Here is a 72,089-nt window from a genome sequence, read left to right as displayed (position 1 = left end):
AACAGTGCCCATCATGGTTATTCATACACAGTTAAACTTATAGCTGCACTAAGTTAGATGTTCACCATCTGTCAGAAATTGTCAGAAATCTAACTCTGCAAATGAAAAGGGTGCAATTTTTCATCGGATTAAAGAACCTAATCATAATCAAAGCATATCCTACTGTGAGGCATGCTAGAGCAAGAGAGTTTTGCAGCAGCAAGCATGGGAAGAAAGGGCAGGAACAGCCTCTGGGAGGCAATGAGCCGTGGCCAGACTACGCCTGACCTGCACACTGACTCACTACAGGTGGGACATTTATTTAGAAGAGAGAGGTGATGTAAAAGTATCATCCCCAGTCATGGACATGAGAGCTGCCAGCACCAGCACTGGGCACTGCCTCTCTCCTCCCACTGCTGATATTCACAGCTGCAGTCAGACCCATCTGCTGGGGCACCCACCCTGCAGCAATGATGGACAGGTTTCCCTGGGGAGAACCAGGAATGGGCTGGCAAGTTTATAGGGGTCTGCATCTAGTAGATGGACATGGGAGCCCTGGGATGCAGTACATCTTTGCTCCTGCACATTGATACAAGGGTCCCCCTGCGAGTGTTTAGAGGAGAGTGTATCAGACATAGCCCACATGGCCCTGATAACAGAGCAGGAATGTTTGAGAAAGAGGTGGGATTTCTTGACCTTACAGATTTCTTTTTTCAAGTTATAACTTCATAATTACATAGTTTGAGAAACTTTGGACTCAGTCCTAGTCACACTTGGCATTTTTCCAGCAGGAGGATTTGTTGTAGTTGTACTTTCCTTGTAATTGTGGGTATGGCAGGAGCTTGTTAGTTATAAGACTGTGCTGTTTCCCTCTTTTCTAATTTTCTGAGTCCAGCTGTAACAAGAACAATAACAAGCTCCTTGAAAAGCTGCAGTTAGGTAGGGACATTCTTTTCACAATTTTGCGGAGTCTGTTCTTTGGTTCAGCTACTACAGGACATAGGCTTAAAAATACAATAACTGCAAAGCATCACTCCAAACAAACAAATGAAAGAATGATTTATCTCTGTGAAACTACTCTGTTTAGGACAAAAGAACAAACAACAATAATACATACTTGCAGGTGCTGAATATGCATTGTTCAGGTGAAATGCCAAAAAACCTTACAGCCATCCAGAGATGTTGTCACACTTGCTGAAGATGGTGAAAAGATTTTCATGCATTTTAGTATGAGGGGAATTAGACTTGGCCATCTCAAATATAGCAGGTAATTATCACACCATGTAAAAGAATGAATTTACAGCCTACTATCCTGTACCATTAAAAGTAAAATTCACAGTGCTTTGAAAATTGTAATTACTTTTCTTTTTACTCATTTGAACAGCTGAGTATGCAGCAGTTGCCATAAGATTATTTAAATTGATGGTTGCTTTCTTACTAATACTGAAGATAAGTGCAACTCCAGTATTCTGATTATCATGCTCTCTCTGGAAATCTGTTTCAAATTAGCTTTCTTCTTTCTTATACAACCATTGAAAAAAAAAATTAGATAGCAAAGCCAAGCATTCATATGCCTGTAAAATGTCCCAGTGAGGGCTCCTCATTCAATCTCAGTTTGTTCTCCCTTGTGTGTGTTATGACATCATGTTTAATTTTAAGTTAATGGTAAAATATTCCAGATTCACAAAGAGAATGGGTGATCCTCCTGGAAAAATCTGGAGCCTGTAAGGGTAGAGACTATAGGTTATTTCCTTTAAAGACGTAAGTAGACATGCATTGGTGAGCCAGGGAAAAGCAGGATAGCAAGTGATGACCTTAAGACTATATAGTTGAGTGCTTTTCTGAGGAACTGAACCTTCCTCAACCACAGACTGCTTTTATGGTTCCAGACATTTTATTACATTTAACCTACTGTCTTGGTCAATAGGTGAGCCTCACGCTTTGGAAATGTAGGGCCCTGGTGGAATTTTCTTCTTTAATAGAAATTAGCATATATTGTGCATTGATAATTTTTGTTTTCATTTCTTTGCCTCTGCTTATAGAATGAGAAAAATGATACCGCATAATGTAATAGTCACATTGTGGAGGTAACAATAACAATGATTTTGAATTAAATAGCTTATTCTCTTAACAGCTATCATGAAAACTCTGAAAAGAAAATGCAATTTCTTTTTAATCCAAACCATGGTCTGAGGGGGGGAAGCACTGAAAAATGGAAGTACAGTTTCATATTATTAAAGACAATCACAATGTCTGTACACTGAAAGAGCAAATTAAAATTGCACAGAGGTCCTCAATTCTGTCATGCTATAAGTTCCAAATGTGAATTCAATTTTTTTTTCCTTTTTTTTTATTTCTCCAATTCTAGACCTAATATTTAATTTTCATTCCTAGTACTAATTTAATCACTTGAAGCTCTGGAAAAGCAGATAGCAATAATAATTATGCTATGCTAGGAAGAGACACAAGTTTGGAAGCTGTTTTCTGATACCAAGATATGTTAACTCATGAAACCATAATGTTATTCTAAGATAATCAGACTCAAACTATTATTGAAAAATAAGCATTTTTATGTAGTACTGCTAGTCCCCTCATCCTGAGCATCTAGGCAGAATCAGTGGAGTTATGAACTAATCTGTATAGATGCGAAAGTGATTGGCAATGTGGTTCTTTGTTATTGTTCTCATTATCTGCAAACAGGCATCAAGTCCATATATTTGCATTGAGGAAGAGGAAAAAAATAAAATTGGGCTATTCGTGAATTTTGAGTTTTCTTTTGGTCTGCACTCCCCATTGCCCCCCAAACCCCATTCTTTTGTTGCTAGCTGAAGATCATGCCCTAGAGCTGGAGTCATCCTTTGGCCTCTGTCAACTGCACTGTTCCACCATATTCCTCCTTCTCTTGAAAAACCACAGCTCCACCAGTCTTCTCTTGATAGCACCCACATGAAGTCCTTCTGCTCTCTGCAGTCATATTTTTGCATTCCAATAAATAAAAGTGATGACAGCCTGGTTTTGACTGAGAGTTGACAGAGATTAATCCCCACATCGCATAAATTAGCATAAGCTATCTAAAAAGTTTCAAAATGTGATATGCCAAGCTTGAATTTATCTTACAGTAAATGTAGAAATCATAATACCAAAAAATAAACTTTATTAGCATGAAGTTTTCACTTTCATCATAGTCATTAGGTCATAAAGACACCTCAGTTCCCAAATGACATTACTTTTCATTGCAGTATCACAGAAGTAACCATTTTTAAAAGTAAGTCAGGTAATAAAAATAATTCTCCGGAGTAATTAGCCAAGCAGCTATGTCTGAGATGAGACATTCAATTAGAAATTTAATTATGCAGAGCTTGTTTATACTGATATTAATAAAAAGGATTCAGTCCAACCTTGGAAGCCTGTGTCTTTTGTTAACATTCCGATCAAGACAAATTCAAGAATAAAGGCTTTGTCTCAAGCAAACAAACAAATCTTTTTCTGAGCAATTATTATCATGCTTCGGGTAGTAGAACTTGAAAGCCATGATTCTGCATGCCAAGTGAGAGACTGCTAGAGACATAGAAGTAGCCTTTAGAAACGTTCTGCCAGGAGTGCTGCCTGGTTTTGAAATCAATTAAGGGACAGTAATTAAGAGCAAGATCAGGAATCTTTTTTCTTTAGGTATCTAAGAGGGTGAAATGGTATCAGAAGACATCCCTTTTTACTCTGCCTGTGAAATGATCACAGTCTCAGTACTTGTTATCTCTTGAGAAAGTGATCAGCTCTGTTCTAGCAGGGCAGAATTGGGCACCCCTGCTAGTATACCTTCTGCAACCACAGAAGGATACAGAACAAAAAGGAGAAAATGCCCTTTTCAAGTATAACAGTGCTAATATTTTCTTGAATGTTACAAAATTTGGATGGTCACTTACAAATTCATCTCAGTCATTTTAATCTCCTAACTGAAGTTCCCGTTGCTTAGGGTTTTATTTTACAGCAAGAGGGAGAAATGTCTTTAAAGAGTGATTCACCCAAGCCAACTGCAAGCACCTATTTCTATTCATTGATTCGAGAATGTTTGTTGGAGAATTCAGTTAATGGGTCCAAAGCTTTTTTTGAATACATTTATTATTTCCAGAAGTGTCACGGGACTGATGGAACTTCCTATTATTCACACAGACACATGAGTGCTTTTTAAGCACACAGAGCCCTCAAATAATCAGACCACACCTCTTCTTATTATTTTGCATAGTAGCACTTTTCCAGGGCTATAGGACAGCCTATTCTTGGTCCTGAAGCAATACTACAAACAAAACTTATTATATTATGTTAAAACTATGTAAGACAGATTGACTGTAGCTTTGCTATTCTATGCTATTACATCCAGTCCCCTACATCCACTCTTTTAGATGATGCAAATTGTGTTAGTTATTTTGCCTAGGAAGTCATATACCCAAAAACTCATGTGCATGTAGAATACTGAAATTTGGCTTTAAACTAAAAACAGAAACTGCTGTATAAGATTAGTTATCTAAAAAATACTCCAGTGTCATGCATTGTACTGAACATTTAGGAAGTGGTTTGATATTTTCTGGCTATTTGTACAGGACCAAATGCACCACTGGTACAAGAAGATTCAACTCTGATTACTTCATAAGCACTCCATTCATTTGCTTGCAGAATAGGAAATGAAGTCAAGGAATTTCAAAGGGTTAAGAGATCATCAGCAAAGGGGGACACAAACACATATTATCACATAGCCCTATTTTACATGAAAAATCGACTTCTTTCCGTAATATAGTTATGATACTCCATGATATATTAATAACTTCCTGTGCATAAAAATTGCCACTAAGAAGTCTTTCTTATTTGTAGTTGCTGTTCAATATAATCTCAGATACCATATCTCCCTCTATTTTAAGGGACAAATTCAAGTGCAGAGATACTTACCATGGAAATGAAGTCTTCTTTATTCTAAACCTTTTGTTATTTTCCTCCTATGGACTGTGTGACACAGAAACCTTTTGCACACCTGGAGCTTTTCTTGTTGATAACCATGGCTCTCTTGGCAGGCTAACAGCCTTAACATTAAACTCTAGTAAGATAATAAGAAGAAATAGGAGGCAACACCAGAGTTACAGTAAATCAATGCATCTACACAGAACTGCACATCAGCTTTGGTGTGAAACAAGAAGAGCAGGCCACAATCTAAAACTTTCTGTGGTGTCTGTATGTGGCAAAAAACAAAGAGAACACACTCATCCAAAAGCAATCCAAACTCATCTGAAGAGCAATAGAGAGGTGGACAAATTAACTATTGACTCACATAGGCAGCTTTGTGACTGTGAACATTATCAGTCACATGCTGGAAAGTCAAGGGCAAGGCAGAATTGATTGCTTGGTCTTTCCCAGTACACTGATGGACACGGGTCTAATAAAAATGTCAAATAAAAGCATCTCATACGCCATCAAATTTTGTGTCTCTTCTTGGGGAATTAAATTAGGCAACAAGCTGTTAAAAATCCCTATAGCTCAGAAACAGTGCCAATAAAATATAGAAATATACCTATAGAGACAGGAATAGATATGGCAATGCATCTTCAAGAGTGCATTTATATCTCTCTTTGTTATCTGAATCTCTTCCTCATCTGAGTCAAGTAAGGCTCATAGTTACTGAAAGAGGTTGATAATACAGTCTGCTGAAATTAGTTCTGCAAAATAAGATAGGTGGATTTCATCCAGCTTCCAAGAGAGACATGTCTTCATCCCAAAATAAATCATCACTGCTTCTGCCACTAACAGGCATCTGTGCTGGTATTTTCAACAGAAGAGCTGAAGGCACTGCCGGCAGATAGGGAATGGAATCTTTACTGCTCCTTAGGGCTGTCATCTGGGACAGGCATGAGACACGTGCAGTAGTAGGGAGCAAAGAGTGCCTGCATGTACTGCCTGAGAGCCTGCATCTCCCCACTAACTCCTAACTAACGCCCTTATGGCCATCATCTGTTCTTCACAGCTTTCACATCTCAATTACTTTGAGTAATCTGTGTGTGTGTGTGTGTGAGAGAGTGTGTTTATCTCACATTTTTTGAAGCATCAAAAGCATTCCTTCCCTTTTTCTTCCAAATGGATTAAAAAGTGAGGTGAACCTGCTAAATGACTTACCAGCACTTATAAAAACAATGTTCTTGCTTCCATCATAGTCGCTGGGCACAAAGCCAGGTTCCTGAGAATTGTTTCACAAATGGTTGACTTCCAGCTGGGGTGAACAGAGGTCTTCAAATTGCAGACATGTTGGTGTGGTATGTTTTATAGATTTGATACTCTGTATGTATTACATTGAAGAATAAGAAAGAGTAGAAATTGCTTATATATTCTAGGTATGTATGCAGGAACCTTATTCTACTATTTAAATACAACAATACCAAGCATGTAATGCTGCCACTATTTGTGGTCAGTGTATTGTTTATCCACTTTTTGGTTTTGATATTTCATTCAAGATGACTACAGTCCTTTCAATTGGCTTTTAAATTGGTATTTCTACTCTTACTAGGAAAATTCACGTGATCTGTAATTCAAGGGATTGAATACACAACAGAAAATAGTTAATTGCTGTCCTCAGAAACAACTAGAGACAGACTGGTGTTAGCTGCCTCTGAGAAGCAATCTCTGCCAAGGCTCCTCCTCAGCAGCTTAGAGCATTCCTGTCCCAAAACCTAAGTGTTACTAGGCCTTGCTACAATCAAAATTTAAATGTTTCCTTATGCTGCAGTAAAATATGGATAGAGAAGTGCAGTGTATAACAAATACATAACAAAAAAGAGCTGAAGGTGCTTAGGCAATTTACTTGATTTATCATAAAGGTTATTATTTCCATGGAAAAAATAGCACTTTAATACAAGAACTAGAGGAATAATTCTTTATTTACCATGTTTCATCTGGCTGTCAGTATAAAGTTTCTACAGACTTTAATCAACACCAGCTTTTAACTCCCAAAAGCAAAATAACTGAGATGTTTCCTAGTGTTATAGTGATATCATGTACAAAGGACAAAAGTTTTGGTACCTTTGTGAGGGTCTCCATCTTTTCATCTCTTTGCCTTTTTTTAGACAACCATGTTTCAAAGGTAATCTGCTTTACAAACACAAGGAGTGTTTTACATACAGTCAGAAAGAATAAAACCCAAACAAACCAGTCTGTAAATTAAATGCACTTATTTTAGTGAGTCTACAAAATTTTGTCTCACATGAAAAATACGCATTCAAATTAATATCAAAAAAATAAAAATCTTGTCTCTCTCAGAGATAAAAAATTATGTAACAACTTCATAGTATTTCCTTTGTCCATCCTTACTTTTACAGTATCAACCTTGTGTTCTCAAAACAGGTTTCATTTTCACAGATGCTTGTCAAGTATACAATTTCCAGCAGTTAAATATTTAATGAGACATCGTCTACAGTGTTGAATGCTGTAACCTGCTACCACATTAAAATTCCTTTCATCAAGCAACAGTTGCAAAAAATTAATTACATTTTTTTTCCAAGGTCTTAGATTGAAGGTCTAAAAGGCACAGTATGATTTGAACTAATTTATTTTTTAATCTGTAGTTTAAGTGAAAACTGAGATGGTTATCTCACACAGGCCTGTGTTTATGTCACAATGATCATCAGGGCTGACAGTTTCAGTTTGGCCCATGCTGTGCATCAGAACAGCTTACAAGCTCTACATCCTGACTGGAGTACTTTTGCAAAACCAAGTGGAAAAGCCTGTATCTGTATAAGCTTTCATACCTCAAGCCACTGCAGTTCAGGTTGAATTGATACTGCTTCAGTTTTCTTTACCAGCCTAGCGGGAAAAATCATTAGTTTTTTCCTGGTAACAGCTATGTCTTGAAACAGAAGTTATCTCCAAGTACAAGTGTGCATCAGTAAAAAGGAAGTTAGAAGCAGTAATTATATTAGTTTCTCAATAAGACACTCTGATGGACTTCTTACGAGGACAGGTAGTGATAGGACTTGGTATAGTGGCTTTACACAGAAAGAAGGTAGGTTTAGATTAGATATAAGGAAGCATTCCTTTGCTCTTAGAGTGGTGAGATACTGGAACAGGTTGTCCAGATAAGTCTTGGCTGTCAATCCCTGCAAGAGGTCAAGGCCAGGTTGAACAGGGCTTTGAGTCACATAGTGTAGTGGAGGGTGTCCCTGCTGGTGGCAGGGGGGTTAGAACTGGATGAACTTTAAAGGTCCCTTTCAATCCAGACCATTCCATGATTCTACTATTGCTCAGCTTAGTCAAAACTAGCCCTTCTACACATTGAAAATTATTAGAGTAGAAATATACTGTACCTTGCTCATATGTGTGCAGCCTGTTCAAACCCAGGAAGCTCTGTGGGAAGGTGTGGTGGTTTGCTTGCATATGAAGAAAAAAAAATTAGTTTTTAGCAGCTATTGCATCAATATCTATTTCTTCATTTCTTTCAGCATTGAAGCCTAAAGTTTTGGTTTTGTCTGATACACAGGTTTAAATTTTGTTCCTTGCTTTGTGTTTTGTGAGAGAGCTCTCAAAGCACTGAGATAAAATGACAGGATCATGTCCTTACAGGAAGTCAGGAAAGTCTCCCACACACTGGCTATCATGCATGTAAGGTAGATAGCCACAGTGGTGTCTCTTCATACGACATCTTTTATTCAGATCATCTGGAAAATAGCCATCTTGGTCTCACAGGTTTGAGGGGAGGTCATGCTGTACTACCTCTGTTCTTAAAGAAGTAACAATTCATGCATAGCCATCTATTCTGAATTGTGATTGTGAAGTTTTGCATAGGTTTTACCAGGGTATGAAACTGAGATGAGAATACTTGTTTTCTTCCTTAGTGATAAGCATCCTGGCCATCTGATTTCAAACTATCTTGCAGCCTTTGGGAAAGGATATACATTGCCTGAAACCAGTGATATTGCAGACACATGTTGAGCAACATATCATTCTGCTGGTGAACTCAACAAAGTCAGAGGAAGTGTTGTAAATACATATTATAATATTGGCTTTTTGCAAAATATAGAGATAGATATTATTATGTATAATTGAAAGTAACTTTTCTATAGTTTTTATTTCTGCTATTAACTAAACTTAGGCATAGTAGTGAAATAGCTGCTATAGTTATGCTTGTGGTAATTGAACTGCCTGCTTGGTTGGGATTACATCCAATGAATGTATGATGAAGACCCCTGCTGCTGATATGCCAATTACCAGCACCCACCATATGAAGAAAGTATGGACCAAAACCCAAGCTGGAGGTGATAATAAGAATTGACTGAAACCACAGCTGAGAAATGTGCATGCTCTAAAAAGGCGGGCTCAAGGAAGAGCCAGTTCTTGGACCATTTAACTAGTTTGGAGAAAAGTTTAAATATATATAATTGTTTATGAATTTGTAATAGGCTGATGCAATAGAAAAGGTCAGTAAAGGGTGTCTCCAAAACAGCAGGTGTGCTCCTGGCTGACTGCCAAGCACCCTGCTGCTAAACTTTGCTTTATTATCTTTGTCTTCTATTGTCCTTTATTAAACTTTTAGATTTTAACAGGAGAGTGAACTTTGTTTTTCACTGGGAGACTGTCATCTTTTCAACCCTGCCTACTACCCCTACAATCTTCTTTCAGACTGACAGGGATCATGTGTCTGCACATGTACGGAGCCTGATGTACCCCAGACACATCACAGCTTGTGCATGTGCAGACTGAACTTCAATGCATGTATAGCAAAACCAGTGTTCAAAATGAGTCTTACTTCCAGTGCATGCACAAATCAGTAGCACAGTGGATCCCATATGCTATAAACCTCTCAGGCTGTGTCCACACACCATAGCACAAGTAAGCACTAGAGCAGTGGCTGTATGTCCTGGATTTGTGGACATGCAGAGATGGAGATCCTTAGAAATCCTTCACAAATGGCAAAAACCCCAGCAGTTCAGGAGGTGATTCATAAAAGTAGTAACCAGCTGCTAAACTCAGTAAAGCCAGAGTGTGCAATGCCTGGCAGAGCTGTACTGCAGACTAGTTTTCAATTGTGTTCCCAATGCAAGCTCAGTCATAATGCCAGACTACAGTGTAATCTGAGAATGATGACCATTTACATTACAATTAAACCAATTTAGATTCTTAGATATTTTCAGAGAGCTTGGAAACTGTTTAAACATTGTATACACTAAACTGAGAATAGGAAGTCTGAGGGGATATATTGGACTGCAAAACCATGTAAAAAATTATGAGGATAGATATAATAAACTTCCACTGATATCTCTGATTCTTCTGGGTGGGGCTCTCCACTCTGTGCAAAATTGACTTGAACTTAACTTTATACCTATTAAATGCTTTTTCAGCTGTGTTTTTCTGACTGACCAGGTAGTCAATTGAGTGAAGCAGTTGACTCAGGAAAAACTCCCTGTCTTGCTCTTGAACCCAATATTTCCTTTTTCTATCCTGGAGAAGTTTTAATTTCTAAGACTGAAAAACCCTATCCAAGACCAAGAAAAGTCACCAGTGGTGTTCCCAAGCACTGCAAAATACAGATAAATGAGACCTGTGGAAGCAAGCCAAGACAAATAGTAGTAGGCGCCTGAAGATACATAAATTTCAGATTGAGTCAAGACCACACAGAGGTTCTGCTTGACAAAAAAAGTTTTAAATAAAAAAATAAATAAATAAAAGTTAAATTAAAGTTTTAAATAAAAGCAGCCCATTAAATACAAAATGTTGCGGCAGAGTACACGAAAATGTATCCACTGAGGGACTGATTCAGCTTAGTTTGAATGCAAAGAAAGGAAAACTGGGGACACAGTCCAGTACTTTGGAAATAAAATCAAGAAATAATATCACCCTTGAGGTAGGAAACTTGAGTGTAGGTTAGCCTAAGAATGCTGTAACAGAGAGAAAAGCCTCAGTTTTGAGGTAGGCTCAGACACTAGCCTTTCATGTGCTTCCCAGGCACTCTGTGTTTTCCATCTATGGCACAGTAGCTGTTATCCCATAACATGACTGAATGTTTGGTTAAGCAAGAAATAAAGTTTAATCACCACATAACAGATAATTTGATATTAGATACAACTCTGCCAGCATCTCTTGCTCACATTCGTCAAGGTTTTGCTTCCTGTGGTTCATAGAGTACAAGGTGTTGGCCAATGAAGACAATGGGAAGTTTGCCATGAATTTAAAGGAATCAGGATCACCCCCATATTCATCACGTGGCAGTGTATTCAGCATGACAGCAAAAGTGGGGATACTTTAATACTCATTTAATATGTGCAAGGAGTAAAATGGATATTAGGTAACCAGTCAATGGTGAATCCACTCAATACCTTGTCTTTGCCAACACACATCTATCCTTCAAAAGGCACACTCTTTTGCATAGTTTGGTTTCTAAAATGCTCATACTTCTTTATTTTAGTCAAGTGAGTGGTAAATTAGCACTGCTTTACAATCTCTTAAATGGGCAAATAAAAACTATATGCTTGAATGCTGTTCCACTGAAATTGATACAAAAACTTTCCTGGATGTTGCATAATACCAGGATTTCATGCTGCCTCAGAGGCAGTATCTAAACATACCGTGTCTATCAGTTGTGACTGTTGACAGGAAAACAGTCAGATTTTTATCACCTTCAGCAAATATTTACATTCTACAAATGCGTAAGAGCCAATGTAATTTCCCTTAGGAATCTAGAACCAGTATTTTTCTTAATAGGTAGGTCAATGGTCCCTTTAGCTCTGTATTTGACAATGGCTAATACTATGTATTTGTGGAAAAAAGGTCACGAACAGCCATGAATAGAGCACTTTTTTTTCATATCCTACCATAATATCCTGGTTATTTGCAATAAAGAAACTTCCAGGTTCTTGGTTTCAGTTAGACAATTGTGTTGAATGTTAATTAAATAAAATTTTAGAAAATACAGTTTGAATGGAATCATAGAAATGTGGAGGTTGACTGGTCCATTCTCACTCAAAGCAGGACTATAGTCGTACCTTTAGACCCTCCCTCATTATACAGGTTAAAACAGCAATTGTATCATTCTCTTGGCTGTTCTTTAGGCTGGACAAATGCTGTGACATGCTCCTACCCCATCACCATGATAGTGGCTCATACTCAAGCTCACATCCACTGTGACCTCCACCATGAGCCCTTCTCATCAGTGCTGCTACTCAGCCAGTTAATTCTCTGTGTATGGGGTAATCCTGCTCCAGGTGCAGAACTTTGCACCTCTGCTCTTACGCCTCTGTGAAGTTTCTGTTGGCCCAATCATCAAGTTTCCAAAAGTCATCCTGGACTGAAGCTCTACTCTTCGGTGGGCCACCCATTACCCCGATTTTGTGGATTGTAAGTAGTTTTCATCACATTTAGTAATTCTAATTGTATATTTGACACTGTGCATCACAAAAGAGATATTGGAGCTTTTCCCAAAACATTTTAGTGTGAGAATACCAAACAACTGTGAAACACATGAAGAGCAAATAGCTTTTTTTTGAAAAAAAAACTAGTGTGGCTTCGAGGTCACTGCCATCTCCATAGCTGTTTTCTACTCTCCTGTTTGTACTCTCCTCCCTGTAGATCACCAAGCCCAAGTAGCACCAGTACACAGATCTTGTTGCCATGTTAGGCTAACTTTGAGACAAGAGCAACTGCATCACATAGGATTGGAAAAGAAACAGACACATACTCGCTCTGTGAGCTGAGCTGTAAGGCCTGTAAGTCCCTTGACCACAAGACTAGCACGTGAGAAGTGAAAAGTAAAGAGAACAGGCAATAAAGTTATTTCCTTTGGCTGAAGACAGCTTTGGATGGTCATCTAAGGTACAAAAGAAGGCATTTAATTTTAACTAAGACTCTTAATAGAATATGCTGGACTTTGAAATAGTCAACCTGATTATATTAATATGTTTTGTGGTTCTAAAATGCCAGTAACATTTCCATATGAGTTTTTTTTTTTCTTGTAAAATGGAATATCATGTATTAGCATTTCAAAGATATATTGAAAGAAGCAGTTATTAAGTACTGTGAAGAAAGCAATAGCAACAGCAGTGCTATATGCCCACATCAACATGGGCACTACTATCTTGTCTTATGTTAAGGTGTGGCCTTTGTCATTTGCATGCCTATGTATAGTCAGCCTGCCAGAACTCTATTAATCTGTGTAATTTTATACAACAGCTTGTAATAAATGGATATGCACATGCTTACAGGATTAGGCTCTGATCTGGAATAAAGACTCACTAGAGCATCTGGAAGAAATGCAATTTTTTTTTTTAAATACAATAGAAGATTTTAATATTTCAAAATTTGGAATGAAACCAAGGAGTGTTGAGTCTTTTCACGGCATTATGCCTCAGTTCTGGGGAAGCCAGTTAGTCTCGCCCCCACAAGTCTGGATTGCCAAGAAGCCACAAAGAGGAGGGTCCTTCCTTCCCAGCTCTCAGCACTCCGTCAAACCCAAGGCAAAGCAGCCTTTAAGCTCAAGATCTCTTGGAACCAGCCAAATGGCTGTTTAGAAGAGAACTGGCAGGCTCATTTGTCTTGGAAACCTGCCCAGATTCCATTGGAAATTGGTCAAAAATGGAAATTCTTTTGTGGAACATTTTGATTTCAATGAATGGCATACCCTGATGAAGAAATATTTCACCAGAAATTTTCTAGCCAGATTTCTCTCTGTTGGAAGTAGATAAAGCTATTTTTATGGGTCTTTTTGTTTTTGTTGTGTATTTTTTCCACACCCACGTGGTTTGGTAGGATCAGGTTAATGAGCAAAGCACTCTGAACATTCAGTGGCATTTGATTCTGAGACTTTCATCCAGGAACCCCTCCCTCTAGCTGAAATCTAAGTTCCCTTCAGTTAGCGAAATTGTTATCAAGTGACGCTGATACCAGAAGATAATTAATTGCTCTCCACTTCCACATTTCTTTAATGTCCATAAATGCTCTTAAGCTCAGAACAGTTAATTGAACTAGAAGCCTGCCTCTGATTAAAGACAGGCATTAATACCAGATTAGTCCTAAATACAGGAAGGGGATATTACCTATGGAAATCTTGGTATATCTTTCTCTAAGCAGTTTTTATTCACTTAGACAGCTTCTAATAGTGCTACAAGAAATAAAACCTTGTAGTCCCAAAAGCCGGTTCAAAAAGTGTAGGATTTTCTGGTTATTTCAATTATAAAATGGTAGTAAGTAAAAAAACACTCTGTGACTGTAAATATATTTTATTGTTATGTGGGCAAATGTCAGATTAATGTCATTTGTTGCTGTGAAGTCAATGAGAATTCTGTTAATGAGGGAGAAATATTCCACCAAACACCACAAAGACTAGATGTCTTTTCTCAGCTAATCATCAGAGGCCTTATCATGCTAAAGAAAAATAAAATCATTTAGGTGAGTGATCTAACCAAGTCAACAGGCCATGCAGATGGGAGAAATGCAGTGGCTGCAATATGGTAGGAGGGTTGTGGACTCTGTCTTTTTTGAGATTTTCAGGTGCAATCTTGGCACACAAGACCTGAAGAAAACTTCCATGACATGGATGCTATACTGCTGAAAGGAAAATGCACTCATCTGTGTAATGCCAAAATCCCTGTGCTGCTCTGGTGGTCTATCCTGTCCTGGTTCTAGTAAAGAATGCTGCTTCCATTGGCACTCCAGATGATGGAATATTGCTAAATAAGCAGCTACAATCAATATGTAGGAGCCTGTGAGGGTTTTAGAGAATAGGAATACCATCAAAAAGCTCTTGACAAAGAGCAGAAATTATATAAAAAAGGCTACAACTTAGAGTTCAAAAAATCAGCTTCATAAACATAGGACTGGAAACTCTCATCAGGGTGGCAAATCCACAGATGAGGATGTAGGGGTCACACACAGGCAAGCATCAGTAAATGAAATGTAAGAAAACATCATGGAAGAGTACTGTGTGCCATAGATTATTTTATATTGGTGATGCCTACATAGGGAAGGTGTATTGAAGTTTGGCTACCATGTTTCAAAGAAATTACAATCTGGAGAAAGAGACTGAAAATCTGTAAAACATGATCTGTGAGTAAGGATTAGAGGGAGTGTTACTGTTTTGTTTAGGGAAGGCTGAGAGAAAACAGAAGAAGTCTTCAAACAAGAATATCACAAACAAGAATAGCACAGGCAAAGCAAGTAATGTGGTTCTCTGTACATCAACTCTGTAGATGAGAGGAAGAAATGAGTATGCACTACAACAGGGAAGGTTTAGATATTAGGATTATAGGTTAGGCATATTAGATTAGACATTAGGATTATAAACATAGATGGGTAATGGCATGGATGATTTACAGAGACCAGACTCTGTCGTGATTCTGATGGGAAGTGAAAAAGTGAAATAGGAGACCACCAGAGGCCCCTTTCAGCTTCCTCCTGACATCTGTGAAAACTATGTGTATCTTTATCTGATCAACCAATAAATTCTAGCAAACCCTAAAAGGAATAGATTGAGGGATAATTTCAATCATTTTTCTCAGAGAAATATCTTCAGTGAATTTGTAACAGAAATAGAGCATTACAAGAAGGGAAGTACACTAAAAGATACTTTGCAACTCAAATCTGTTACAGTAACAATTCTGTCTAGGCTAAGTGGAGTCACTTTAATTTCAGTGTGTTTGGCCTAGAAACTAACTGCAACAGCAGAACAGACTTTCACTTTCACTCTTCTTCCTTTATGCTGTTTGCAAGATAAAAGACTGAGAAGACTGAGAAGAAATAAAAATGTAGAATTCAAGTCTTGCCTAGATCATTTTTAGTAGTTAATAGATTTTCCTTTTGACAAGATTTATTGCTGAAAATTAAAAAAAAAAAAAAAAGAAAAACAAAAACAGAACACCCCCCTCCCCAAAAAATCCCCAACCAACCAACCAATGAACAAAGCAGAAAAAGAAAGACCACATTCAGGCAAATACAAATGCCAAAACCCGAAACTGCTGTCTCTTTTGTTTTAGATGGGACTGTAAGCACTTTCCTTCAGAAGTGCAAGACATTTTATGCACATACACTGCAAGACACATGCAATGTCACATTAGTTGAACTAGTGAGGTTTCCAGAGACAGGGTCACAAGGCAGGCCATGGCCTGATAGAAGAAATTCATGCTTTGGAGAAGTTTGCCTTCCTCTGGATGTTGTGCACCTCTGCATTTTCAGTGGGGTGGATCTAGGAGATTTTCTGTCTGGACAATCTACAAGCTAGTACTCAAGTAGAAACTTGAACACAAGTTTAGCAAACTGGGTGAATAGACCCAGCAAAAGCAGAGCACAAAACACCACAGCACCAAAGGGTGCCTGCCTTGGAATAACTTACAAGCTGCATCTTCTTATACCTCATGAGCTCTTTCTTTCCTTTGATGTACAGCACATTGCTGCAAAACAAAGCAAACATTCTTCCACTGGCATTATTTTAACTAAAATGTAAGTTATCTGTCATTGTATCATATGGAATATATGGTTTTTTAAAGTCAATAACAGTAATACTATTCTTTTGTCAGAAAATCTATGGTAGTAAACTCGTACAGTATTGAAGCCAGCAGCATGAGAAACACTTAAAAGTGTTGATGTATAGGGAGGGGCTGTCCTGCTGCAAAAAGGAGGTGTCTGTTCTGACAGGATACTGTGCTTAATGAGACTATTATTAAAATTGGCTGGTTCTCACACCATACCACTTTAGCTATTGAGATAAGCCTCCTTCAAAGACATCTGAGTTTAAGTGACCATATCAACTCTGTAGGAGAAGGAAGTAACCAATGAGAAATATTTTTTTCCTCCTAAACTGTTGAGCTCATAAAACCACCATGCCTGTGGTGAACAGAAAATCTCCACTGCATTTGTTTTATTGCTCAGAAAGGCTGAGCCCGTGTCTCAGCCAGAAGAGTCTTTGAGACAAGAGTTGGTTAGCTGCAGGAGAAGCCAGAGTCTGCTTGCATTTCCCTGTAAATGTTATTGTGGTACTTTGAGATGCGCAACATTGCCATTGCTACATAGATACTAGAGGCATAACAACAGTGTGAAAATAGCAAGTGAACAGTGTCAGAGAGGCATATGGATTAAACAAGGAGCCAACAACTTCCAAGCCATCCCTGAAGTTCTCATGTTTCTGGATCTTTTGCCCACAGCTGCAAAGCAATGCTTTCTAACCTCGGCATCCAAACTGCCATAGCTTCAGTATTTTACCCTCAGAGTACTGTCTTCTGGTCCTTGAAGAGATAATTTTTGCTGTGTGATCTCATGGCTGGTGAGCTGTAACTTCTGCTTCATCACCATCTATCTCTTCCTGGAATTTCCACAGTTACCAGGGATCCTTTCATTAGATTTGAGCCGCCTGTACTGGCTCAAGCCTAGTCTGGTTTCTAGATAAATCCCTTTGACCTGAAACCTTCTGCATTTTGGTCTGCTGCACCCCAAGTGTGTTTGCTGTCCAAGCTCCCTTTTTCACTTTCAAGGACATTCAGATGTCAGTTCTGTAATTCAGTGGTTAGGGCTCAAATTCCCCTTTTCTGGGCTGTGCCTATCAATCTAGGTAAGGATGCAATTTCTTTTCTGTGGTCTAGCCAAGCATGACAGTAGGGATGGAGTGACCAACACTGCCCATGCAGTTTTTATCTTACTCATCACTTGAAGCTTAGATAGAGGAGGGTACAGTCATTCCATCCTGGTGAAAGACGTGTGAGCTGGCAGAATCCTTAATTATACTGATTTCTATTTCTGAATACACGGGATTTAATGTTTTTTATGATAGGAGCACCTAAGTACCTAACCGAGTAAAGTCTCTACTCTGCAGATGTTTGCTGAGCTGCCCTGTCTTTCTGCCCCATCACCCTCAATGTTTTCTCAGAAGATTAAATTCTTTTCTTTCCACTAGAAAAACACAGATATGATAACTACTGACAATGGTTTGTATGTTGGTATAAGGGGGAGTGGTTATCTTGATTGAGCACTAAGGTGTGGGTGGACACAGAGAGACTATCAATCCATTCCTCTCTCACCCTTTGTGATGTGTTGGAAAAAATCCGAGCACATTCCTCACACATTCACACAGGTGGGGGAAAGAAGACTGGAAACCTCTGTCTTTAGCAACAGGAGGAAGGCTCCTATTCCTATCTGCAGTCCTGCACCTACAAAGTACTGAGTGCCCTGGCAGCAGGGTCCAGCAGCTTGGTCCAGGAAAACAATTGCACCAACTAATCCTGAACCTGCAACACCAACAGGTGAGAGCGGGGGCAGACTCCCTGGTATGGGGAAGAAGGTCCCCATAGGCTGACCTCACCTGCTGGCAAAGGGAATTTTCTTCTTGCTGGGGCTTGTATTTCAAATACTGAAGAAAGACTGGTGGGGCCTTAGACTGTTACCCTTGCTACTCTTCCACATGGGCAGCAATGACTTTGGCCATGGGAAGCTGGGAACATGTTAGGCATAACTCTATGGCTCTGGTAGTGAGAGTCAAGGACACGGTGGGCCAGGTGGTTTTCTGGTTAATCCTGCCAAAGAAAGGAAAACAGGTCTTGAGAAGAAGTGGACAGACACTGCAGATCATCAGCTGGCATCATGCAGCTGGCATCAATAACAGGGACCTGTTTTTTATGGTTATAAGATCCTATCTGAGTGTCAACTGCTAGGAACAAACTGGGTGTTCCTGAAAAAGGGGAGCTAAAGCAGCTCTGCCACATGATTGGCAAGCATGGTAAGGAGAGCTGGAAATTAGGAATGACAAAACAACAGGGATAGAGATGACGGCCTACCATCAAGTAAGCAAGTGGTGTGGGATGAGGTGTAATACATAGAACAGGGTGAAAGAGGTCAGCTTAAGCCAATACGCAGTGATAAGAGAGTGCCAAAAATATGGCATTATAGAAAAAGCTCTCATATCTTTTTCTGGGACATCAGCTCAACCTGGTGCCTTGTCTGGCATGCTTGTACATGAATGCATACAGCATGGAGAATCAATAGGGGGGATTAGAGGTTGGAATGCAGTTGCAGAGCCACAGTATCTCATTGGGATCACCGTGATGTCATGGCATAGTTCACACATGGGGGTGGTGCTACTGATGGATACAGGCAGTTTAGCCAGGACTGGGAGGGAGAGGAGGAACTGACCTCTTGTGAGAGAGCAGCAGCGATGCATGGAGCTCTGCCTTGGGAAAGGTAGGGTCTGGTTGAGAGCCTGTGGATCAGGAAAAATATCTTGCTGAAATGAAATATTAATAAACTTGGACGCAAACTCCATGTGTTTTCTATGACAAACAGTTACATTTGGAGGAGGTTTATTGTGTGGAAGAATTCTCATGCTGCCACAAGATGTTCAGAGTGGCACTCGTGACCTTTTACAATGCAGCTCATGAACAATACAGTCTGTAGTCTGTCTTTCTCAGGACATCTACAATTTCCAGCTGGTGATGCTTGTTCTTGATCTCCATGAGTACAACCTCAGTTGGAAATGTTCCTCAGATGCGTCTCGTCTAAAACTGGAGCACTGATTTTAGTTCCATACCCACTGTTACCCAGACATCTCGTATCAGACCTGCTATTTTGGCTGCTTGAAAATCAACTTTTGATAGCAACAGGGTGAGGACACAAAAATATATACTGAATGTATAAATATTTTAAATTCTACCACATCATTGGACAAACTTTAAATAATACATTTTCTTTCAGACACACACCCATACTGCTTATATAAAATTTTATAACACCAGTCAAAAAGCCAACATGACATAATTTTCATTTTTTCATAATTTTGAAATTTTTTTCATACATGTTCTCACGTGTTTGGAAGAGGCAGGAGAGAAGAGTGAGATTCATGTTGTATTTATATATTTTAGTTTCTATTTATAGTTACAAGACTCACACCTTGGTGAAAATCACATTCTCCAGCTTCTTCAAGGCAAATTGCTGGTAGCATTCTCTAAGGAACTTTCTTCTCTTTTATTTCTTTTTTATTTTTTTCTTTCTATAATGTTTAAAAGAGGGCTTAGGGATGCAGCTTATATATCACAGCTATCAAATGGTGCTATCAAATGCAAAGTGTTTCCTATGACTGCACTACTCTGTTGAGAAAAGTAACTTCTATGCCACAGATATTTCTAATTTTGGAGAGCTGTGTCTCCACCAGTAATCTGAGTCTGGCTCATTCAAAGTGCCATGGAAAGATTTGCTAGGGCAGAAGTATCAGTTTATAGCATATGAACATGAAGTTCAGGCTTGTAGGGAAATCATGCTTTTAAAAGTCACCAGAAATTGCTTTGATACCACAACTGAGAATCAAGACTCATGATTAATTAGCAGAACATCTCTTGCCAGAGGCAATAATCAACAGAACAAAGGTAAAGCACATGAAAGGGTTTGCTTCTGTATTTTACTTTATTTTCATTTATTCCTGTTATCTCTAGGATGCTAAATGAGGCTTGCAGTACATCTAGTTTTCCTGTAACTACTTTAAGGAAATGTTTTCATTCTCAATATAATCCAAAATCATAGTTCAATGCTTTGATTTCACTTAGTAAAAAAATGTAGTTATGAGATAGACAAGACAGTTCAGGTCAAATGCTAGAGACACTAGCAAAGAAATTTGTCAAAGATGTAAATAAGGCCATCAAGGTCATCTCTGTTCAGGCCCAATGAGCACAAATTCTTAAGACACTTTGGTTTATGATGTTTGCAAACTAAAAAATTATAGTATATGTTTTTCCTAGACAGTGTAATCATAAAACCAAGTTATTTCATTGATTTATCTCTAAATAAATGTAAAAATTTTGGAATTAAAAATTGTAAATTTAGAACATATTAGGTCATAATGAAACATTTAGAATATATGTGGCTATGAAACACATTCTGTTTCATGACAAACTTAATCTACAGAAGAAAAAATGGTCAGTTCATCACAGACAATAATAAAAAAGCAAGCTCCTGTAGGTATATATATTTATACTTCTTACGGAAGACCTCTACTTAATGGGTATAGCAATTTTAATATATGGAAAAATGGACAATTAGAAGACAAATTAGAAATGGTAAAGAGGAACTATGAGCCTTCTTGAGATACTGGGAGGGCTGGCATACCCCTTCTTCTTTGGTTCTGTCAGCTGCCACGTTTCCAAGGAAGTGTGACTCTACACCCCTCTGTGTGTTGTGGCACCTTTTCAGCCAAGTAAATAATCAACGGGATTCAATTGCAGCTGTTCTCAAGTCTAACTCCTTTTTTTTACTTTCATACAGATGTATTCTGAAGTATTGTTTATTGTGCAGGTAATATTATTTCTTCTTTAAACAATTTGATACTACTACCTATGTAATCTTTTTTAAATGTTTGTTTCAATTGCAAACATTCGTTTATCAAAGGAGTCAGCATCTGTTAGCATACCGACTTGACTAAACAGTTACTGACACCTAATTAATAACCAGGGGAACATGGTTAAATTTAATATATTAAGCACTCTGTTAAACTATTACGTATCTATATCATAAATTAGAACTAAAAACTATAAATACCTTCCTTTTTTGTGTGCAATGCTCCCACTGTGTACTCTTTTCCCTATTTTGAGATTACATTATGCCTGAAACTTCATTGTGTTGTGAAAATTTTCTAAAGAAATTGCTTGACTGAGGTTCAAATAACCATCTCATACCAATGACCAGTTGGTCTCAAAGCACACTATTTTAAAACCAATAAAAGAAATACCAAGTGCCCAGAGTCGTTAAGTCGTTAAAATAAGACACGGAAACTTCCTTTTGTCTACCTGACACTGATGATGTCCGTTATGCCCTACGTTTTGTCTGTGGCTTTGTTCTTGGCTAAGAGAAGTGCCATGCTGATTTTGTAAAAATGCTCTCTCGCTGTTTGGCAGTAGCGGAATTTACAGAGTCCGGAGCTCTGCTTCCCCAGCACTTTCCATATCCACCCCAGTAATAGCCCAGCTGAGGGAGTTAGGCCAGTGGAAATCCTGCACAGAATAAAACGCTGCTCTTCGTGCTTGCGTCCCCACCCACCCCAGCTACCCCTAACTCCCTACCTACCGCAACTCATGGCGGGGCTAGAGGAAAATCAGCGCCAAAAAAAAAAAATAAAAAAATAAAAAAAGATAAATAAGAGTCAGAAATTATCTTTTCTTCTTATGCAATAACACAGAGCAGCTCAGTCCTGCTGATTATAGTGTTTTTGAAAGAAAAAGGCTGGACTTTATTTTAAAACAGAAAATGTCATTTCTGTCTGGAACAGACGATAACTTGGGGTGTGTTTGGGTAAGAAAAAAGAACAGAGAAAGCCAGCAGAAACACCTCGGTGTCCAGGTGTCTCCCGGGGTGGGCAGAGGGCAGGCAGGCCCCGCCGGGCTCGCTGTGTGCGGGGGCGCTCCCGCGGCCGCCCCGCGCAGCCCCCGCGCGTCCCGGGGCTGTGGCGGCCGGGCCGGGCCGGGGCGAAACGGGGCGGGGCGGGGCGGGGCGCGGCGCTCCCGGTCCGCCACCGGCAGGGGGCGGGTGCGCCCTCCGCGCCTTCCTCCGGCTGCGCAGCGGCGGCGGCTCCGCTCGGTTCCTGCTCGGGCCGGGGCAGCCTTCGCGGCGCGGCCGCCGAGGGGACGCTGCGCGACGTGTCCGCGTCCCACAGCCCCGGTAGGTACTCGCGTTCTCCGCGGGGCTGCGCGGGGCCGGCCCGTGCCCCGCCGGGCATCCCGCCGCTGGCTCCGCCGCCCGGGCGCGCATCGCTCTCCTCTGCGCGGGGCAGCCGCCAGCCCCTGCCCCCGCGGCCGGCTTTCCCCGGCGGCGCCCCTTCCCCGGCCCGCCTGGCCCTTCCGCCATCCCCTCCCGCCCCGGCAGGGAGGCGGGCCGGGGCCGCGGGTCAGAGCCGGGCGGGGCGCTGGGCGGGGGTCCCCGGCCCGGCCAGGGGCTCGGGGCCAGGCTGGAGGCGGCGGCGGGGCGGGCGGCAAGCGGCCGGAGCTGCGGCGGTGGCCGCAGGAGGAGGAGGAGGAGGAAGAGGCACCGGGTGGCGGCTGTCGGGCCGGCAGGACGCCCCGGTCCAGGCAAATGAGTGAAACCCTGGCAGCGTGGCAGCCCCTTCCTGCTGAAACAAAGTCAGCTGCTGCTGCTCGGTGCTGGTGTTCCCGTGGCTTTCCCTGTGGAGGACGGGGTCGCGGACGCTGTTGGCACCTGGGTTGTGTGGCTCAGCGCTTGTTTAACAGGAACGCTAAATGAATGCATGGTTACAGAGAGCAGCCGTGAGCTCCTAAGGAAGTTAAATGTGCAGTTTGCAGAGAGATACTTGTCGAAGCAGTCTGTGTGCCTTTGGTTACTGGCATCTGAGTTGCCGAAGTAGGAAAATCTATAGAAATTACTTTTTTCTTTTTTTTTTTTTTTCTCTTAAATGCCACCATATGTTAAGTCGCGTGTATGGCTGAGCCACTGAGAGGCTATGTAACTCACCTGACTTGTTTATCTTCCCATTTTCTCACATTTAAAAGAGGTTAAATGACAGTAACTCCGGACTTGGAAGATCTTTGCATATTCCAGTTATTTTAAATATTCTGTGTGGCCTGTTATATTGCACAGACTTGGAGCCCGTGGTTGCTCTTTGCTGGTGAAACCAGCTGACTGCTCCTCTCTTTTAACAAAGTATTTATGTAATACTAATTGGGGAGTTATTTAGAAAAATAATTAAAACCACAAACCCACACCAGAAAAGGCTACTTAAAGGCTGTCATGTTGTTTTCTTTTTTTAAAGCTTTCGAAACTTCTCAAGGTATAGGTGTTTTCTCATTAGCACATATTTTCCCTCAGGGTTGCTTTTAAGTATGAAGAAATCTTTTCTAACCGTTGATTAGCATAGTTGTTTTTGTGGCAAAACAAGTTTTGTGACTTGTTTTAAGCCTGCAGGTAGGCTCTTCACAAACAAATAGCTTGTTATTGTCATGTAATAATATCTAATCACTTCAGGATGGAGGAAGCACCTGTTTGTTGGAGGCCCTTGCTTGCTTCCATCTTTGTAGAAGTTCTGACCACTTCACCCAGTAAGAGTGCAGAGTAGATAGATAATAATAGTTGCTTCAGGGAACCAGGAATTCCTGTCCAGCCTCTCGAAGTGCAGCCCAAGTGCTTCAGGACATACATGCTCTACATGGAATGGTATGGTTTGGAAAGGGTCTGAAAGACAATCTATTTCCAGCCCCCCTCTGCCATGGGCAGGGACACCTTCCACTAGACCAGGTTGCTTAAAGCCCCATCCAAACCTGGCCTTGAGTGCTTCCAGGGATGGATTACCTGCTGGCAAACCTCCAGTGTGTCAGTTCACCATCCTGTGTCTAATCACCATCCCAATACCAACCTCTGAGGCACACCACTTGGCACTGCTCTAGTCTCTTGGACACTGGACTACAACTCTTTGAGTGCAGCCATCCAGTGGCCACCCACATTTAATGAGAATTCTTAGTGCTTGTAGAAGGGAGGGATAATTTAGAGTTTAAAATTTTAGTGGAACTTTGGAAAATTAATATTTAAAATGTGAATTCCTGAATATTTAGTTTTCAGTTTTTTGGGGAAAATACTAACATGCAGGAAATATATTTTTTATTTTTTATTTTTTTTAAACAAAATCATAAGACAGATTGATACTGTGCAAAAATACCTGTCTACTTACAGATTATATTGCAGCCTGAAGGTTAGGTGTCCATAAAATGAACCCACAGTAGACACAGAGAACTTGTTCTTAAAGATTTAAATTGATCAAAGAGGATTTGTTATTCAAACAGAACTTAGGTTTGGTTTTTTAAACCTGTGGTTCCAGTGAAGTCAGGGGATTGACATGTGAGTGTAATGGCTGCAGGTCTTTCTAGTTATATTGGTAATCAGTATGTTCATGAGTCATTATATAAGTCATGTGTGTGTTCAGTTCTGAGATTTTCACTAAAATTTGCTGGAACTGTGTAGGACTTGAGGCATAATTATTGTAAATCTCCATGTTTCACCTGCCAGTGGCCAGCTGCATTAGCTCTGTGACAATTGTTTTGCTGTTAACAGTTCTGGAATTATTGTAGTTGTTTTGCATTTTAAAAGGAACTGAGAAGTGTCACATTGGTCTGAAACCAAGATTGTACATAAATTCTGAGAAAAATTGTAATTTGCATTAGTGTCAGAAATATGATAGTTGTGCAGTGAGATCATGACACAGGTGAACAAAACTAGCAGCCCGATTCTGCTTCACTTTGCCTCTCTTGAAAGCTCTCTTGAAAGTTGTCCTCTAATCTAAGTTATAGTCTCTTTTAGTACATTAAGTATCCTTAGTGAGCAAAATCATGTGAGCTGGAGCAGCCTGGCAGGTGAGCTCACCTCTCTCATCAATTTTCATGCTTCCTTATACTATATATGTCTGAGATCTCCTGGCATGAGGACACGATAGAAGGGTGATGAGGAAGTAACTTTGAACTGGTATTGCTGCTTGAAATCTCATTTCCTAGTATTTCTTAGATTAAGCATCTGTAACCTATAAATAGGTGCTTCTGGCTTCCTGCTTCATCATCTACAATTCTGCGTCTAACCATGAATCTAAGCATAGCCTGCTCATACTTTTGTTAAAGGTATATGCACCCTGAGAGGAATTTAGAAAATTTTTTTTGTTAAAATAAATAAATGAATATTTTTCTGGGTAATTTGTAACTCTAATTCCACCCTGTAAATTGTTTCTGTCTGCTTGCGTCTCAGTGTTATCTATAAATTTAAAAATCTTATCCTTCTTCAGTAGTTCATTTATGTTTCTGATAAGTGGTGAATTGCTATATTAAATGGTATTTCACTCAAGGTTCCTGAAATTTAGTCACACTGAAGTTTTCACAGGGCATTAACAATAGCTACTCTTTTGGAATTGTTCTACTATTTTTGCTCCCCATATACAGTACTGTTTTTTATAATACAAAAATAGTTTGTATCTTAATTAGCAGACTGAGCTGCAAATAGCATTTTCCAGCCTTGGCCTCACATACCCTCAGTGCCAAGAGAATGTGGAAGAGAGGAGGAACTTTTTAAGACTCTAAGGGCAGAGGGAGCTGCTGGAGTAAACTTTGCCCTGCGTTTGATATACTGTTGAGTCAGTATTAGTGACAGAAAGTTGCACAATATGTTTGTATGTACAAACACGTGCTAGTTCTCATGACAGTCCAGTTAAAATCTTACCATTGAAATACATGACAGTCTCCCCTCTATTCATAAGACTTGCTTTCTTGTGGCTGGCTGGCTTCCCTTCTCCCACCCTCTCTCCGGTTGTCTTTTGTCTGAGGAGAAAGTAACCATCTTCTAGTAGCACAGGTTTTTTATTTTAATTTTTCATTTTGATCTGTTTTGGTATCAGTTAGTTGAGGCATCATTTCACAGATGTTTGGCGTTTGCTAGTATTACCGCTGCTAGAAAGCCGCTGACCTGCTCCCAGACACTTAATTGTGCTTTTGGATCAGCCTTGATACTCTTGCACTTGCTAGGGGGGCTGCCCTGGCTCTCTGTGTGCTTGCTGGTCAGCTCAATGTCAGTGACACATGAATGGTCTTTGAACTGCATTTGAGTTGATTCAGACAGAGGTTGATTAAAGGAGTTCCCATAATAATTAGATAATTTCTCTTAGAACAGTATGATCCAGAGGGGATCACAATGAGTTGTTAGAGTATGCAGTGCTTGCATATCAGCATCTTTGTGTCAGCTGTGCATAGAGTCACAGTGGAAAGGTCACTGTAATAAGCACCTTCCTGTCACTGAGGGATGCTGTTCCTCAAAGGAGTTTATATGTTCCTAATGTGGTAAATTTCTACAGAGGTAATGACATGCAGTGAATTGCTATGCAGCCTAATTTTAGATTTCTCCATTCATGATGGTGCTTAGATTATAACATCTCAAAGGATATAAAATGTCTGTGTTGAATTTTACTTCGTGGATATATGCCAGTTGTTAACTAAACATTAAAGTGTACAAATTATGTAAATATATAATATATTAAAAAATGCATTGTCCCTAGATTTTTTTTGTGAAATTATTCCTTTCAGATATGGCTTATGGTTTCGGTATTTTATATATATATAAACAATATAAATTATAAATATTATATATGTTATGTATATTATCTATAATTAAATATATTATATAAATATAAAATAAATAATTATATATATATATTTGCTGTAAGATTGCACCTAGCCAAGATGTAGGTTGTGAACCCTTGTTTGATATCTTCATGCTCAGAAACCTGGAAACTACAGGTTTTGGGCATCTTTTATGTCTTCAGTAGGAAGAAGTGAGTCACTCAGAGCTGTTAAGAGTCATGTCAATGCCTGACTTCCTCTCCATTTTCAAGCATCTTTCACCTCATCACTCACAAATGGTGGCCAGTGCTAATGTGGACCAGTAGCAATGCCTTGCCAGCACCACAGAAGCACTTTGGTTCTGGGTGCCTCATGCACATGGAGGCTATCAGGCAGCAGCAGCAGTCTCATATATGCACTGGATCCCGTTAGCAGTATCCTGTAGGCGTGGTGTGGTGAGCCTGCTTCTGCCTTTCTTCCCCAAGCTGATGTGCAGCGCTTTCTCTGCTGGGTGCTCTGCTCAGCCAGTGACGTGCTCTTCTAATCCTGCAAATGGCCAAAACATATCCAAATGCTACCTCACATGGGAGATGAGTAGATGACAAAGGGCTCTTGAGTGAAGCATGGATTTCATTGTCCCTTAGAACAAGAAGAACTTGAGATACCAACAGTGCTGTGAGCAGTGCCTGTCACTGGGGAGGACTTTTCCCCAGCTCCCTGGTGAGATCAGGGTGATACTAAGCAAAGGTTAAAACTTCTCTCCAACATGCAGCCTCAGATCATGCTGAGCTTTTAGATTGGGTTTTATTTCCAGCAGTGTATGGAGATGTCCCTTGTCTTAGTTAGTAGTCTTAATCCTCTCTGCCTTGTAAAGTATATACAAACTTGGTGGCTTGCCATGTTTGTAGTCTTGGTATGCATCTCTGGCATGAGGTTGGTGTGGTCATCTGTGTAGTAAATGAATCTCATTCAAAGGATGATCATCTCATTCTGACACTTTAAAGCTACTATCTAGAGTCTTATTGTGGTTGGAGAGAAGATTGGTTTTCCTGCAATAAACCTGGAACTGTAGAGGAAGTGTTTGTAGTGCTCCTTTCGTCTTCTCCTTGCTTACTTGATAAATTTATTTAAAATGGACCTCAGTGTAAAATGATGATGTTCCATAACCATACCATCAAGTAAATTTATGTGGGGGTCATATGTGGTTTTATCAAGTCCTCAGTACATGTGAGACATGGAGCTCCTGGAGCAGGTCCAGCAGTGATGGTTAAGGCGTGGAGTATCTTTCTTTCAAGGAAAGGCTGAGGGGGCTGGACCTGTTCAGCCTTGAGAAGAGATTACTGAGAGGGGACCCCATCACTGTCTGTCAGTATCTGAAGGGAGGGTGCCAAGGGGATGGAGCCAGGCTCTGCTGGGGGGGGCTGACAATGGGACAAGAGGCAATGGGCAGAACCTGATGCACAGGAAGTTCTGCCTTAGAGTTCTTCTGAGGAAAAACTTCTTTACTGTGCAGTGACCATGTGCTGGAGCAGGTTGTCCAGAAAGGCTGTGGAGATATCTCCTCACTGGAGATACTCAAGAACTGGCCACAGTCCTGTGCCATGTGCTCTGGGATGGCCCTGCTTGAGCAGGGAGGGTGTACCAGATGACCCACTGGGGTCCCCTTCCAACCTGAGCCATTCTGTGAAGTCACAGGTATGGGTACTTTATTATTTATTTATTTATTTATTATTACTTATTATTTATTGTTCTTCAGGCACATATCCTTTGGTATGGTAGTTCTGTTGAGAATTGCTCTATAGCAGGGCAGGATAATATTACTTGATAGTGATGCAATATTCTAATAAGAGGCTTGGCATTTTTTATTGATGTGAATGTTCTTGTACATTGGAAACATCTACTAGGTTCTGGCAACACCTACAAGTGAGACCTGGTGATCCCACAGATTAAAGTATTGCAAAGCTTTATTTACTTCCTGTTGTGGGAAAACTGAACAGTCTTTGCTGTCTTATGAAATCAAGGTTATAATTTGTTTCTTAAAAGTACGACAGAAAACAACTAATTAAGTTTTAAACTTTTGAACAGGTGGTAATTACAGCAGTGTTTCAGTTACAAAATAGTTTGAGTTACCTCATTCTTTTAAATCTTTATTGTGAGATTTATATAGTTTGCTGTGGTGATGTGGGGAAGTAAGTTGGTGGATGAAGTTCAGCAATTAGTCCTTGATGATTTTATCTCTCTGAACTTCAACATGTGATATTATCCAACGGCATGAAACACAGAGTTAAGATTCTCTTATAACATATAAATAGTGTGGGTTTTAGGGACCATAAATCACATTCTTACCTATATGGACCAGAAAAGTTTTGTAATAATTGAGAAGAGTCTTCAAAGTATGGATTGAGATATTGGTATAAGGCTAAATTTTTGTTGTTGTGGATTGGTTGTGTTGCTTTCTTTTCTTGGATTGCTGTGGTTTTGTTGTTTTAATTGCAGAAGGAATGTGGCTTGAGTTTCATTCTCCGTGGGAAGAATGAATGCCTTAGTACTTTTATCTCAGCTTCTTGGGTTTCAGAAGAATTTTTCAGTGTTTGAGACTGGCTAGTTTGTGTGTTGCCTAAGATGAAAATACTGGCTTGATGCCACTAGCAAAAGCTCACATGGTCAGTGATTTGACATGCTGTTTGGGAAAGGTTTGTTTTGCACGTCAACTTTCAAAACACTCCAGCACAATGCTGCTTCTCGTGTGTATTTCCTTTCCTAAAAGTGAAACCACAGAGTGGTAGTCCCAACACAGGACATGCAACAGTAGCTGGATTATCTATTCCTAATTTTGGAATAAGCTTGGGTTTCATTTCCTACATTTATCTACATTCATTTGTTGTAGCTATAATTTGATAGAAGTAAAACTTGTATTTACAAGCTAACACTTTGAGTCTGATTCAGTTGTCTGGAATACCAAGATGAATCTTGATATGTATTTGGAAGAACACAATTCTCATAAGATTCTCATTTTTATAAGAAATTAATAATTTTACTTCATGGTAACATTTGTCACAAGGGAGAAAAGAAAATATGTATTCCTGAGTCTCTAAATTTTTCTGTGTGGACAAACCTTTTCCCTATGTGGACTTTTACCAGAACCTCAAAGAATTTCTGTGGATGTAGGAGTGCTTCCTGTAGGAGTCATAGCCTGTGTTTCCAGAAGACACAAATAGTGTGTGATTATAACAATAAAATTGAGTTTTACTGTTTACTTTAATTCTTTTCCATGTGTGTCATTCAGTAATTTCAAATTAAATTAAATTAATTTTGTAAATGTATTGAAAAACTGTTCATAGCCTAGCAGAAAAGTAAGCAATCATCTGGATAAGAAAATGCATCCTGCATTTAAAAAGAGTAGTCTTGAATGCTTTTGGATGTCTTAGCTCTTTTGTCCATGGCATATAATTCAGGTTGGCACAACCACTGTTTAAAACCAGAATTCACGTAAGAATAGCTAATGCTGTCCTTGACATATCTAATTCACTGTGTAATATTGAGAAAAAAATCACCACTGCTCTGAACTGCTTGAACACAGCAGACTGAAATATCTTATCAACAGAAGCTGGATTAAACACAATGATTATATTTTGCCAGGTATGAAAAGCTAATTTTTTTTTGTTTGTTTGAAGGATTTTTTGCTCTTCTCTCACAGGAATAAAATGCATCTGCTAATCATTGAGGAATGCAGTTTGTGCTAAAAAAACCTCAAAAACAAAAGACGGTGGCCTAATCCACTAAAGTCTTGGAAATAAAACTAAAAGCTCGAGTGTTTTTGGTTTTTTCCTTTGGGTTTGTTTTTTAGGGGGGGAGAATGAGTTGGTTTTTTTTGGTGCCAAGTAATTTTGAATATGTGTTTTAATGCAGTGTAGTGTATGCTATTCATATTAACAAATAGCAGATACATACAAAACCAGGTATAACATTATTTGACCATGCTAGAAAGTGTACAAACACTTAAGTCCTGGTCTGGGGAAAAAATTTCCCCCCAAATTGAATGCAAAACATGTCAGGCTGCCACACATTCAATATTACATAACCTGGGTACAGATTTGCATGTAATAGTATAGAAATGCAGGCTTAATATTGAAGGGGACATTAGCTCACACCTTGTGGACTATCTGTGTTAAGAAAAATTGTCTCTGTTTCCAGACTTTTATGATGATTTACAGCCTCCTTTTAATTTTTTTTGTTAATCCTTGTAACTGTAAGGTTGTTTTTCTGTAATATTATAACTGCAAATAGGTAAGCAGCAGCCAGGGAATACTGAGAGTGGTTCTTCTCAGCATTTTTTTTTAATTATAAAAATATATATTTAAAGTAATAATGTCTTTAATATATATTTTAGATTTGCTATAAATAATAGTATTATTTTAAAAAAAAATTCTAAAAAATTTTAGAATTACACCTTGGAGATAAGAGATAAAGATGTCTTATCCTGACGTCTTTCTTTCACAGTTCCTTGCAAAGCAGACTTGATTCTTTTATCCCTTAGTTGGTTTATTTAGGTCATGTAATTCTTATCTAGATTCTTCCATTTGGGGATTATGCATTGAGATAGGAAAAAACTACATGAGTCAATTAAAAGTCAAGATAGCACATAGAGCAGGGTATTTTTTGTTTATTTAGGCTGTACAGAGTAATTGCTTTTTTTCCATACACAGCTGTTCTATCAGTGCAGTTCACAATGAACAGTTAAACTTTTGTGGCAGTATGACATTGTTGACCCCAATATTAGAGAGCTGCTATAATCTCTTTTTCCATTTCTGCTGCTTGTTTTTCTGCACTTGATGTCAATTTTGGAGTGCATAATTTTCGGTTTTATTAAGTATCGTTATTGGTTTTGGGAGCCCTTCCTAATCAGCTAAGGTCAGCATTCAAAATTATCCTGGCCTTCTAAATTCTTGCCTATCATTTTTGCTTGTTTTTGTGTGCCCTTTTTGTAAGCATAATCCAACTCAAGTTGCTAATGGAAATACTATTCTCGTGCAAATGTAATAGACTGATCTACATGTTTCATTATCATCCTTCAAAGCATTAATTACAATCATATCTGAAACCTCTCTTAAGGCAAAGTTTGTGGTAAGTGGCTGCAGCTTTCTGCACAGTAAGTAGGGCAGAGGCTGTGCTCCTGCCCTAGTGACGTGTGTCCCATCTCTGGACAAGTGTTGAGAAAAGCCTGATAAAGAATTAACCAAATTGAATTGCATCCAGCTTGGGACTAAAATCTGCTCTTCATTCAGTGTTATGTCAGTGAGGCCAGATGAATAGGAAGTGTTAATTTGTCAATTATCTCAATGCTGTTTCCTCTTGCACAATGATTCTAGGAGGAAAACTTGCTTGATGACCACTTGGTCTAACACATGAATGTAGAAAGAACTCAGTCTTGGTGTGTTAGAAACTTTATATCGTCTAACAAAATATGATAACGATTTGCTTGGAAGGATTATAGGCTTGTAATTTTCCTAAATGAAGTCATATTATTAGCTTCCTCCAGGAAGGGCCTAGCAGGGTTCCCTCAAGAGACACAGGTTAGTTTTAAAAGCAAGCATCTGCTGGTCTACTTATTGAAACTAGTTTAGGTATGAACAAAAATATTTGTAGTAGCTCTGTGGAGTTATATATGAAATACATTTATTAAATTTTTTGTGTTTGTATTGAGTATGTCATCGCACACAAGTTAATCAATTGGAGCAGAGTGGGGGAAAGCCTTTTGTTTTTTCTCTACATTTTTTTTATTATAAACTGCTGTTTTCTGTGTCCCATGGAGAGCATTTTAAACTGTCATGGGTGTTATTTGGGATGCACAAGGAGGCAGGAAAAAAGCAACCAGTAATCTCAGCTCCCTGCTGTCTTTACATGTATCCTCTCCCTAGTTTGTATCTAGAATAAACAATCTTTTTCTGCATGGATGGATGTGCAGCTCTGTGTGGGGAACTGGACAGTGATATGCCAGCATTCAAAAAGGATTTATAACCTCTAATTTCTTGTCTTCTGTTCAGGGTCTTTTGTGGATAACTTTTCATTCCAAGGCACTGCTGCACGAGAGAATTTTTGGTTTCTTTCTGCTGTCCAAGCTGTAGACTTTGACTGAAAAACTTCCTAAGTTTTGTGCTAAGAAAACAGTCTGAAGAAAAAGAAAATCCTTATTTAAGTCACATGATTCTTCCCAAACCCAGCCATTTACTTTGCAACTTGAAGATGTTGATTGCTTCTGCTGCCTGTTTTGTGGTGTTTTCCTTGGTCTTTGCATCTCTGTAGGTTCTGCTGTACTCATGGGGACATTGCCTGTCAACCCTGCCATGGGCTGCACCTCCTGCCTCAGTCTCTAATAGGGGATACAGAGGGGCTGCCTGACACAGAATGATGTAGTAATAAATGGTTATTTGTATTACTTGACCCTCATAAGTCAGGAGGATACTAAGGTTCTAATTCTCCTGCCTCTGCTTGATGGAATTTACGTCAAAGAAGAGAAAAATAGCGTGTAGGTTGTTTTGGCCCATTTCTAAAGCAATCAAAGGAATGTTGTTGGTACTGGTTTTCTGCATCTGAGTTTGAGCAAGCTCAGTTGTGATCCTGTGTTGTTTGTTTTTAAATGATCCAAAAATGTAGACTATTAAAAATTCCAAACCACTTCTCTAATTTCAGTTATGAAATTCCAAATCTAATGACATCTAATACCAAAGATGTGGAGTAATGGTCTATAAGCATTTATAAGGGTTCACAGCTTGTCCTGTTTTATTTCTGTTCTGTCTTGAAATACTTCAAAAAAACAATCTAAGATAATAAGTGTAGGAAAAGAACTTGATGTCCATAAATTATTTTCCTGCAGCTGGAAAGTGCTGTGTAACACTTGTCTGTACGGTAGCACTACTGTATTTTTTGGTAAATCAAACCTCATGATTTTTCAGTATACTGTAATTTAGAAAAAGAATCACTAATTTTTTTTAATTCCTTTCAAGTTTAGGCATAGTATACTCATTTTTCCTTTTTCTAAATCAAACCACATTCCATGCTTAAAAAAGAATGCATATCCTTATTTGTTGCTTGCAACAAATAATGATCCCTGAAATGGGTGAAAGGGAATATTGGGATAAAAGCAGTCAAGGTTAGATCATGTGATTGTTTCACTTAGATTCTTCTTTCTGGTTTTGTTCATATTCTTATTTTCATGCTTTGAATTCATGATGTGGTTTTGTTCAGAGTAAAACAAAAAAGGAAACTTCTTTTTTTTCAATGCAGACCTAAAACAAGCTTATAGTTGTTCAAAGAACAGCCAGTGTTTATTGTAACATTGAGCTATTTCTGCGTGTCTGCAGAGGAAGAAGCCTAGAATAATTCTGTTCCCAGACTTTGAAATAAAATGAGTTTATCTGCCCCAACAGATTAATTTTTGCCTTTTTACAAGACAGATAAATACTAGCCTTTCACTGAAAGAAGTTCTTCTATGAGGATATAATATGTGTGGCTGCAGCTAAATGGATATATTATGGTCTATAATATGCTGTGAGATTTCCTTTACTGTACAACATTAGTACTCAAAAACATTTGTCTGCTTTTAAACTTTGGTGATAAGCATTTTCAAATTCTGATAGAATGGAAACAAATATTTCTGTACTTGGATTTTTTTTTTCCTGTTTATTCCTATGCTGACATTTTCATGTAAACTTAAAGGGATAGGGCACAATGACTGAGTCTTCAGAAAAGAGGGTCTGAACACACATCACTGAACTTGAAGATACTGAACTAAGTGAAGGCAAAAGGTTGTCTGCATAATACCAACTTTTTCTCCCTAGTATAGACCATGAGAACTATATGGGTGTTTTAGTGCTTGTCTCCAAATAATTTGTATTTCTAATAACAGCAGTTTTTCTAATAATTTCTAAAGATAATGTTTTTGATGTTTTTCAAAATCATAGCATAGGACTGCAGAGGGTTAGGGATGCTATAGCTTTTGTGATGGGTCTGGGACAGCTGTTTGGATTATAGTGATAGCTGATTACATGTTTTCAGTGTGGCAGTAGTGTAGATGACTTAAAAAGATCCCTGAATTTTTCCCTGAAAGTTGAACCAGATGTCCAGGCTCAGTGCAGCATGTGTGCACCAGGACTGAGCATGAGCATGGTACAGAGCCACCCTGGAGCAGCTCTGGCTCTGCAGGTAGAGTGCAGAAGATTTAGTATGGTCCCTGGACCCTGTGTTGCTTGAGGAGGAGGAGGTGAGAGCTTTTGTTCAGAGCCTGTGGAGTTTGTGGCCCACTCTGTGTGGTGACCTGCTCTTCTCAAGAAGCTGGTGGATGCTTAGGCACTGTTTGCTTAGAGTGGTTTTCAGTTTATTCTGAAGTAATTGGAGTACTAGGGTTGGTGCTTCTGTCGTTGACCATCATGTTACTCCTCTGTCTGTACCTATGAGTGACAAATGCGTTGTTACATTTCTGTGATGTAGAGATTAAAGTGTTGACCTTCTTTCAGTTCCATTGAATGCCATTTATGTAGTATCCTAGAGACCAAAATGCTTAAATCTTTCTTCTCCAAAGCATAGTTTGCTATGCTATGTCGCCAAATAGCAACTTGCACCCAGAAGCAGGTAGGGTTTTGATGGAGTGCAGGTGGAGTTGTTGACTTTTACCACATAGCTTTAGGAAACTGAAGACTGCTTAGATAGTGCACTGGTAAGTACTTAGGTCACAAATTGAAGGACTGAAAGTTAAACTGAATTTGTAGGGGATTAGATGAAATTAATGTTTTTTTTCAGAATACTTCTTTTGTGGAGAAACAGATGAAAGCAAGACATCAGAAATATATCTTAAATCTTCCCTTAGCTGTGAGTGCTAAGAAATAGGTATTCAGAACAATCATCGTTACTTTTATTGACTAGAAAATCTGTGGGTTTTTTTTACTCATCACAAAAGTGCTTTTTTGGTTCTAATTACGGTAAAGTGTTTTTTTAATATTTGCTTTATTTTTTATTTTTGTTTGTTTCCCCTAGGTGGCTGTTTTAATGCAATAGTGTCATTAGCTGGCTGAACACTAAACATGAGAATAGCAGGTAAGTATGCTCTGTAAAACAGACTTTGGTCATTTATGAAATGACTGCTATGGACAACATTAACAAGTTGTGACAATAAGGTTTCAAAGTCATAGAATTGTAGAATACCAGATTAAAAGGGATCTCATGAATCATCTGGTCTGACATTTCTTGTCAGAAGCACAAGAAAATTGTCATGTGAAAAGTGAAGATTTCCTCAAACCTTGAGTGTTTGATTAGTCTGTCAGCATACCAGGAAAGCCGAGATCCTTGTGCCTGACTAATCTGTGTCCTGTTATGGGACCCTTCAATGAACTTTCTTTTCATTTGGGTGGATCTTGAGTGACTTTAGTAATACATACTTTTGTTACTCATTGATGTAAAATTCTTTTGCTTAACTGCTACAGATATAGTCAATAAAATATAGAGCATGTGCTCAGTTAGGGGTGATTGTACACTGGGGGCAGGTAACTTTGGGATGATGGTGTAAGTTAATATTACAGTTAAGTTACGAAGAACAGAATTCATCTCAGATGAGTGATTTCACCACTGTTGCTGGTTCAGCAGCAAGATACCTGCTCTATCTCCCTTGGTTGACAGGTGCTGTACTGGTTTATCAGCTACAAAGTACCATTTGATTTCAACAGAGCCTGTCCAAGGAGTTTCCATCCTGTTCCACTCTGTTGCCCGTTAGCATGTGCTTGAGGTTGCAGATTGTGTGTGTATGGCATCATTGTTGGATAGGATTTGAGCATACTCACAGCATTCCATCCAGGAAGTGGCAGCTGTATTTAACCCTATAATTTTCATACTGCTGTAATTTGGTCTAATTTGAACCCTAGCCCAGCACTCTGTCCAGCCAGATTTTAAAATGATCAGTGTTAGGGAGTCCACCACTTCCTAGGGAGATTATTCCAATGTATAATTGTTCTCATTGCGACAAATTTTCCATGTCTAACTGGAATCTTCCCCAGAATAACTTGTACCCACTACCCCTCTTGTTTTCCATGTGACTCCTTGTAAAAAAGGAGTTTCCATCTTCTTTGTAGCCACCCTTGAAATACTGGAACATGGTACTAAGTTCTCCTGTAAGTCTTGTCTCGAGGTTGAACAAACCCAGCAGTCTCAGCCTTTCCTCATCTGGCAGGCTTCCCAGTCCTTTGATTGATTATCTTTGTGTTGGACTGTCTCTAGATTGTCCATGTCTTTGACTTTTTTCTTTTTTTAATAGCAGGATCCAGCACTGAAGGGAGTGTAATAAGTGTGACCTGACAAGAGCTGTGCAGAGAGGAATTATGACTTTATCTCACTCTGCTGGTGATGCCCTCGTTGATGCAGCCCAGCATCTTGTGGCTTCTTTGCCAGCACCCTCCATTTGTATTGAGCTTCATGTCCACCAGAATCCTCTAGTCCTTTTCCACAAACCTGCTCCCCAGCTGGGTTGATTCCAGTCTGTTCTTTCCTCCTGGGTTATGAGTTCTGTGGTGGAAGATTTTACACTTGTCCTTGTTGAACTTCACTGTTCCTGTTAGCCCATTCTTCCAGCCCATCCAGGTGTTCCTGCAGGTTGGCTCTCCCTTTAGACATGTCTGCTTCCACTCAGTTTGGTATCACCATCAAACTCTGTCAGGGTATGCTTCGCTTAACTGGCATAACAGGCATTGCTGTTCTACTTTATTGACGTTTAATGAAATTAATTTAGGAATTGGGATGGTCGAAGAGCCATTACCTGGTTAAAGTGCTTGTAGCTGATCTGCAGTGACTGCTTAGGGTGCCTTGACTTGACATATTTCGGCTGCTATTTCTGTAAGATGATGAAGGAATAAGGAAATGGGAAATGGTTGTCTTAAGCCATTTCTTTCCTGCCTCACTGAAGTTGCTATGTGCTGTTTTAGGTGTCTGAAACTTTCTGAATGGCTGCTGGGAGTTTGAAAACTATAAAAGCCTTTTCACAGAGCTAAGTTACTGTAGAACAGGCTTTAAGAAACTAACTCTACTTGACAGAAGGTATAGTGGTTGTGAAAATAAGATCTTTGCTAATATGGCAGTAAAAGAAAACATTGTTTTAGACATTTACAGACACAGACAGTAGAATAGCCTATGTATCAGTGGAACAGTTTTGAGTTTCTGCTGCATTGCACTTTTAATAATAGCTAGTGTTATTTTGCAGAAGGAGAAACTGTTGCCTCATCTAGAAGAGAATGGCACCTTTTCCAAGAGCTTGTTAATGCAAGCAATTTTTGTCACTACTCCTAATTTTGCTTTATTAACCACAATAATATATAACTGGGAGCAATTTGCTAAAGTAAATCTGATAAAGAGCTGGAAAATGCTCCAATTTCCGGGTGCCTGATTCACCTGGAAAATTACTTTCCAAATATGGTTAGGGTTTTTTTTCCCCTTACATACATTTTTTTTCTTTATTTTTTTTTCCAAAAACCACAAAGTAGATATGGCAGTTCCTATAGAATGTTTCACCCATAGCAAACATACCAGTTTTGATTCAAATGCTTAAAGAACCTTCTAGGAGACTTCTTACAATTCCTTTGGAGGGAGCACTTGCAGTTCACTTGCAAAGCTCAGAATATAGAGGGGATGGTTAGTCCTCAGACGGAGTTCTTGTTCATCTCACATCCTATATACTAAAACATGCTCTCCAAATGCCACTTGATAGATGACACATTCCAAAATCTGGTACCATCTTGTGGTTTTAAAGAGTGTTGCTTGGAAAACCTTTACCCCATTTCTTAACATATGTTCAGATCATCTGCTTCTCCAGTGCTTACACATGGTTCCCTTCCTTTCCAGTGCAGTGATCTTTGGAGTCCCAGTATAATATTTTTAAACTAGGTTTGCACCTGTGTTTTCTTACATCATAATATGTATGTGCTCACACAGGAAAAAAGACCAAACTACAAGCAAAAAACCCTTGTATCTTTCTTCATCTTTCTTTTCTTTTTCTATCCCCTTATCTTTTTTTAGCCTTTTGGGAGGATTGATTAGCATCTCTCATCCTTCTGAAGGCTGAGTAATCTGTCTATTTTAAGTTTTTCTGAGCAGCCCATCACAGCAGCAGTCTGAGATCTGCAGGAGTATATAAGTTTGGTTTTTCCTAAAGGGTTTGGCTGGCAATCTGAGAAAAAAGAGCATGCTTTCAGGTTGATTCTTCCAACCAGTTTGACATACTGCAGTGAGATAGGAAGGCAGAATGTTGATCAGATGCCTCCTCACATGACTCGTACTCTCAGTCAGTACCTTTTAGTCAGTATTTTGCAGTCAGTTAAGAGTGGAGTATTCTGTAAAAATGTATTGCAAATTATGCTAAAAAATGGTGAGATTTGTGGCAATATCAGGTACATTTCCATTTCAGATGTAGGTTGCTGTGGTTGTGTGGTTGCAGCTCTTCTCCCAGGAAGTTCTTCTCCCATTGGCCACTCAGCACTGCAGGAACTTAGCCTTGTAAAACTTAGAGCTGCCTCCTTCAGTATGTTAAATGGGGGACAGGAGAGTTACTTATTTTAAAATAGCCTTTGAGTCATCAAACTTGCTTTTTGAAAGAAGTCTCACTTTTTCTTAAGTGAGAACGCTTGTTTCTGGTTGGCTGGTGGTTTGATTTTGGTGTTTTGTTGTTGTTTGGTTGTTTTTTTTTTAATGTCCTACTCAGAGCTGACTGACTATAGTAGCCAAGCTACAGCATATAAACCTATATAAACCTTAGATCCCTAATCCCTCAGTCTGGGCCATATATTAATACAGGGGTAGCTCAACTTGAGGGCAGGGGGAAGCACAGTATTTGTGAACAGTGAGGAGCCAGGTACTCCTGGCTAAGAGGAGGGAAGTGGAATGGGGAAAGTGGGAATTTTGCCTTTGGACGATCGCTAGGTAGATCATCTTAGTTCATTTGGTTAAGCTGGATTTTCATGGATTTTCTGGTTTCTCCTGGCTGCGGAGATAAGTTGGTGTACTATGGTGTCAGACAAGCATGAAGGTAGAGAAAGTTAAGAGCAGAGTGCATTCACTATGATAACCTGAAGGACTGGTGCAGTTATATCCTACATTCTAATACCCATCCTGTGTTACAATATCCATCCATAATAGCCATCCTTTTTTTCAGACTTACTCTGTTTAGTAGGCCTACAAATGATCATCCTGTTCCTGAGTTCCCCAGAATGTAATCTGATACACGTTTCTCATGTTGCTAATTTTGGTAAACCAGTGTTACCATTTGCAGATAATTTTTTTGAAACTTCTTTCTGTTTCTTGACAGGTGCTGCAAAGTTGGTAGTAGTCATAGCAATATTTTTATTGACGTTTTATGTCATATCTCAAGTGTTTGAAATAAAAATGGATGCAAATTTAGGACACATATTTGGTAAGTGGTGGCTTTGTTTTGTCTGGACATTTATTAATATTTACTTGAGCCTTTATCTAGAATATCGTATTAGTTTTGCCTTAGGCTCTTCAACTTAAGGATACTGTCTTTATCCTTAATATGTGTGCTTGTTATTTTTTGTATATAATATATGTATTAATTTATTTTCTGTATGAAATATTTAACCTACTCTCTTAATCAGTTTGATTCTATCTGCCAAGGAGATATAATTTTACCTGCTTTTTTTTTTGTTTACTGGAAATGAATTCTTAGTGTAGAGTAATAAATCAGGTGACTTGAACCATGTTGCTGGAAATCTGTGCTCTGCCTTACTACTGATAAAGAGATTTAGAATTTATTTTGGGGGGGGCTTTTTCTCTTGTGCAGATATGCTGCCATGTTTAATTGAATGTACAGTAATCAAAACATTCCAGCTGTGCCCAGGTGTCCTATGCAGAAAAAGATTAGCAGTTGAGGTGTCTCAAATTTCAGTCTATTTTGAACCAGAATTTTCTTTCAAGGTGCTTTTTATTACCAGAAAACCCCCAAACAATGGTCAGTACATGGGTGGAGTTTGTGCTCTTTAACTCTGGATTACTGCAGTGTGAGCTGCCATCCAAACCAGTCAGCAGAGACATCTTTAGTAATTATTGAAGAGACAGAGGTGTCATCCAGATGTGTGCATGATGGGGGCTCCTGTGTCTCTTCATATCTCAGGAAAGGGTGTCAGGAATGGCTGGGTTGAAATACACCTGAGCTGCAGGCTTCCAGTTTAGGTGAAAGGAACCCCATCCCAGTGAAATGTAAGGAGGGAATTAATTTCACTTCAATGCCCTGAACTCCATAAATTTTCAGAGATTTTTGGATATCTGTGGGTTTTGGACTCCATGACTGTCAAGGAGCCATAAATTAAAGCAGTACTTCTGAACTGGATTCCTAATCGCTTTCATTCTGCTAATGCATAAAAGTTGTTTTTTATTGGAGCATAATATTCAGGTGTGTTTGATACTTCATTTCAACCAGCCTGTTTTTGTAGGGGTACAGAAAGATTTTACATTTATAGGGATATGATTTAGCAGATGACATTTTAATAGTAACATCTTGTAAAACTTTCTTTTTTCATTTTAGCTAGATCAGCATTGGATGCAGCTGCACGCTGTGAGTATTCATAGACATGTATTACTGCTGTGACTTGCTTTTACTAATAACAGAAAGACTGATGAATTTTCATACTTAAGAAAGTCTTAATTACACTTCAAATGCAATCAGAAACTAATTTTCCTCTTCTCCTGATTTCCCTAAATTTCTGGTAAAGTCTGTTTTGTAGTTTTGGCTTGTGGCTTTTGATGACATTGCCAGAACAAGCAGCAGGGTGACAACAAGAAGTTGGAGTAATGAAGTGCTTCAGGAACTTAGAGTATTTTAAACTGCTGTGTAACTACAGATGCAATAGTATTTGTGTTTGCTCTCTTCCTTGAATTCCTTCAGAATAGATTTGTCAGTTAGCCTACCTCTGGTGTTCTCTAAAATCTTGGTTTGTTTCTTTTTGAAAGCTACAAAACCTCCAAGATACAAGTGTGGAATCTCTAAAGCTTGTCCTGAAAAGCATTTTGCATTCAAAATGTCAAGTGGAGCAGCGAATGTAGTTGGACCTAAAATTTGTGTAGAGGATAATGTGTAAGTATTTTTACCTGTTGCTTTTAAGTGTCTCTTTCAAATACTTAGATCACTTTGCACACAAAATCAGCAGTTTAAATTAGGGTTTTTTTGTAGACAGTTTGGCTCCATGGAAAGGTCACATTACGTTATAACCTTATCTCTGATGAAGCACACTTAATGCTATGCCAGTTAATGAACAAATGTATGTTATTTTAATACATGTGAGATAGCTTGCACTTTGTTTCAGGTTTTCAGACTTAAGGGTTAGTTAGATTTTGTCAAGTCAGATGCACACTTGTCTCTAAGTAAGTTGTCCTTGTGCCTCTAACAGTAATTCAGTGAATAATTGTATTGTCTTTGCAAGTAATCTTTTAAACTATATTTTGTCTGTACCAATGCCAGAACATATTTTCTACTTTTCTTCTAAGGTTGCCTTCAAAAAGGAAAATAATATTTTAATGATCGGTAGTTATTTAACTGTGCTGATGGTAACTAAAGTTAATAAACTTTAAACAATTTTGAAATGAGGAAAACAAATGATTGAGACGGTTTGGTTTTAAGTCCTCTTTTTATTAATGCTTTTGACACAGTACTATCAATAGTACTGTGCATAAAGTATTTAACTGAGTACTTTTCAGTAATTCCCATAATGGCAATATTAGTATTTATTTTTACATGTGTTTTTCCTCTTATGTTGTTCCTGCTTATTGTTACCCAGAGTGTGAAGCTTCCTATTTCATAATTTATCCACTTGATTTTGCAGGTAACATATCAGAAAAGACATGATGTTGCTGAAAGGAGTTGGTTTTTTTAGTATCAGTCACACTTAATGCTTTTGCCTTCCACTTAAGCTTCTCCATTTTATCTGTTTCTCAGCTCACTCTATATTAGTACAGATAGCACATACAGCAGCTGGTGCTAATGAATTCTAGAGCCAATGGCAACTTGGCTGTGAACAACAGAACCCCACATATTAAATAGCATAATTCATGTAGAAGAGAAAAAAATGTATTGGCAACATTTTCCATCACTTTACTGTCTAACAGCTGTGAGACTAGTCTCAAGTGATCTTAGAGAAGCCTGTATCTAGCACCAAGCAGCATTCCTGTGTAAGGCTGGCTTAGCTCACTTGTGTGGGAGTCAGTTTGCAGCAGAGCACCTGGTGTTGTTGGGGAGCACGTGAGCTCACCTTGGCAGCTACCAACTGCAGGCTGCTCCTTCTGCTTTCCATTCTCACTGGGGACTTGCTTGGTGACCTTGGGCAGGCTAATCTAATCTCTCAGCATGGTATTTCTGCTGGGGTTACAAAACATGCCACTGTCTCATTCTGGTTGCTTAATATAGGAAGCTTAATATCTGTGAAGACTTAAGCTGATTTGATGATTAAAAGTTGAGAATTCAGGTAATATATTTTAATTTCAGGATTGTCAGGTTGTTTTGTTGGGGATTTTTGACTTTTTTTTTGTTTTAATGTCTTGCCGACTGATTAACTAAGAAGAGTTTTGTTATTTCTGTCCAAAAAAGAGAAAATCCTCTACTAGATATTTTGCTAAAGAAAGTGATGTAAAAAGTTGTTGCTGTAAAAAGTCCTCTAAGCAGGCACTTCAATTCACAGCTATTGGATTCTATAATCCAGCTTTCCTTGGCAAGCATATTTCTGAATTCCTTCAGAGGAGAACTGGTCATGTCTGTGAAACCTAACTGTCAAATCATTCAACTTTTCTGATTGATTTTATATGATCTCCTGCTTTGCTCAAAAGAGGTTTTCTTTCTCTTTCAAAAGCTCTCAACTTGTTGACTAAATTCTTGGAAGAATTCTAAAACTGATGAAGGGCTGCCCTCCTGTGAGAAGCTGTTGCATTGCAGCCTGTTGTGTTTGTGATGATGCACAAGCTGTCTCAAGTGTATAAAGTAATATATCTGAGCTCTGAAAGAATATAGTTTCCTCTTGAGTAGCTTTTTTTATATTTTGAACTCATACCTGCAAAAAGGTTTTTCTGATTACTTTGTGTTCTTCATACTTCCAAGACAGGACATCAGGAATGAGTTTTCTTAATTTGTGAATGATATCTAGAGTATTTTTCCTTTGTATTAAGTGTAGGGATGTCACTTGATGTATGAAAGCACTAAAGTTGCTGATACTATTCAGAATGCAAATAATTTGTCAATTTTTCTTTATTATATACATATTTTAATGTGAAACAGGATTTCTGCTGTATACAAGTTCAGTTATAGCCTTATTCTGTATTGGGAGGCCATAATCTGAATTAGTAAAAACATGCTGGACGCATCATCAAAATATTAAATATTGTAGTTGCTACTTCATGGGCTTTTTAGAGGGGGCTGTATTTACTTCCTTACCAGCAACTTCTCCATGCAGTTCTACTTTAGTATGATGCCAGTTGCATGATTGTGCCACAGTAAACCCAATGGTAGAATGTTGTACTGCATTCCTTTAGTAACTAGTAATTCTTGGATTCATAGTTGCAGGTTTTGATATCTGAATCCATTATAACTTTTTAATATGTCTATAACTAGATACTGAAAATGTGGAGTTTCAGTGTCTAGTCACCTCAGTATTAGATATTTTTCTACTGGTACTTATTTACAGAGAATTTTGTAGTTAAAATAAAAGGAAGTTATTATTCTTTTTGGTAAATTAAATGCCCACTAAATTTTACAGGAGGAAAAGAATGGGTTCAGAACTTCACTGCCCTTATTAATTTATGTTCCAATCTTTATTTGCCATGTTTTTCTTGTTTAGAATGTTCAGACATGACGTGCAAATCACATGATCAGAGCAGAATTGATCCTCTAGTAGCTAAAATACTTCTGGAGTTCCCTACTAAGTAGAATTAAATTGTGAATTTCAGCAGAAAATTTCAAGTATTTTCTTTCAGAAATTACTGAATTAGAGTTTTAATTTAAATCACAGTTTTTGGCAGATAGTATAATTTAAGGGACTAACAGAAGAATATGAATTTGATCATCTCTGATTACTAGTTCTTTAAAACCTTTTAAATTCACTCTGCCAAGAGGTGCCCTTATCTGGTGGTCTTTCACAGCCTCTCTGAATAATGAATCTGTTTCTGATACTTGTCTATTCAATTTGTCATTCCTCTAAATTTTAGTTTCTCTCTTCATCCTGGGTGCAAAAGATAGCACCAGAGAGGAAGATTTTGGACATACTTCCATGATAGACCATTTCTTGTTTCTAGCCTGTCACTAAGAAGTTGGCATAAGAGAGCTGGTGTGGAAGCTGTGTGTGTAAGGATGCATTGCTGAGAACAGGTGTTCAGACATGACCGGAAAATTGTATTGCTGCAGAAGAAACGTAAAAAAAGTTTAGAATGTAACAGGATTGTACACGTGTGCAGCCCCTTCCTAAAGCCAGCTAGGGAGGTTAAAGAGATCCTGGTCAGGATGAAATTAAAACATTTTTTAGAGTGTTTGTAACTAAGGACGTGTGCACCTCTGCTCTTGCTGAGATGCTTTCTTTAATCTCTGCTGAAGGCTTCTTCATTATCTTAAATTATGTAATTGTTCCAACTGTTTGTCCTGTTTGTTACCTCTTTTAACCCTAGCTTGTTAATTGAGGGATATTTGGGGCCTGAAAGCAGATCAGAGTTCTTCACTCTGTGTGAACTGCCAGTGAGGCAGGTCTGGAAGCTTTCTCTCACTGGAGTGGTACAGCCACCGTGGTCTAAGGCAGCACAGCATCCTCTCTAAATCTTAACATTCCTGTTTCCTCCTCTTTACCACTCTGAAGGGCTTCCATTTCACAATGGGACTCTTCAGCCTCTTTGCCCCTCTTGAGTTTGCTTAATAAATTACTGTCATAGATTCTGACATGGTTTTGGGATTTTAGTCCAACATTGCATGCAACTTTTGCTAAAGTCCCATCACTGCGCTATTTTTCTTACAGTTAGGTTTCCTGTTATGTGTAATCTAAGTGCTTTGCCTTTCTTGTTTCTTAATGTGAATTTTAAATGCTTCTGTTCAGGTAGCTTTTAAACTCATTGACACATTTTTCTTCATTGTGTTCTTGCGAAAAAAAAAAGCTTAAAATGTTGGTTATGTGACTGCTGAGCTCCACAAATTAGTATTTGGTTATTTTTTAAAACACTAATAACATAACTACATAAATAACACTAGTTTTGTAGCAATTTTAATATACAGACATACTTTGAAACCATGATTAAGTAATCAAATAAAATCAATACAGCTGGTGATACTTGATGTATTATTCTAAATTCTGCAGTGCTTTAAGAACATAGATTAGTTCAAGGAGATTTTGCTTCATTTAAATACTTGTGAACATGCAGTCTTTTAACTATGTATCTCTTAGAACTCAGTCCTATTTAAAAACCAGAAATATTTCAATCTGAAGATTGCCCTATTAAAAATAAAAATATTTATTTTGTTGCAGTTTAATGAGTGGAGTAAAAAATAATGTTGGCAGAGGAATAAATATGGCCTTGGTCAATGGTAAGTGACATTTTAAGTGGGCAGATTGTCTTCATTTTCAAATTGTTTCTAAAATTTAAGGTGAAATACTATTCGATGGTGAAAGGCAAGCACCAAGGAGAAAAGGAAGTATTCAGCTTATTTATACTGAGATCATGTCAGGTATTGGCACCGACACCTTGTTACAAAGCAGAAAACCCAGTGCATTTTTGCTTCTAAAAATGGGTTATAAAAATAGTAATGTGGAATGCTGTGGTGACTGCCTTCTTGATATATCATGTAAATTCTTAATGCACAGAAAAATGGAAAAAGACATGAGATGCATGCTACTTCTCTTGGCCTTGTGTGTTGCCACCACTAATTAAACTGTAGACTGTATTCTTCTGTTGTTCTGTTTTCAGTGAAACTTCTTCGGCATCTTTAATAGTTTTGTGACTACACAGAAAGACCAGTTCATTATTTCCTCACTTGAATCAGAATATTTGGTCCATAGATCTTGTCTGTAAATACATCATATTAGGCAATTGTGTTCAGGGTTTGTAATTTTCATTAAAACCAAACAAGTTTAACTCTGTGTTACCTTGAAAGCTGAACTGAATGTCAGCACTGGCAAATTTGTCTTTAATGTGTTGGTAAACGATTCCTTGTAGAACTGAGATAGCATTTTGTCATTTCACTGCATAACATAAATTCTTGTTATTTGTGGATTGTACTCCAATTTTCATAATTTAAAACATAACTTGAACAATACTTCCTAATCCTGTGTTGCTTTCCTAAATTGTCTCAATCTTTTCAAAACCAAAATACCTATCTTTGTATTTTATAGATCCAGTCTTTCTCTCTGTCTTCCAAACTTTAAATAAATGTATATATTAAAATATACTCCACCTTTCATCAAATACTCCTTTGTAGACAGCATAATAAAAAAAGGTAATGAGATATACTATATTGTCCACTTTTTTCTATTTATTCTGGATGTTTAAGTCTACTTAAAATTTCCAGTCTGTAGCAAAACATGCAGTCTAATTTTAATCTTTCTGACTTTCCATGTGGCACAAAAGGCAGTCTAAGGCTGTACTGTCTATTTTTGCAAAACTGTCTTTAAAAGAAGGCAGATATATGAACTGAACATTCTTTGTTGGTTTTAGAGCCTGTGGGTGTTACCATTTATTTTAGATTCCACTTCTAGCAAAGTGATTTTGATGCAAAATCAATTTTGGCATAAATGATCTGTACTTGAAGGGACCTTTGAGATCACCCAGTTTCAACCCCCCAACACCTTGCAATAGACCAGGTTGCTTAAAACTACATCTGGCCTGGACTCCAACACTTCCGTGGATCTTCCCACTTTTTTCCTCTTACCTTTTCCTGCACTTTTTCACAACCCACTATGCTGTTTCCATAAAAGAAAATTTACCATAATTAATTTTTCTAATGTATTCTGCAGCATTTTCTCTGAAAGTGTAAGAGAAGTCGGGCATGTTATCTGTAAAATAATTTTGGGTATATTTGATGGCACCAAATGTTTCTTTTTTTCTTCAGGTAAAACAGGAGAATTACTGGATACTAAGTTCTTTGACATGTGGGGAGGAGGTAGGTGCAATTACACTGGTCAGAGAGAAACAACAAATGTACCTTTTTTCTTCCTTCTTGTCCAGACTCCATTTGCTGATTTAAGGTGATAGTTAAGGGAGTGCTTCACCTCTACCTTTGAAATTGTGAGAAGAGTGCAACTTTAAAGAAACACAAGTAGTTGAGATGGGAGGGAATGGTGTGGTTAATCAGACTTGTTCTCCAGAGTAGTTCTCATTAGTAGTTATGCCTTTACACAATCCTTTTATAAAATAAGAGTTCTCTGATGCATTTTAGCTTTCTCTCACTCCATGTCTTATAATAAAGATATATATACAAGTATTATATATATTTATGTATATAAATATTATCTTTACAAATATTCTTAAAAGTAATATCTTTGCAGGTGTTTAAATACTGAATTATTGCTTGTTATTAAACAGTTCTATGTTCTCTTTCTTTTCAGATGTGGCACCACTTATTGAATTTCTGAAGACCATCCAGGATGGAACGATTGTGTTAATGGCAACATATGATGATGGTGCAACCAAGTATGTAATTGATTTTAAACAGCAAATATTGCTTTAACTTTTACATGCTGTTTTATACATTAAATATACATTAAAAAAAATTATCACACAAGGACTTTTAATAAGATTTTGTTCTTCCAAGGTGACAGATTTGGAACTATACTTTCAGTTCACTAGTTTAATAATGCAGATGTGATTTGGGCACAACAAAAATCAAACTAAAACTAAGCAGGTACAGGTATGCTGATTTTTCTATTACTGACAGCTCATTCTGTCTTAGGCTAGTAAATTCAGATAGGTCCAGACACAAGAACATGATTATGAGAACATACTGTGGTGGAAAGTGTCTGTTCTGTCTTTCTTCAGATCATCTCCAAGACAGAGATTGGTGGTTACAGGATGGCAGAGACCATTCCCAACAAGCCTTGCCTGTATTCTTACATTTAAAGTCACAGAGGTTACTAGTGTGAGCCTTATATTTTTTTTTGCCTCAGTGTTTTACTGTTCCACCCTAAAGCTATTCAATTTATTAATCTAGATGTAGTCTAAGAGAGTTCAGATCTCTTGAAGCATTGTCTTCCAACTTTCACAACTTGGGTCAGTTTCAATAGATACTAAAATCACTGTGGAATATGTAGTATAATCTATTCCCTTAAGTCATTCTGTACAAAGGATTGTCTTTCACAGTGAAAATTGAAACTTCTTTCCTTTTCCTCTGTTTTTTTACTAATTAACTTTTTTTGTTAATGTAGTCTATACATTTTTTGTTCTCTTTTGGTTCAATTTGTTATGTACAACTTGTCAGTATTTTTGATACAGAAGCAGCCTCCCTGTGACTAAGTCCTGACTTTGCAGTGTGGAATCTTCACAGTAAACAGTGTGTGTTTGCATCCACTGCTTTTAGGAAAGAAGAAACCAATTTACTGGGGTTTTAGCCAAGATTGGATCAATCTCTGTTGTTCTATTCACTTGTTTTTTTACTTTACATTTTACTTTCTTCCCTTTCTTCTTTGACATTTTAGATAAGTAGGGTTAGTTTTGCTTCAGTAATCATGTTAAAGCTGATGTTTTTGCAAATTTGTATGTAGATAGAATACAGCTAAACAAGAAGTTGTATTTGGCCTTGTCATGCTAACAGCCAGGAACTACTGCTTACTGACAATACTACAACTAACATTGGTAGCTGATAGTAAATATAAATGCCAGGTCTTGGAAACAAAATTGCAAATAATCAAGCTGTCCTAATGCTTGAAAAAGTTGGATTATGTGTTGGGCAAATAACTTCCACAGTATTTAATTATTTTCATAATTTTGCCTATAGTGAGTCATACATCTATATCTCAATAGGTGGTAGTAATCAGAAGTTTTGTGTCCTGTTTGGTAATCAGGCATATTTAGTAAATTGAAGAAATAAAAAGCTTCTATTTGGAGATTTTGGAATGATATCTCATCCTACAGAACTGTTTTCCTTTCGATACTAAAATTATCCTACTTGGGTTTACAGACACTGAACCATGCTGTGAGGCAGCATTCTGGATTTTCAATCAACTGCCCCAAGCATATGAGAACTTACTTCAGATACTCATTTCATTCTTCTAATCTAAACTAGCTTTTACTTTATCTAGACTTCAGCTTGAGCCTGCAAACAATGTTTGCTTTAAAGGCTGACTTTTTTAGTTGCTTGGAGAACTGCTAACAGAACTTGAGATGTATAAATTCTCACAGGAGAGGGTTCTTGGCTGTTGTTGGTGTAGTGATAGCTTTATATCCTGGTTCCTTGACATTATAGTATGAAAGAGCAGCGCTCGTTGTATCAGGTGATTTCAGAACTAACCTTACCTGATTCTGAAAGATAGATCTTGCCCAATATTGACTGACTTAAAATATATAAAAGTATGTTAAGTAAGATCAGGTGCACTGAGCAGTGAAAGCTCTAGGGGCTAATGTATTTTATTTACATACAAACTTCTCTGGCTTTTTCAAGGCTTAATGAGGAAGCACGGAAACTGATCGCAGAATTGGGAAGCACATCCATTACTAACCTTGGCTTCAGAGACAACTGGGTCTTCTGTGGTGGTAAAGGAATTAAGACTAAAAGTCCATTTGAACAGGTTTGTGATTCTGTAATTTCCTGTAATTTAAGAGCCTGCATTAATAGAGGCATAGCATGTTTTATAAATGCATTTCTTCAAGATGGCTATCTACTGCAGTACTGGCACACAGTGTTGTTTTCAGGTTTTCTCCTTAAATATCGTCCTCCTTTTAAACATACCAAAAAAAATTCTTTGGTGACTCATAAATAAGGAAAAAAAATCTTAAATGGTGTAGATCTTACTATGCCAGTAACTAGATTATTCATCCTTTTAATGAATAAAGTTAAACTGAGGAATTCAAAGCTTTCTGCCTGAGTTGTATTTTAGATGCACTAAGAACACTGAACTTCCATGAGATAAGTGGGTAGTTAAGTTGTTGGTGTTCCCAGCTCTCAGGTGTTACTGTTGCTCTTCTCTCAAATTGCTGCCATCGCAAAATTTGTGAAATAGAATATATTCCCATATTTTAGCTGTTAGAATTCAGCATGTGTCAATGTTGCCTTTAATTACTGGTAAAAGTAGCTCTGTAGTAGCAGAGTAAGGAAGATGTGTTTTCTTCTGCCAGCTTTGTAAGGGAGGAGAAACTAAGTGCAGAAACAGTGGCAGACTCTTGGAGGCAATAAGGTCTTACCTGACTGTAGATGGTTGTTTGGTGGACAAATAAAATGTTCATCCAAATCTCACTATTTGTTTTCATTGCCTTGTAAATTTAGAATCCTTATTTATTTTTACCTAGTGGTTCATGCTTTAATGCATTAATTTTCCTTGCTTCTCTCTTCCAAAGCAAACATCTATAATAAAATTTAAAAATGTTTTCCCCATATGGCTTAACTTTTTACCATACACTGGTCTGAGCAAGTTACTTTAAATGGCGAATACTTACAGATTGTTATATTTGATTTAAAGTACAAGAAGTTAATAATGATGATTTTTCATTGTTCATGGCCTGAAAATAAGTATGTCTTAAAGCTTTGAGTTAAAGCAAAAGGATAAATGACTTCACGTTAACGGCAGATTGATATTTTCTGTTTGTAGCATATAAAGAATAACAAGGACACAAACAAGTACGAAGGCTGGCCAGAAGTTGTTGAGATGGAAGGCTGTATCCCTCAGAAGCAAGAGTAAATGAAAACAGAAGAAAAGGAAAAACAATATGGAAGAAAATGCACTTTCTGCTATTATTAGAGAGAGAGGGCTATGAAGGAGACTGTACTGTAAAATTTTTTTTTAAAGCATGCAGCCATCTTGTCAGTGTGTGCATGAGCACTGACATTTTGAATATTGGGATTATTTATTGCTAACACACATAGAAATTCTTTTTGTAAATAAGTCCAAAATAAAAGAAACATCCAATCATTTCTATGCAGGTTTCTTAAAAGCACAGTATTTAGTTTGCCTGTGGTAAATAATACTTGTAGATAACTGGCTAATAAATTATGTATGTGGACAATAAAGAGATTGTGACAAATGTACTGTCCTCTTAACAGTGCAATGTTGCTGTGACTATGTAAACTTGGTGGAATATTGTAGATTTTAGTAACACGTTAATAAGGAGCTTTAATTTTTTTTTTTTTATCCTCTGCCTTTTTAATGGCAGCATCAATTTTTATTAAATCTATTTGGTTATTCTAATACCAAGTGCTCCAAAAATTTATTTTGTAGTCCCCCATCAAAACTGAATGATCAGCAAAGGAAGACTTACATGATGGTTTAACACAGATATGCCATGAAAGGCACAATAGAAATTTTTTTTCCAATCTTTAGGGGATGAACTAAGGTAAATATATAAATAGCATGTGTGATATTTAAAAGCAGCCTGGAAGAATCTGTACTTAACTTGAAAGTGTTTACTTTATAGAAAGAAACTGGCACATTAAGCAGCAGTACTGTAGCTGATTTTTTCTTTTTTTTATTGCAGCTTTTGTACCGCTGCTTACCCATTGATTTTCTCTGTGGCTGATCAGCTGCAGTGGCTGGTCACGCAGTGAATGTGCGTGATGGAAGAGCTTCCTCTTGTAGTTCTAACATCAGGAACAAATTCCCTATCACAAAGAGCCTGTTAGAAAGCAGTGTGCCTTCTAGTGAGGGTTGTTTCAGGGTACACATTTGTGCACCTTCACCACCTACAGTACTTCTCGTGAGCCGGCGGGGCAATCTTGTCTTCAGTGGAATGTCAGAGACAGCATTGTGTCTTGGGTTATGCAATGTGTGACGTGTAAACTTCACTGATGATGCTTCCCTCATCCTTTTTTTCATGGGGAAAAAAAAGGACCAAGTTTAAGTGGCCTTATTCTTACCTTATATCAGAGCTGTGTGAAGACCTTACCTTCTTTCTAAACACATGTTTCTTTTAAGTAGGGCCAGCTTGAACTTTTCCTGAAACTAAGTTATACCATGCTAGCTGACTGTGTCCATATTCACAAAACTGGGGCTGACACAGAACTGGCTATAATCTCTTGGAGCTTTGTGTCATGAATTCTGGTATATTTCTCAAAAACTTCAAGCTACTACTGTGGGACAAAAGCCACAAAGGATTTTTCAGGAGCCCACAGTGAGTTTAACACAGAGGCATTAGAAATAGTATTATTGTTGATGTTATCTGAGTCAAATTCTGTGCACTAAAAGTTTCAAGCAATATTGAGAATTATCTTGTAAGAAAAATAAATACTCTCTGATACCAGAGTAAGACTGGATTCTGAGTTGTTCTCTATGTTTAACTAGCTTTTTAAATAATGTTTGTTTCCCTCGGTATTAATGTAAATTAGCTATAAATGCACCTGACACTTTGAAAAGTGAAAGTGCTTTTGTTAAGCCTTCCAGATTTTCCTGTGTAGGAGGATGTGTTAATATATGTGTTTTTTCACTGAAGTAAAATCCCCTTTTCTAATCAGTTTGAAATGCTATTTCATTACTTAAGCCTGTTGTGAAAAACTAACTGTTTAATTCCTGGAGTTTTCACACAAAAACAGTTCTGTTGGTGTGTATGCCTGTATTGGCTACACTGCTATTCAGAATAATACCAAAATAATTTTGATGTTACTCAGCAGGGTCTTAAGAGGAAGAAACTATTTGGCTTCATTAGTAGTTTCCCTGGACTACACTTGTCTTAATTGTCTTTATTCTTTTGACTTTGAATGCAAATGAATATTTCATCTTTCTTCAAATTAAAAAGTTCAAATTCCCTCTACAAAATTAAATGAAGAATGTGTGCCTTTATTAGCAATCCAAGTTGAGTAAATACATCATGAGTCTCTTAACCCCTTAAGGTTGGACTTGCAACAAAACTTTGAAACAATGAATTTTAAGACAATGTGGTAAAATTATTTTTGTCACATCTTAAATAATTTGATTCTTACAATTTTGATGGAAATCTTCCTCTTACTCTTTAAGCAGTGTCCTCACAGCCGTATGGTTTCATATTTAATAAGACTCTTACCAAATAATACGAAATTGTACTGGCGTGGCCACACAAGCGGGATCTCCTTGCTTTTCTCCACCATCATGCCTCCTTGACTTGCTGCAAGATCTGGTCCTGCCCGCTCAGCCTTGAGTGGGGAAGTTACAGTATCCTGCTGCTGAGGTGAACTCTCAACCTTATGAGCAAGACTTTCTGGTAATCTATCTGCATTTCATTTGAGTTGCCAAGCACAAAGATGACTGTTCTAGGCTCTCCAGCTGGAGATAGGAAATCAGTTACAAAGGTACAGGTGTGTGAATACCTGTGTGTGACAAATCTCCAGGATCCATATTTTCCATTGTAAGGTAATGGGAACATTTGTAACATCATGCAGACTTGAGAACAGAGCAGCAGGGGAAGGGCAAGAAAAAGGTTGTGAGGTATGTCTACCTGAAAAGGCAGAGCTGTGAGAAGAGAGGGGGAAGAACACAAGAAGGATTCAACTTAATTTTCACCAAGGAATACCCAGCTGAGATTCAAAGCGCCTGAACATGACTTCAATGTAAACCACAGCTCTCAACTGCTTTACTAGTGCTGCTTTATATGGATTAATAGGAGTCCTAAGAAATAAACTGAAGGGACTCTCTGCCTTGATGCCTCTGGACCTTCCCTAGTGTCCTTCATGATCCAATTTTTTTCCCCCTTCTGGAAAAAAGCAGACCCTTTTACAGCCTTAGTTTCCTGGTTGCCAGTTTGGAAAAAGCTTTATTTTGCTCAGCATGTTTTGCTTTCCACATGTCTTACTGTGGCACTTTCCTCAAACATTGAATTGACTGCTAAATGCTTGATGTGTATGTAATGTCTCCTGAACTGTTTGGGTTTTCTGCAGTCTGAGTGTTTCTCAAGAATAAGTGTATTAATAAAGTAAGAGGCCAGGTGGGTAATTTCAGAAGGGGAAATAATACTGCCACCCTAAGTGCTGACTGACTTTCCTGTGTAAGGATAGAAAGGGCTGCGGTGCCCCCCCAACTGACTTGGGTCATGGCAAAGGTGGATACTGAGCAAAGGGCTTTTTATTGATGAAATCCTCTTCAGTTTTAAGGCTGTAAGGCAATAGCCTAGCCTTAATCCAAGGGGCCTGTTAAAGAAACTTGAAGAAGCCTGTAAGGCTAGATGGGAACTTTGAGGCTGAAGCAGGAAAGTGTGAGAACAGCTCATGACCTGTTCTGTGATACCATGGGGTGTCAGTGGCTCCTGATACTGTACAAGGGATACAAGGGACCCTGCTTCTCACCCTCTGAGCAACAGGACAGCAGGGCACAAACACCTGAGCTTCAGCCACATCCTGCTCCTGCCTCCCTGGGGGGTGAAAAAATGAAGAATGGTAAGAGAGAACATGCTCTGCTTGAGTTGTTTCTTTGCATTTCTGATAACATTAAAGCCACTTTTAGTTCCTCCTTGCTACCTCTGTAGTTATCCCTTTCAACGTTACAAAGATCTAAGACATCCTTCATAGACTCATAGGTTAAAACAGATTCCTCAGAGATCACTTCCTGTGCTGAACTGTCCATCTAGGTGGGTTGACTCGTGCTGTCCAAATCTTCTTAGCTGAAAATTAACAATTACTTTTTAGCAAGTTAAAAACTGATGACTCTCCACTTAGGTATCTTTTTACATTCTTCCTTGCCCTATGTTCTCTCCAGAACTTGCAAACCAGTTCCTTTAATATTGTATTTTGATTGCTATAATCTCTAAATATGTAATCACCTGTTGCCTCAGAAAGGTCTGTATCTTTCTTAAGGTTGTCCATAGCATGATACAGCTGCAGGCTCATGCAAAAACATGAAAAATGAAACTTGATCGATGGCAGTGGAAGAGACTGCTATCTTCTGTGGAACATAGCTTGCAAAAATGTTTTTTCCTTCCTAATGCTACAGCAATCTTCTCTGCTTATCCTTTTCTGCCTGCTTTTATCAGTACAGTCTCAAGTTCCCAGGTCTTGGTAGGTGAATCATCTCATTGAAAACCTTGGTGGATGTCTTGATTTCTGACTTTTATATCTTAGTTCTCCTAAGTGCCTCAAAAAGACCTAACCCACCATGTAGATAGCTATACCTTGTGTTTTGTAGTATATTAGTTAGTAAAATGAAAATCATCTGTTTATCATCATTTGAAGTGAGCAGATATGAAAACAATGTTTCAGGGCATTAGAATATATGTGGAGAGAGGTAGGGATCAGCACAGAGCACCGTAATAGTCCAACTACATTGCCTACTATGTAATATGTATGGAAATCACTCCATCCTTTGGGAATGATCTGATCCCTGGAGGCAGCCAAAGGAGCTACTTAATTCTCTTTCTCTTGCTGATCTTTAAATCAGTGAACAGGAAAAAAAACCCAAAACCAAAACAACTACTGAGTTCAAATAATATTTCAAGGTTATTTAAGTGGTCAAAATGGTATTATCCCAAATACGGTCTCAGCAGGGAGTATGATACTGTTCATTCTGGACTTAGTGCTTTTTTGTCATCACCCATCCTTGCTGCCAGTCAGTCCTGTGGCACAGCTTGAGGAACCTGTGGGTTTATTTTCACTGTGGAAACAGCCTGGGGTCACAACTTTCTCTTCAGGGTCTTCCACCATGATATGTCTTCCCTACCAAGTTTTCACAGAGAAGGTGTTGAAACCTCCTGTGACAGTGAGGCATCCTGAGCACCCTTCACAAAGACAGCAGATTTTGTGGTCCCAAGATAATAATTTGGTCAGGCCAATGGAGATGGACTGGCCAATGTGGAGTAAAGGTCCAAATAGCATATAATGGACTCCACTATTGCTGAACTGATGTTCTTAAGATAATCCACATAAGGCAGTGAAATACCACAACACAGAAGATTTTGTTTCCTTCTTCCTGATCTACACATCCAATAAAGAGTGACAGTTCAGAATCTGGTCACCATCTTTCCAGGGAAAATAACTGACAACTAGGAAATGAATTCTTCAAAGTAACTTTGAAAGCCTCAGCCAAACTGTCCCAAGTTTCTAAAAACTGGCTGTTAGTATGAAAGAAGTAAAGGGATTGCAAACCCTTCCAAGTTCCCTTGATTTCAGTGGGAGTACTTACTGCTGGACCTGGGATTTCAGTGTTTGTAAAATGTATTTAAGAGAATAATGAAACAGAAAGTATGCATAATACTAATTAATGGATCATTTACAAAATCATAGTGTTTCTCATCAGTGTGTATGAACTGCAATAGTTATAACCACCCTGATGGTAAAAACCCCTAACATTTATGCAGTTCTCTGACTCATTCCCCCCAGCACATGCAAATAAAAATCAATTAAAGGCTACTAAAATATTAACAAATATCTGACCAACAAATCTCAAGGGCTGTAGTCTTATCACATTAGTTCTGGAAACCTTTTACATAACTTGCATAATTTAAATATTTACAAAATATAAACTTTCTTGTCTTATCAAAAATAGTTCTTTGCACAATTAAACAACAGTAATCCTTTCACATGATGCTTTTTAAGCCAGGCATTAAATCACTGCATAAAAATAAACAATCTTTCACAGATGTAAAATAAAATTAAGCCAACATATGGAGACAGAGAAAATGTTATCATTAACAGTTTAAGTATTTTAGTGGTGTGAGTCAATCTATAAATTACATTGTGTATTGAACTTACTGAGGATGCAACCTAATGAAAAATTCTGCTGATTCTATAAAGAAAATACGTTTTAAAAAATCTGCTTTATGGCAGATTCCTTTGGACTAAATCTCACATGGTAAATTTTGATAATGATGGTGAACCACCAGTGACATGGTTGAATGTGGCAGGTTATTGCATAGAATTCAAGAGTAGGGTGACAATCAGCTGACTTGCAAAATGTGTGCTCAGATACTCAGGAAATGCCTGCAGAGGATTTTATTTCCTTCAAATGTCAAACTGGTCCCTTCTCAGACTAATCCCTTGCGTGTTTGAAGGACAACGTGTTAAAAATCCTGAGATTGCTATTTGGTACCCCATTCACATTCTGCAGCCTCTCTCCCCTGGGCACAGCTTGACCCTCCTTTTCCAGCAGACACTGCTGAGCTCTCTCCAGTCACACATGTTCCTCACTTCCCAACACTTTTCTGCACATTATGCACAAGGCAGTTTTCTGAACGGCTGCAAAGCAAATGCTTTGTGGTCAACAGCTGAACTCTTTCCCTACCTTTGTGGGTTTTTCTGAAGTCTGCAAAAATTAACTATCTAGTGGATCCATCTAGTCCCAGTTTTAAAAGCACAGACATAAGGACTATATTCAATGTGTCTTACAAACTCTCTTAACTCTTCTGTCTCTGGCTCAATGAGATCTTGACATTTTTCCACTGTACCTACCCACCACACGGATCTTCAGGACACCGTGTCTATTGAATGCTTGAAAAGTTTAGCATCTGTCCCTGCTCATGGAGTAACACGTTCAAATGTGTCATCAGGAGTCCTTTTTTGCTGTCTAAGCTGTCCCTGCGTGCAGCCTGGTGTTTGCTCAGCTGTTTCGGTCGCGGCATGCTTGGGCTCCCCGTTGTCTGGCAGTACCTGTTCCCCCTGAGGCTGATCCCTATGAAATCCCACATGGTAACAGTGATTGCTGCCCCAGTGCACCACACAGCGTGGATGGTTTGGCCAGGCCTCCTGTACTTCATCTTACTTGCAGGTGTGTACGTCGGTCATGGTCTCGCACCTCCTGCAGCGCACGTAGCAGCACCAGACAAACTTGCACTCACACCTTTCCACGTGCCTGACGACGTGGGTGTTGTACCCGCGCCCACAGCACAGCAGGTTACAGCCCTCGGGCCCCTGCGAGGTGCGGTTACATTCTCTGCCCTGAGTGCCAGGGATCCCCAATCTTTGGTCTTCGACGCAGTAATTGGGTGATTTGTTCACATACAGCAGGTCCTCTTTCCCGATTGGTATTTTTCTCTGGCTTTTCTCTTTCCTGCGCAGTTTTTTTTTCAGTCTGTCTGATATTTGTATGCTGTTTTCGTACTTATCCTTTAAAAACCGGCCAATCTTTTCAAAGGATGACATGGTTTTCCAACAAGTTTTCACAGCACAGGACCCAGAAACACCATGACAACGGCAATCCACGGACATCAGCTTTGCTACAGCCTGAAAACAAAGGAAGAACAACATTTGGTCTTCCATTCATCAGGAATGCTGCCTGACATCAGTAACACAGAGGTCTCAAAGTATTTAATATTGCAGCTGCCACTGCCATTTCTGTAACAGGGAAGTCAGAGCACGTGTTAGAAACCAGGTTTCCAGACCTGGACCCCCACTGTGAGAGGCATGATCTTCAGATGTGCTCTTCATTTGCAGTTTGCAATGGGCATAATGTAGCAATACCGACCATAACAGTGAAAGCTGTGATTTCTGGATGGCTTTCCATTCTGGAGGATCCTAAATACCTGAATGACATGTCCTGAGCCACTCCTCCCACTGCTGGAATGCAAAAGGCTCTCATGGGTTAAAGGGTCTAGTGGGAAATAGCAGAAAAGGAAAGCAAGGATAGGGCAGGTCAAGGCACCCTTCCTATGCTGGAAGACACCAGGCAAGTAAGTGCCCAGTTATGTTGCCTTTTTAGGGTACTTTACAGCTACCATGATGATCACTAAACATTCACAGCACTGTTTGTAACTAAGGCCACAGGAATGGCTGAAGTCACACAGCAGTGCCTGGGCAACCAATGTGGCTCTGCACCCAAAGCAGCACAAGAGGAGGCACCTCAGGGCAAACTGTGGAAAGAGCAGGAGGATGCTCACATCTCTGAGCTTCACAGAAAGCCTATCAAAAGGCCCACCATGGTTTGGCAGAGGTGTCTTCAGCTCAGGTATTCTGTAATAAATCTCAGGTGCTTCTCACTTATAGTCTTAAGCCCTGTTCTTTTAATTTAGACTTAACTAGTTCTAGTATGGATGTCTAGTGTTTCCAGTTTCATAATGGCTCTATTTCACACAATTAGGAAGTTACATTCATATTAAATTAAAACTCTCAATGTTTTAGCAAGGTTTCCACAGTTATTGCCAACACTTAAATACCCTTAGCTGAGTTACTTTTCTATGCCCGTGCAGAAGCAAGGGCTGGGCTGAACAGTAAAGCTCTGACCAACAATGGGAATCTGAAGCCTGTGTTAAGCTTTTTGTAGCACACAACAATTTTGGCACAGTTTATAGGATATCAAGCCTCAAATAACTGGAATCTGTAAACAAGCAGTAACTTCCTTTGTCTCATCTTTATCTAGAGACTGACTCAAACACTCAAAAGGCAATCAATACAATACTTCCTTCTCTAACATCTAATAGTCATGGTATAAAATCATACAATTAGTCTTTTGACAACCCTCACATTAGAGTCTGGAAAGGGCACTGAAGAACCACACATGTACACATGTACAGATGTAGCACACGATACCATAATTTTTGGTTTGTTTCACATTTGCATTAATGTAGCTTCTGAGACATCCTGTAGACTCATATGGGCCATTGGTTAGTGGTGTGAAAAGCTCATGTTGCCATCTTACATTTTATTAACCTTTTCCCCCATATTTAATTTCCAAAATCAAAACAATTGGGAAATTTAACAGTAAGTGTGGATTTTAAATTAACTCATAGTAAGTTTGTCTGGAAACTTCTCATGCATCAAGGCCAATGCATATTCAAATTAATTTCTTCTGGAAGAACCACTTTTACTAAAACATGGGGAAAACAAAAGAAAACCCAACATCCCAACTACAAGATGTTTATTAAATTTCATCCTAAGCCTTCACTTATCCCTTCACCTCCACAGATACTAACTGCTGTCAGTCTATCTCTTTCTGAAACTGAATTCAAAAAACAGAAGACAAATCTAACATCCTCCTCTGGTTGTCCCTGAGAAAATAGTTTAATTTGTGACAGTTCCTAAGCCTTGATTCTGCAGTGAGATCTGAGACCTCAAATCCTACCGAGCCCCACTGGCCCTCTGCAGGACCAGAAAAAAACTCAGGTCCCAGGCTCCACATTGGTAACTCAGGCAGCACAAATTCCACAACCAGCCAAGGAATAGGGCAAATCAAATGAGCTTTTTCTAATCTGTGTGCTAAACTGGGTCTTTTCATGAGGGTGACTGTGGTCACTGAAGTTTGGGATGAGTCCAGCATGGTTATTCCATTGGTTTCAGTGGGCATTGAGGCCTCCTGCCACATTCTGCCCCAAAGGTACACAATCTGGAGCTGGCATTTGGACAAAACTCTACAAACATTTTAAAAAACATATGATTTAACTGTTTGCTTGGAGTCACATCTTTGGTGAATAAACAGGAATGATTTGTAGGTGGTTACTACAGAAGCCAAATATGCAAGACATTCACAAAAAACATTAGCAAGAAAGAGCAGGCATATGCCAAGAGCTAGAACAGCCATTAGCCTTTGCAAATTAAACCTGGACAAGAGAGGCACCTGTACAGGAGATACTTCCACATGCTGTGGGCTGCTTTTGCAATTGGAGATTTTTCAGCACTACTGGAAGAAATAAAAATATCGCAACAAGCAAACTCTCACCCATGAGCACATACAGACTCTTTTAGTGGCAAATCAACTGCTAGTTAATACTGGTAGATACTTACCATCTCTTTTACACAGACTAGTTTCTCTTTAATAGACAGACTTGACCTTGCTCATATCTCAAGAATCTGTGAATAGTGAAATCACTGGGTAGTCATAATATTAATCATAAAGATATAAGAGTGATTGAGGCAGATAAGAATTTAAAATAAAAGGACAAAAAGTCTGCTAGAGGAGAGATGACCTAATAAAAATGTGAAGGAAAAGAGAAACACAATATCAAAAGATAAATTTCACACACAGTTTTAAAATAGAGAGGATTTAATAGTATTTTTCAGATTTTGAATGATAATTTATTTTTGTCAAGTAACTAGAATCTCAAAGTAGTTTTAAATCAAATTGTGCTACTAGATTTATAAGGTTACAGATGTAATCCTTGTTTTCACTGCAGTCCTTACTAAGGGTTGAAGGATCCAGAAACTGTCAGAGGAAGCTCTAGACATGCCTGCTTGGTGCAAAGGGTGAGTTAATCCCATGTGGGCAAGTAGCCCAGCAGATGACACTCAGAGTCATCTGAGGATGAATTAAACAAAAGTAGAGGGAGACCATTTCTAAACAGGAGCAGAAACTGATGTTGAAGTCTTAGACTGATATCAAAATATAAAAATGCAGCATACATTAGCAGTGTGTGGATGAGAAGATGAATGCAGGAATTACAAATACAAAAAGATGAGTGTGGAACTACAAATCTGGCTTCCCAGCTGCTAGGATGGGCAAATTTTCAGCCTGGACTCCAATATACTTTAAGCTGCCAGCACAGGGAGGGGACATTTTGCTTTGCCTGATCACAGAACATGCTGCTGCATCTCAGTCTGCCATGTGAACTTCAATGAAAAAGTTCCCATAATTGAACATCTGGAAAAATTTAGGGATTAGGCATCTTCTCCTGATGCAAACAAACCTAAGATAGTGCCTCTAGAGCCAACAAGGCCTTCAGGTGTGACACAGCTGCAGCACCCACCTGTGTCTCAGCAGTGCCCAGTGACTGCAGAGTTACTGGGACCACGACTTCCAGACTGACTCCACAACCAGTGTTCTGTTTCACACTTTAGATTCATATGGTGAATCTATTCAGTTATTCATGAAATAGTGAGCAGATTCTCCCTATAAAACAAAATTCCATGGAGAGCTCCAGAGGAGCACTGTTATAGAAACCTAGGGGATAGAGAGATGATAGATAGATTAGATAGATAGATTAGATAGATTAGATAGATAGATAGATAGATAGATAGATAGATAGATAGATAGATAGATAGATAGATATAGATAGATAGATAGATAGATAGATAGATAGATAGATAGATAGATAGATAGATAGATAGATAGATAGATGTGTTGCTCTAAGCAAGTTGGGACAGATTTTCTTAGGTGGGTATGGAACTGACAGCCTGTGAGAAATGGTCAGTGTGGAGCTGAGCTGGGTCCACAAGTGTTGTGGTCAGCCACAAACGCATCTGAGCAGTTCCTCCTGCCCCTGTTGCCACCACTCAGCCTTGGTGGTACAACACGCACAACAAGAGTGCAGGGTTAAGTGATGAACGGGATGAACGCCGCTCTTTTTGAAAATTAAACCTGAGAGAAAGATCATTTTTAAACTGTCTTCCTTTCACAGATCCAATGCAATTAACAGAGGGAGCAGCACAGGGTGGGAACCTGTGGCTGGAACAGAGAGAGGAGGCAGAAAGCAGAGACTGATTTGCAGCAATGAAGAGTGTCAATGGAATCACAGTTTGCATACCCTCTAATGCCAGTTAATGCTTAACACCTCCAAGTTAAGCTTTCTGTTTGCAGGCACTGTTCTCAGCTGTGAGACAAGGACTGCCAGCAGTTGTTTTGTCATAGGAACCAATGCCTGTAATCAAATGTCCCAATTCCAGCCACTGGTGAAGACAAGCACGTCCTACCAGAGGTGCATCACTTAAGAACAGTTCTAACTGCTGGTGAGTCTCTTACCAATCCACAAGTATCAGCAAAAACAAATTCTCTGATAAGCCAGGTTTTTCAATGAGAGAACACAAGCCCCACATCAAATAAATTTCCACAAGTGGAAAAGTGAGCAGAATTTTTCCAGCAGTAAAAAAATACTATCATTAGTATTTTTAAATTTTTTTTTTAGGTTTTTTTTTTATGACTACCATAGTTGACTACTGTGGTACTCAACCCATAGTGCCTGACTCCCCACATGCTTTTGTATAAGGAGCAGAAGAGCTCAACTCACATATGGACATCTAAGTACACTGAAAATTGCCATGCTAAAAGATGATGAATGTTTTTCTTGTAACAGAATAAGGATACAATCTGAATCTTCTGAGAGTCAGATTAGTGGACAACTCAAAAGACACACAATTTTAAAACATAAAATTTTTAGATGCTGATACGATAACTATGAAATGTGGAAGTGTAAAATAACATTTTGTACTGAAATAGGAGAGAAACAAGAGAATTCTGCACATACCAGTCCTGTTACTAACTCCAAACAAACTCAGATGTATTGTCCCTGGAAGACTGCTTTTGCAAGACAGCAAACCAGGAACATGATAGTATTTATTATAAAAGGTCATAAGAGATCAAAACATCCTTCTTGAAAGCCCCAAAACATGAAGGCAAACATTTTCCAGCATCTCCTAGTTAAGATTTGAAAATACAAAAAGGAAGAGTTATGCTAACTTTACTTCAGATAATATTGCTGCTAGAAATCCCAAGTACCAACAATAAACATTATTTTACATTCTGGACAGTGACCAAAATATTTGTTTTGTCCTACATTTTGCCAAGAAATTACAAAATATTTATGCATGGAAGCTGACTATATATTTCTTCCTTAACTATTTCACTCTACAAACATGATAAACAATACTTTTCTCTTTCCTTAAGGAAATAACAATTTAATCTTCTGTTTCTCTTATTAACATCTCCTACTGCAAGATACCAATCACCCTTCCTTGGAGATTATTTAGCTGACTGGCATCTAATTAAATGAATAGTAACTGTTCCCAGCTTTCACTTAGGTTTAAAGATTGCTTTATCTAATTCAGTTATGAAAAGGGTCTTTGTCACAGTATCATGGAATTGTGGAATGGTTTGGGTTGGAAGGAACCTGAAAGACTTCCTGCTTTTCCAGCTACATAGCTTATATGAAATAACACATATTACCTATAAAAATTGCTTCAAATTAAAGTAATTTTCAGTTATACCATCATGGCTCTTACGATGGCTTACAATGGCTATTCCTTGTCTATGGCAGATAGGAAAGTTGGTTAAGTAAAACCCACTGATCCTGCTTACAGCCACAGGAAATTTTGGAGTCACAATGGAGTCCATCAAAACGTGTAGTCAAAACCAGAGGTTTTCCCTTTCTTTTTTTTTCCTTTAGCTAAAACTCTGTCACTAAGCAGAACAGATTTAAAGTATTATGGGCCCAGAGAGACCATTAAAGATAAAATCTCCAAGGTAAAGCAGAGAAAGCAATTTTAAAGGAAAAATAAGGCTACAAATCTCTGCCATGCCATATGTAAGCTCCAAGCACTAGATTACAGGCTCACATCTCCCTGTATAAGTGACTTCTGCCCCCATTTTATATCCTCTGCAGGACAGGAAGGAGAATCCAATGTCACACACCCAAACACAGAGTCTTCCTCAGCAGCCCTGGGTTGGAAGTTCTTTGGGATGAAAAGAAGCCATCTAAAATCAGTCTCCTTTCACTTCTTTGATGCATGTCCTAACCAATGAGCTACTTTGAAGGTATCATTTCTATCCCATGTTTTTACAGAAAATATTAACTCTTTATTTCCCCTTTGAACAATGTTAAATTTGCACCTGCGGGTGTGGACTGCAGATGAGTAATGAGGCCTTCTGTCCAGCTGGCCTTCTCATTCAGTATTAGAGAGAATTAAAAATGCAGGTCATGATAGTGACAGAATAAACAGTGACAAAAATCATATCCTATTATGCTGATAACAGGACTATTTCAAGTTTGCAACTGAATATCAAATATCTAATTAAGATAAATTTACTACCTAAGCACTACAGATCTATTACTTTTTTTTTGTGGATTTTATTTTAACATACAGAGATGAGTTGGTTAAAACCAGCTCTGATTCAGAGTTTGTACATGTTTGTTTGATCATGTTACTGCTGCTCATGCCAAGAACCCGCCGCCTTTGCCTGATGCCATTTTGTCAATGAAGGTCACCGAGCAGGCGCTGCCACATCTGAATGACACCTACCTGCCTCCCAGCCTCGTTGTTGTGCAGGTTCATCGCCGCCAGTCCGCTCCCGCTCTTGCCTGTTATGTTCTTGAAAGGCACGTCCAGGAACTTCCTACTGAAGGCCATTCCATAGTGGATGTCGTCGGAGCAGCCGCCCCAGTGCCATCCCTCGCTGGCCGAGCCGCCGTGCCGCAGGGTGACATCGCAGGAGCACTCGGTCATGTTCCCCGCGCTGCACGACCGCGTCACCGAGTGCACCAGCCCCGCCGCCGTCACCGCCGAGACGAACGCCGTCTCCTTCGTGCCTGCACGGCAAGGTGTGAAATGTCACCCCGGGACTCCCCCCGATCGCCCTCCTGGCTGGGCTACACACAGGGCCTTTACAAGCCAGATGATTATTAAAAGAGCACGGTTACAAGTCTAAAGTCATTACAGCCTGGGCTGTAGCGTTAACTTGTTCAAAGCAGTGGATGTTCATACCCCGAAATGACTTCAGGGCCTCCTCATATGACCATGCTATTAATGATGCTGTTTCACACTACTTGTACCAAGCAATTTTTTGGTAACTTCTTTCTAAATCTGATTAGGGATTTTATTTGCCACGGAAATTGTCAAGCCAAACAATAAATAAAAAATCAAACTCAAAGCTAACCACATTCCAAACCCCTTACTCTCCACTCTGCTTTTCACCTGCAAGTGATTTTTTCGAAATAATATGTCATAGACCCACTTATTTAGTAAGTACGACACAAGGGGATAAAACCCAACCGAAGTCTAAGAACAACAACATTTCTAGTTAAGTAGATCTAACCACGGGCAGTGTCATCCACGGACGTACTACGCGAAAATTACAAGAAGCAACAGCAACGTAGCAAAGACAAGGGCAGGTTTCGTCTGCTCGGAGCATTCGGTCTGCCCGCGGTAGCTCCCGGCTCGGCGGCGGGGACCGGCTCTGCCGCCGGGGCTCAGGGACGCTCCCCGCGGGCTCCTGGCCACACACACACACACACACACACACACACACACACACACACACACACACACACACACACACAGAACGGGGCCAGCCCCGTGTCCCTCCCGCCGTGCCTGGAGGTCACTCACCGCTGCTCAGCTGCTGCCCGAGGGCGGCGGGGCCGCGGCGGGCGGCGGGCGGCGAGCGGCAGTCCCAGCGCTCGTGTCGGAACTGGCTGCGGCACTCCTGGAGCCCCAGGCGCGCTCCCTCCCGGATCGCGGGCATCAGCTCCGGCTTCTGCTCGCACAGCTCCTGCTGCCGGCGGCTCAGCGGAGGGCTGGCGCAGCCCGGCTTCTCGGGCCCGCCGGCGGCGGCGATGCCCAGCCACCTGCGGAGGCAGCCCCGCGTCAGCGCCGGGCCCCGACGGACACGAGGGCTCCGCGCAGCCCTCCCACCCTGACCCCGAGCCCGGCTACTCACACCCAGGTGCTGGCGGCGGCGGGGCAGAGGGCGAGCAGCAGCCCTGCCCGCAGCAGGCACGGTCCGAGGGGAGCCCCGAGCCCCATGGCAGCCGCATCAAGCCCGGCCCCGGGCGGCGGGGACCGAGGGGACTGTGCCCAGGGACACCCCCCTGCTCGGGTTTCTCCCGCTAGAGGGACAGGGGGCAGCTGGCGAGGCGAGCCCGGCCCGTCGGACGGCCCTCCTGGGGAGGCTGGGCCGGCAGGGAGGGCGGCGGGAGGGGACACATCGGGAGCGCTCCGTTCCCGTCAAGGTGAGAAAGTTGGGACTGATGTTTTCCCCGGCTCCTTCCCCGGCTGTGCCTCTCCGCCCAAATGCATTGGCCGCCCGGGGACCGGGGCGGGCCGGGGCGGGGCGCGGTGGGGGCTCCGCTCCGCGAAACACCGCTCAGCTCCTCAAAACACCGCTCAACTCCTCAAAACATCGCCCCGCTCCTCAAAACACCGCTCAGCTCTGCAAAACACCGCTCAGCTCCTCAAAACATCGCCCCGCTCCTCAAAACATCGCCCCGCTCCTCAAAACACCGCTCAGCTCCTCAAAACACCGCTCAGCGCCTCAAAACATCGCCCCGCTCCTCAAAACATCGCCCCGCTCCTCAAAACACCGCTCAGCTCCTCAAAGCGCCGCTCAACTCCTCAAAACACCTCCCAGCTCCTCAAAACACCGCTCAGCGCCTCAAAGCGCCGCTCCACGCAGCACCGCTCCGCACGGCCGCACCTCTGCGGCGCTGCCTCTGGGGCTGCGGGGGGTGCGAGGGGTCCGGGCTCGGCAGAGCAGAGCTGCGGGCAAAGGAACCCGTAGGTCTGCAGTGATTTAATCCACAGAAATGAGAGAGATGCTAATACATCATAACATTCCCTACACTTTTTATTCATATTTTCTAATGCTTTAGCAGCATTAACTGAGTCAGCATCAGTATTCATTAGGACAACATTTGCTCACTCCTGCTAACTTCAGTGAGACAGTCTTATCAGCTGCTACCTCGATTGCTAGTCCTTAGTTACACATTGAAAGCCAATGAGTCAGCTAGCACCTGATGGAGAGCTGGCATTGGCACTCTGGACTTTCAAGTCTTCTTTGATCACAATATATTGCTGCTTCCCTCTGTGTAAGCAAAACACCTGCACTAAAAATAATCTGGATAAAATGACAGATCTGTAAAACTTTGATTTGACACTGTTGTAAATTAGTGAAACAGCTCTTGTGGACTGACAATAGCTCCAAGTGAAGAACACAATAAATCATCTCAATAACAAATGAACATTTTTAAGAGTACAACATGTTGAGAAATAATCACGTAGATGTGCTGTTTTCCTTGCGTTTCCCCCCCATGAATGTGCAGAGATGTTTTAAGAGCACAGTCTGTGATCTATTTAGATCTATAAAATGGTGCCTCCTTCCTACTTCATGCTTATGTGTCTGCTCTCAAAGTGTCTCCAAAGCATCATCAGCTCTGGGCAGATTGCTAATGACCCCACTAGTTATTTAAAACCTTCAATATAACTTGTTTTCTCTGCTTTGTACTGAATTTTAGTCTTGAGAACATCTGCTTGTGGTTGCAGAGGAACTTAGACCAGAGTGAGGGACATTGAAACACAGGGAGCGAGCCGTGAAACAGGCCTGAACCAGCCAAAATGTGTGGGCTTTGTCAGAGAATTATCTAATTATTCCAGGACACATGGTTCATTTTATCCTCTTTGCTGCTTCCTGGCTCCATCTTCTAAAGTTAATTCAAAGCCTTGGTCTAGCAGACGTGGATTCCTTATGTGCTGCTTTATCTGCTCTGTGAATTTATCATCCACTCTGAAACTATTTTTTCCTGCAGGTTCTTTAAACAAGTTTCTTCTCTGTGGTTGATTGTTTGTTTTGATTTTGTTGTTGCTGGTTTTTTTATTTTTAATTTATTAATGTTAATATGGATAGTTTGTTCTAAATTCTTATGTGTGAATTTTTCCATACTAGCTACAGAATCTTACATGCAAATTTCAGTGTAATATTTAAATTTTAAAAATATTGATTTCAAAAATTCCAGTCCTATTTGTAGCATTTCATATATGGCCCCTTAAATAAATAAACTGCCTTTCTGTTGGGTTCTCATGGGGATCTGATTTTATGTACATTTTTTGCTACAATCATCTTTGTCTAGTCAGGGAGACCCATTGACTGCATACACTGTGAAGTGAAACACTTCCAATTTGGCTGGCTGACGCTAAACAAAAAATAATATTTATTGTAAGGGACTTCTTGAGATCATCCAGTTCAATCTCTAGAAGTGACTGGAAGCAAACTACATTTTTCCATGACCATCTGATCTAAAAAACTTTCAGTTACTATGTGTTTGAATCCTAATCTCCCATCTGCCTTTCTTCCCATCTGTTTCCCTTACAACCACTCCCCTGTTGCTGTCACAGCCGGATTCCCCACCAGATCCCCATCCTCTGCCCTTCTCCTGCCTTTTAGCTTCCTGCCTGCTATTTACACCATCTCCCTTCTTTATTCCCTCCAGCAACACTCTTCCCCAGGCAAAGGCAGCACATAGAGTAGCGTTCCTGCTAGTCTAGAGCTCTGGGGTCTGCATGCAGGTCAGCTGGCTACCAGGAGTGGAAGGGCAAACACCTTGCTTTGCACATTATGTGCTTTGCAAACCTGCAAAGGGAAACAATTGAGAAATGCCTTGCTGATCTCCCAAAATTTATTGTAATTTGCCAAATGTTTCTGAAGGCTATAATTCTAATTTACTGAGGCTTCAGAGCCCTCTGTGCTGGAAAACCATTTACTCCATCACAGACAGCAATGTGAGTGGGATGCAGAGACAGTGAAGCGAATCCAAGCTAAGGTCAAGTGCCAAGATTCAGTGAACAAATCTTACTATAAATCACAGAAGATAAATTTGACTTTCTGCTTATCTTGCTTTCTCTGGCCATGGTGGGGCTACCTGTGGCCTTTCATACTAAAATGCCCAAATTTTTTTATGTTAAAAAGATGAAAAACAAATGCTGATAAAAGGAAAAAAAATAAATAAAAGGAAAATGTGTCTAAGCAGGTTTGTATTTCCTGAAGATACATTTATTAATTTAATATTTAATGAACATTAATGGGATCCTGAGAGGGTCAGTTACATATATATATATATATATATATATATATATATGTATGCATGTATGTATATATATGAATATATAAATAAATATATATATGATTCACTAATATATAAAAAAATACTATATTGTGCAGAAGCTCTGTGAATAAGTTTCACTCCACAGATAATGTGCTTAAGAGATGGACCAATTATCTCTTTAAAAGGATAGTGGTTAGTGCTTTCACTGTAATCAAGTTTTGTTGCCTTAGTAGATGTAAGTACACACAAAGTTAACTTCTCCTAAGCAAGCCACCACTTTAGAGAGCTTTATTCAAATTATTTTCCTTCTCCTGGAACTTCTGATGCCCATCAGAGACATGACTATGCCGAACAAACTGCATTATTCCACCTGTACATACAATGGAATCATTATCCCCTTATCTTATAAAAATGAACCGAGAAAAACCAGTATCAGGGTATCCCTTCAGCTATGACATTTATCAGGTCAGGCTCAAAATCTGTACTTCTAACAGAGAAAGCTTTCAATGTCCTGCAGTGCTTGGCTGCACGGTGTGCCACCACTTTGGGAGCTGAGGACGTGCCCAGTCCTTGCATTGAAGGCACTCTGTTGGCAAAACAGCGGTACCCAGGCAGAGCCATTGCACCATGGGGTGGTGGGAGTACTGCATCCTCAGTGAGAAGGGGCAGGAGGAGACGTGCAGAGTCCCTGGACTTTGGGGTGGGAGTCCTGGTGCTCTTGGTGCAGTGCTCCCTCACAGTGCAGCATCTCTCTGTCAGGGGATTGTCTGTAGAGAAGTCTCAGAACTTCAATAAGGTCAGGCTGGCAGTAGAAGGGAAGTTGGGAGAGGAAGACAGAGATTCCCCTTCTGCCCTACATGGCCCTCCAAGATCCCTCTGCCCCTTGTCCAGAGGTTTAACATTATTGCTGTTCTTCATTTTAATATTTATACCTGAAAGTACACACTGTTGCTGATTCAGATGTAGCATGCTGAGTTCAGAATTGACCGGGACAGCAATTAAAGTGCATCCAGTAGTGACATGTTGTCAGATGGAGACTTCATAAACAGACCTCACAGACATGTAATGATTCTAAAGCTACCCCTGAATATTATGTTCATAGTAGCTGCACAACACAGAATACAGAGCCACATTTTCTATATGCATGGATACATATAAAAAAGGGAGAAGTAAGAAGGTGAGGAAAGAGCATGCATGCTTCTTACAATTCCTTCTGTTTTTGCCAAAGGATCCAGAGGAAAATAAAGCTTTCTGGAGCCCATAACTCCAGATAGCTGCTGAATCAATTGCTGAGCAGGTCTTCTGGCAATCTACATCTACTGGTGGCTTGCTGCCAGAAAGTCTGGCTTTAGAGTCTGATGTTTCCTGTGGTCACAAATCTGGAGGCAATGTCCTGGGCTTGCCAATATTTACATGTGTGCTTCAGAA

The 72,089-nt window shown here is 39.4% G+C and overlaps 2 protein-coding genes across 2 annotated transcripts; one reads left to right on the top strand and one right to left on the bottom strand.

The window, feature by feature from the left end:
* Positions 1-22,478: 22,478 nt before the first annotated feature.
* On the top strand, positions 22,479-54,017 carry LOC131592194 (protein FAM3C). The gene is made up of 10 exons (XM_058863536.1): positions 22,479-22,614; positions 36,084-36,143; positions 40,390-40,494; positions 41,623-41,652; positions 42,048-42,171; positions 46,583-46,641; positions 48,163-48,213; positions 48,659-48,743; positions 50,707-50,833; positions 51,851-54,017. The coding sequence occupies exons 2-10, from the start codon at positions 36,131-36,133 to the stop codon at positions 51,938-51,940; spliced, it is 684 nt and encodes a 227-aa protein (XP_058719519.1). The 5' UTR covers positions 22,479-22,614; positions 36,084-36,130; the 3' UTR covers positions 51,941-54,017.
* Positions 54,018-57,466: 3,449 nt separating this feature from the next.
* LOC131591876 (protein Wnt-16-like) lies at positions 57,467-67,833 on the bottom strand. The gene is made up of 4 exons (XM_058862985.1): positions 67,505-67,833; positions 67,174-67,412; positions 66,088-66,374; positions 57,467-59,370 (listed from the first exon to the last, which is right to left on the bottom strand). The coding sequence occupies exons 1-4, from the start codon at positions 67,588-67,590 to the stop codon at positions 58,906-58,908; spliced, it is 1,077 nt and encodes a 358-aa protein (XP_058718968.1). The 5' UTR covers positions 67,591-67,833; the 3' UTR covers positions 57,467-58,905.
* Positions 67,834-72,089: the final 4,256 nt, after the last annotated feature.

This window comes from Poecile atricapillus, chromosome W, assembly GCF_030490865.1.
Source record: "Poecile atricapillus isolate bPoeAtr1 chromosome W, bPoeAtr1.hap1, whole genome shotgun sequence".
NCBI classification, from domain to species: Eukaryota; Metazoa; Chordata; class Aves; order Passeriformes; family Paridae; genus Poecile; species Poecile atricapillus.
The sequence above is the reverse complement of the archived record's forward strand: the minus strand, read 5'-3'. Positions and strand labels throughout refer to the sequence as shown.

What these genes read in the sequence shown, in the direction of transcription:
- LOC131592194 (XM_058863536.1), top strand. An exon ending in ATTGGATGCAGCTGCACGCT is followed by an intron (nt 41,653 to 42,047) that starts GTGAGTATTCAT and finishes TCTTTTTGAAAG; the next exon opens with CTACAAAACCTCCAAGATAC. An exon ending in CTAAAAGTCCATTTGAACAG is followed by an intron (nt 50,834 to 51,850) that starts GTTTGTGATTCT and finishes TTCTGTTTGTAG; the next exon opens with CATATAAAGAATAACAAGGA.
- LOC131591876 (XM_058862985.1), bottom strand. Translation starts at nt 67,590, where the DNA reads ATGGGGCTCGGGGCTCCCCTCGGACCGTGCCTGCTGCGGGCAGGGCTG. An exon ending in GCCGCCGCCAGCACCTGGGT is followed by an intron (nt 67,413 to 67,504) that starts GTGAGTAGCCGG and finishes CTGCCTCCGCAG; the next exon opens with GTGGCTGGGCATCGCCGCCG. An exon ending in ACAACGAGGCTGGGAGGCAG is followed by an intron (nt 59,371 to 66,087) that starts GTAGGTGTCATT and finishes CTTTGTTTTCAG; the next exon opens with GCTGTAGCAAAGCTGATGTC.